Genomic DNA, 60,948 nt, shown 5'->3' with positions numbered 1-60,948 from the left:
CAGGAACATCTTGCCATTGTCATGAAACTGGTGTTATTATCTTTGCTAATATTGTGTTGCCTGTAACACCATAGGTGTTTTCGTTAGGCTTCTTCTTGTTTTTGTTGTTGTTTTTTTACCCATTTTTCTCTCCAATTTTGTGGTATCTAATTGCTAGTTAGTATTTTCCCATCGCTGCAGCTCCCGTATGGACTCGGGAGAGGCGAAGGTCGAGAGCCGTGCGTCTTCCAAAACACTTCTTTATGGACCTTTTTCAAGGTCCTTCAATCAATTTGTGGGATCATTTGCCAGTCTAATGATTTGATAGTAACCACTGTCATGTTGACGGCTGGTGAGATTGGAAGTAAATAACACAAGGCTGTTGTGTCAGCAGCAGAGCTATATTTACCTGCTCACGTTTGTGGATTAATACCGTGGAGTGGAATGATCTCTGTTTTATCCTTATGAGGTCAGGTGACCTCTTGCTGAGGTATCTGCTTAATTCTTCTTGTTTGGAGTGGTTACAAAAACAAGCATGATGCCATTTAATATCTCAGACTGTGTATGTTACATGTTGAAGGGTCTCTTATAAGTGGTAATACAGTAATGGTCATCATGCAGTACGTACAATGCAACATTTGGGAGTACGTATTCTACAACAAGGGAAAATTAAAACCCCAAGCCATAAAAGTACGTACAAACTAAATAAATTTTTCCAATCTCTTTATTTGATCAGGTGGGGAGAGCAAAGAACATACATCATTTTTGCTTTAGAGAGAAGAAGCAGGTTGTAAGATGACATGTCAAAGGAAAGTCGATTCTGTAACAAACCGTCCTACCAGTAACCACCATCATCACCAAGCTCTGACTCAACACAGACGTTTACTAAGGTGACACCTAGCTGCTTTAAAAAATGTAAAGTAAAGTTGGAGCTGTGTTTTGAACACAGGCAGACTAGTAACACACCTCTTTCTGACTGTTGCTCCTTTAATGGGACCAACGGGATGCTAAAGGTGTAGGGGAAGAGGTGATTCATTGCATGCTTTCTTTCATCACATAGCAATGCATTGTGACTGGAGAGGATTGACAGAGAGGTACAAAACTGATGCCTCTCTCCATTGCTCTTTCGATTGAGTAGCCATGGCACACACATCTTCACGACAAGACATTTATGTTCTCTGACATTTGGTCAAATATTTATGGGTTCAAGCGATTCATTTGAAATATATTGCTTATCCAAAGCTCCTTGTTTCAGTCAAAACAAGATTTAGGTCACTTTAGGAATGTGAAAGATTACCAAAAACATCCTACCATTTAAAGTGCATCATTTTAAAGTTCTGCCTCTTCTTTAAAAGCCATTATAATTTACTCAATGGACACAAATCTGTACAGCCCTATTTGCTCAGACAAAAAATGACAATAAAAAAAACAACTGTTTGTTGAGGCACGGAACACTTTCCAACAGTTTTACATTGACCATTGGCCTACTTTAAGCCTTAAGAAAACGTCCAACTGTACAAAACAAGAAACCCACAATAAACCAAGATGTTGGACTGTAGATTCAGCTCCACCAAGATGTTATTGGTTGAGGTTTCATTCCCAGAAATTGAATTCTCCTGCCTCAAGAAGGAGGAGGGAGGCTTCCTGGGACTCCTCTAACATTAGAGGGATCTGCAGGACAGATGGGGGATTGAAGATGTGATAAATTCCAGATGCTTTTCACATGGCAATGCACAGTCTCTGAACACTGGAGAGACAATGGCGCCAGCTGCATCAATTCCAGATGACTGAGATGGAGCTGCTGCTGTTGTCTGTAACATATCCATTTTGGGGTTTAGGTTATATGCCTGTCAAACTAGACTGGAAAAATACCCAAAGCACAGGAGTTAACATGTTAGCAAGGAGCTTCAATCAGCAGTGGTATATTCAGAGGTGGAAAACTATTCAATTATCATACTTGAGTAAAAGTAAAGATACCTTCATTGAAATTGACTCAAGTAAAAGTGATTTTCTCAAGAAAATACTTCTTGAGAGTAAAAGTCTAATAGTATCTGGGTTTAAATGTACTTAAGTACATTGATGCAAAAAGTATACTTGTCATACTTGAATAAAAGTAAAAATACATCAAATTCCTTACATTAAGCAAACCAGATGACACGATTTCCTTATTATTAGTATTATTTTTTGACAGCCAGAGGCACACTCCGCCACTCAGACATAATTGACAAATTAAGCATTTGTGTTTAGTGAGTCTGCCAGATCAGAGGCAGTAGGGATGACCAGGTAGGTTCTCTTGATAAGTCTGTGAATTGAACCATTTTCTTGTACCGCTAAGCATTGAAATTGTAATGAGAAATTTTGGGTGTCAAGGAAAATGTATGGAGCAAAAAGTATATTATTTTCTTTAGGAATGTAGTGAATGAAGTAAAAGTAAATGTTGTCAAAAATATAAATAGTAAAGTAAAGTACAGATACCCCAAAATTTACTTACTGTAAATACTTTACACCACTGGTTAAATTAGCCCTCATGAAAAAGTACTACTGAATTATTACACAAAACCTATTCGTGCAGTAGTGACTATGTAGAGACTTGTAAGGATTGTGTAGATTATGCACGACTCAAGATACACAAGTAGAGTTTTGTAGTGTTCAGCATGAAAACAGTAGTTATTACAGTAATAATCAGGTAGAGCTTTTTACTACATGATAAAGGTTGTAAATATGTAGTCAAAATTCTACAGCTTTTCCACACAGGGTTTTCAATAGTAATCAGGTATAGTTTTTACTATTTGATGTTGGTAGGAAATAAGTAATTTCAAAACTATTGCCAGATTACACAGGCTTTTCGCAACCGCAGATGAAGGCAAAACAGGAAGTAGTTGGATGTTGTTGGCTAGCTACTGTTTTTGACAATTCCGAATGTAATCATTTTCCATCCTTCTCCATCCTGTCTTTCATAGCCTTTATGCTGGCACCATCTGTAAGTTTAACTCTTGTTTATGTTTTCTGAATAGTTTCATGTTGTTGTTTAGCAGTTTAAATAACTTTTTACCACATCAAAAAGAATGCTAGCCAAAACAGTGTTGTGTTTAGCCTAGTTGTTTGCTAGCCCCATTGGAATGTAGCTATGTAGCCTCTGTTTTCGTCATGCTAGCTAATAAGTATGTGTGTTTGTATGCAAATGTTTTTCTGTGTTGTCTTATGATCTCTGACAGCAAATTATTGATAATGGCTTATATTTTGTTGTCTCTGTTGCTTGTCTTTATTTTCTAAAAGATTACGTGGTGGAGAAACGTGGCTGCCACAAAAAAAGAGGATCTGAAAAATGTTCACCTTAAATGACATACCCAAATCTAACTGCCTGTAGTTCAGGCCCTGAAGCAAGGATATGCATATTCTTGAAAGGAAACACTTTGAAGTTTGTGGAAATGTGAAAGGAATATAGGAGAATGTAACACATTAGATCTGGTACCATCATCTTTGCAAGAGAAAGACAATAATGTATTATTCCATCCCAGGTGCAATTTCGATATTGGCCACTAGATGGAAGCAGTGCACGCGCAAAGTTTTAGACGAATCCATTGAACCATTGTATTTATGTAAAGTTTTTGGATCAAGACTGCCCAAATGTACCTAAATTGTTTATTAATAAATAATAAAACTGTGCACTCTCCTTAAACAATAGTGTGGCACTATTTCACTGTAATAGCTACTGTAAATTGGACAGTGCAGTTCGATTAACAAGAATTTAAGATTTCTGACAATATCAGATATGTCTATGTCCTGGGAAATGTTCTTGTTACTTACAACCTCATGCTAATTGCATTAGCCTATGTTAGCTCAACTGTCCTGTGGACACCGATCCCGAAGAAGTTTAAGTAGCAGATACCCAAAAGCTCAGTAGTCATCAAGGAAGAATTATATATTGACTTGAATAGGAAATATGTAGTGTTCACCAGTAGTGAAATGTCTCAATGGATCACTCATTACTACTTAAATTACTACATAAATCACTGCTGGTTTACTACACATCTCAATAGCAATCAAGTAGTAAAACCAGTAGGTTTTGTGTAGATCTCAGGTAGTAGTAATGAGTAGTAATTCAGTAGTACTTTTCCATTTCTGGTGTTTAAGTTTGAGACATAGAATGCAGCCATTGAGAGAACTCACCAGATGTGTAGCCATCAAGGTGAAGACCTGTCTTCAGTTCGTGTCTGGAAGAAAAGAGAGAAAAGAGGGCGCATAAAAGCTTACATGCGGGGAGACATTAATCATTTAGGGAGATATCATGCTATGAATAAATGAATAAACTCACGTCTCTTCATTTGAAAAGACCCGCCTCAGATCTGAGAGCTTCTACGCACAGGTAGGGTGAAAGTTCACACTAAAACAATAAAGCCTATTTCATTCATCCTGAGTCTTTTGTGTGTGTCCCTTTATTGACCCATATTTATAAGGCCCTGCACGACTCCATTGAACTGGTAGGCTTGGGGAGGTAATGCATTTATAATAACCTTCCACAGAGCTGATGGATTGTTGTTCTGCCACTAAATCATTTAGTGGGAGCAGCATAGTGGTGAGTACTTGAAAGCTAAATGTGGAACGGGCATACATCTTCTCACTTCATGCATCTCTACTTCTGCCACATGTTCCATTTTCCCACCCTCTCTCTTCCCTTCCTCTTGCATTCCTTTCCACATCTTGAAATATCAGACAGCATTCACTTCTGTAGGCTACTTGTTATTTTACTTTTATGTACCATGTAGACTGTAGACTAGAGCTACATCTGCTGTGAGCGTTGTTATTTCTTAGGGTCGACTCCATTGCTCTTCATGTAGGGCACCTCATTGGCATCATCAACATTGTACCTGAAATGGGAGATGATGTTAGCACATTGAAGCTTCATTATAATTCTTGACTTGCCAGTAAGACTGATAAAATGTGTTAATATATAGTCACTCTGTCTGAGACATTCAAATTAGTATAATACTGTATGTTATGTTTGGTATGGTTACATAATACAGCAGGTTACTGAAGGCAAAAAAATGAAAGGAGGGCTTTATAATGCGAACGTCTAGCAACTCAAAGGTTGCGTGTTTGAATCTCATCATGGACAATTTTAGCATTTTAGCTAACTACTTACTACTTTTGAGCTACTTTGCAACTACTTAGCATATTAGCTAACCTCAACCATAATCCTTTAACCCAACTCCTAACCCTAAAATGAACCCTAACCTTAAACCTAACAGTAACCATAACCTTAACCCCTAGCCTAGCTAACATTAGGTTAGCCACAACAAATTGGAATTCGTAACAAATCCAGTGTTGTTGAAGTTAGCATATATTGCAGCTTCATTACAATCCTTGACTTGTCAGTAAGACTGATAAAACTATGAATCCTAATTTGATATAATCAGATAATGAATATGTGTCCATGCTTTTGAGCTTGATATGTTGCTGCAGCCACATGACATTATTTGCCGTTGCCGTGTGAGTGGTCATGCAGAGCCAAGGGGGCTGAGAGTCAACTAGCAGCCCTCTGCTCAAGATGCATTTTTCTTTATTCATCCAGCCGCAGCGCTAACCTGGAAACTATCCACTTGATGTTAGATCAAGATTGTGTATTATTTGAGGAAGACAAGCTATGAATTTCAGGATAGTTTCAGTGATATAGCAGAATTTATATAGCATTTAGATGATTGCCCCTTAGAGTAATCACATTTTGATCAATGTTTGATTTCATGTTTGATTGGTAATTAGATATCTGTTCAAATAATTAACATTCAGTGCTATTGAGGCATTTGCTGTAATGTTCTATGAAGGGCATGAGAACACTTACAAACAGTACACAAATCCCATGAGAGAATTCCATGGCAGTATCAAAACACACTACCGTTAACAGTTCTGATGCACTCTGTGACATAACACCGTGACATAAGAGGTAAGTACAAAGCAACCAAAAACTATAAAAAAAAAAAAAAATGTCGAACCAACCAAGATACATTTCACAAAATCTGTCAACCTTACCTGTACATGTGACCAGATACATGTGGCTCTGTGTATTATTAACTAGGTTTTCCCTCAAGAAGTGAACGTGACCAGAGCAAGAGGCAGAGGATGAGAAAGAGTAAAAACAAGAGTACTTACGGTTCGACTCGGTTTGAGAACTTTCTGTATAGGATGACAGCAATAGTGGTGAGGACCATCGTAGTGGTGCACATGGTCCTATCACATGTATCCCGTCTTGGGACTGCAGCTGGGTTAGAACACTGGGACTATTCCTCCCATTGAGGGAGAGTAGAATGATTCCTGTGGCTCTCAAGCTAGTGGCAAGATTAGCCTGTTGGATTAGCTCAGATCAGGAGAAGGCCCTATTGCAGGGGCAGGAGGTGAACAGAAAGTAGTGTTTGTGGTCTGAGCTCAACCTTTTAATCCTCCATCGCCACTAGTGTAGCTTTACAGTGGCACTATGTGCTGTGGCCATTCATGTGGTGTGGGTTGAACTAGCGCTGCAAACGCTGTCATGGACCCTGATTTTGCTGTAGTAGCATACTCTCATGCTTAAAGTCATAATGAGTGTTTTGTCTTTATTATGTAATGTCTCAGGGATTTGACAGAGTAGAGTGTGTAGCTTATATTAAACAATGAATGCATACACTTGTAGGCTACTAGAATTATTGAGTTTACTTGAACTTGATCTTGTGTAAAATAATTTATGTAATGAAAACCTAGATTAAGCTTCCATTTTGGGGACAAAGCATAGCTGTCTTAATGTTTGTGTGTGTTCATGTTCATGTCATTGCTTTCAGTATCAGATTCGGCATTTATGTAAATAACATATCACTAGTAGTTCTATTGCACCTTCATAGAAGTCATGGAGTAATCCAGACTCATTATACTAATGTATTGGTACTGCACCTTCTATTGTGTAATGATATCTATATACAGTAGGTTGGTATGGGGGAGCACATACGGTACACAAGTCTTTATTGATGCTGGCGTGAAAGGCCACATGTGCACTTGTGTTCCCACAACAATCAATGATGTGCAGGGAGAGGTGGTTGGATTCAGAACCGAGCAACACTCTCTGAGTGTCTCGTGACATGGGAGGTATAAATACCTTTAGGCCTCCTGCTAATCCACCTATCGCTAGGACTGCTGACTCACAGGGAGTAGGCCACAGCAGGAGGAAAGGGAGTGCTAATACCTCACAGTGAAAAACAAGGGATTGAGAATAATATGCTTGTCATGATTTCCATTATAGATATCATTGTTTTGGTTTATTATGTTATTATGCAGATACAGGGATTGATGAAAAAAAACATTTACATTGCTTAAATGTGGACACCACACCTCACAAGTTATTTCTCATTTTGTGAGACAGTGAAGTGGATCTGATTCTGAAGGGTGACGGATTCTGAAATACAATATACTGCGCAGGAAACACCAACAAAGCCTCACATGAAATGAACAAAGATCTTGATATCAGTGTCAGAAATAAAGAAAGGCACAAAGCAGGTTAACAATTGAGTGATTAGCAGAAGACATTCTCTCCCCTGTATATCTGTTTTTGGTGTAAAGATAAAAATGTGTATGAGAGTGTACGTTTAGACTGTCTCTATGGCATAATATAGTTCTTATGTCTGCCAATCCTCAATCTTCAACATAATCTCATGGCAATGTAGCTGAAGAGACATCCAAGATTCTATCAGTCTGTGTTGGGCTTATTCTCTACCTCAAACATAAATGCATACACACATATGTCCATTCACACACATTCCAACCAAAGTCAAGCCAAACCACCACCCCATCGTTCATAAGAGAGTCCATCAGAAGAACACACCCCACAGTGGGGGCATGGGACAGATAAAGGGAGGGAGCCATGATGATACATAGGAAGATTCTATGAGCTCTGGAAAGATACATTTCTTCCCTTGAATGGTCAGAAGTAGATCGTCCTCCTCCTAAGCCAAGGCCCAGTAGTAGTCAGTCTCCGGGAGTCCACAGTAGTCACTGAATGCAACTTTGACCCAGACAGACAGATGGTTCACACAGCAGAGCTGGAGGCCCAGCCCACCTCCTCATACACGCCTTTCACGTGCCAGTAGATGGCATCCAGCAGTTTGGTCCACGCCACTGCCACCTCTGGAGTGATGTAATCAGGAAAGTCTTCAACCAGCACCTCCAGAATCACCCCACACAGGATCTGAGAAAGAGAGAGAGGGAATACATTTGCTTTGGTGTGCCTGTGGGTAATTGTTATGTGTAAACATGTTGCCTGGTTCTTCCTCACCTGGAAGTAGACAGGCTCCACCTTGTGTCTGAGTGCATGGGCTTTGCCCACCAGCTTCAGAACAGATACCATCTTGTCCCCGTCATGGAGGTTCTCCACCAGGGTGTTGATGGCGTTCATCACCCTGCGGGAGTGCTTCCTGAGCTGGGCACTCCTCTCCAGTTCCTCAGGGTCCTCCACCTGTTGGAACTGTTGAAAGTACTGCTTGGAGGAGGGGGAGTTCACAAAGAACCTGTAGAAGAAAGGAGGTGCATTACTTGGCCCAGTGAGATATTATAAGTAAACATAGTTGGAGCGTGTTGACACAGCTGCAGGGCATGTTTTCCCTTTTAATGTTTAACCACTGTCCAGGTTCTGTACAGGTTATGCTTCATTTACTCAACCATGGCCTGAGCATAAGCATGTGCTATACAAATACATGATAACAGTGTTTGTAAAAGCACACATTTCTTCTAGCTGATAAGGCAGAAGAAATGTTTGTCAGTTAACAAAAAACCTGAGTGAGAGGGCCTTCCTCTGACTCCGCCTGGTGTAGAGGTCATGGATTGCAGGCAGCTTAGTCCCAGTGATGTAGTGGACCGTACGCACTACCCTATATAGTGCCTCGTGGTCAGAGGCCGAACAATTGCCGTACCAGGCAATTGATGTTGCAGCTGTAGAACCTTTTGAGGATTTCAGGACCCATGCCAAATCTTTTTAGTTTCCTGAGGGCGAATAGGCTTTGCCGTGCCCTCCTCACGACTGTCTTGGTGTGTTTGGATCATTCTAGTTTGTTGTTGATGTGGACACCAAGGAACTTGAAGCTCTCAACCTGCTCCACTACTACAGCCCCGTCGATGAGAATGGGGGCGTGCTCGGTCCTCCTTTTCCTGTAGTCCACAATCATCTCCTTAGTCTTGGTTACGTTGAGGGATAGGTTGTTATTCTGGCACCACCCGACCAGGTCTCTGACCTCCTCCCTATAGGCTGTCTCGTCATTGTCGGTGATCAAGCCTACCACTGTCATCTGCAAACTTAATGATGGTGTTGGAGTCGTGCCTGGCCATGCAGTTGTGGGTGAACAGGGAGTAGAGGAGGGGACTGAGCACGCACCCCTGTGGAGCTCCAGTGTTGCGGATCACCGTGGCCGATGTGTTGCTACCTACCCTCACCACCTGGGGGCGGCCCTTCAGGAAGTCCAGGATCCAGTTGCAGAGGGAGATGTTTAGTCCCAGGATCCTTAGCTTAGTGATGAGCTTTGAGGGTACTATGGTGTTGAACGCTGAGCTGTAGTCAATGAATAGCATTCTCACATAAGTGTTCTTTTGTCCAGGTGGGAAAGGGCAGTGTGGAGTGCAATAGAGATTGCATCATCTGTGGATCTGTTTAGGCGGTATGCAAATTGGAGTGGGTCTAGGTTTCTGGGATAATGGTGTTGATGTGAGCCATTACCAACCTTTCAAAGTACTCCATGGCTACGGACGTGAGTGCTATGGGTCTGTAGTCATTTAGGCAGGTTGCCTTTGTGTTCTTGGGCACAGGGTCTGTGGTGGTCTGCTTGAAACATGTTGTTATTACAGACTCAATCAGGGACATGTTTAAAATGTCAGTGAAGACACCTGCCAGTTGGTCAGCACATGCCCGGAGCACACATCCTGGTAATCCGTCTGGCCCCGCAGTCTTGTGTATGTTGACCTGTTTAAAGGTCTTACTCACATCGGCTACGGAGAGCGTGATCACACAATCGTCCGGTACAGCTGCATGCCTCAGTGTAGCTTGCCTCGAAGCGAGCATATAAGTAATTTAGCTCATCTTGTAGGCTCGTGTCACTGTGCAGCTCACGGCTGTGCTTCCCTTTGTAGTCTGTAATAGTTTGCAAGCCCTGCCACATAAGACGAGCGTCGGAGCCGGTGTAGAATGATTCAATCTTAGCCCTGTTGTCACGACTACTACGGAAGGTGGCCCCCCTTTCTGTTCGGGTGGCGCTCGGCGGTCGTTGTCACCGGCCTACTAGCTGCCACTGATCCCCTTTCCCCCTTTCTGTTTATTGGTTTCACCTGTGTTCATTTTAGGCTGATTGGTCAGGCTTTATTTACCAGCAGGCGGGATTGATGTGCGGGATTGTTTGGTGTACGGGTGTACACGTCTGTGTGTCTCGGTTTGCCCATGTTCTTGGTTTTTGCTGGACTGTTTAAGTCCCCCGTGTTTGGGGCATTTGTTTTTCGTGTCCGCCCTGTGTTCCGTGGGGTTGGTGTATGTTCACCGGTTTTTGTGCATTAAACGATATAGCACTACCCTGTAGTCTCTGCTTCCTGTGCCTGACTTCTCACCCACTACACCCCGGGCATTACACCTGTGTTGACGCTTTGCCTGTTTGATGGCTCGTCGCAGGGCATTGCAGGATTTCTTGTAAGCTTCCGGGTTAGAGTCCCGCACCTTGAAAGCGGCAGCTCTACCCTTTAGCTCAGTGCGAATGTTACCTGTTATCCATGGCTTCTGGTTGGGGTAGGTACGTACAGTCACTGTGGGGATAACATCCGAGATGCACTTATTGATAAAGCCAGTGACTGATGTGGTGTACTCCTCAATGCCATCGGAAGAATCCCGGAACATGTTCCAGTCTGTGATAGCAAAACAGTCCTGTAATTTAGCATCTGCTTCACCTAACCACTTTTTTATAGACCTAGTCACTGGTGCTTCCTGCTTTAATTTTTGCTTGTAAGCAGGAATCAGGAGGATATAATTGTGGTCTATTTACATCCTGGCATTTTGGTGGCTACTGCTATGTTCCCCTGAGTCTAGGAGACATGTTGGTCCAGGTGATTTATTTATTTGGAAAAAGATGCACTGGGTACAACCCAGGCGATAACACGGTATAACGATTCCACTTGTTTCCAATGTGGTCCCTGATGTCTGGTCTCAGTGGCTGACAGTGACTGTATACAAACTGCACAGCTCTCCCCTAAAACTCACAAAGCTAGTGTTTCATCATCTCCATGTCTGACCATAGGATTAGCAGACCAACAGTGAAGTGCGCTAATGAAATTGAGATGGTTAGTTGGTTGCTTGTGTAATTACACACTGAAATAAACGGTCAGAATGGCTGTGTGTACTCAGGCAGCAGTGACTTCATCTGCTGCTTCCCTCTCACTGTGTTACTGTCGGGGTTGGAGACAATTAGCTCTACATCATAGGGATATACCATATGGTTGGTTTGGCCGGATGCACCTACACCCACACTCATGTTCAACATTGTTGTGCTACAGTATTTGTGTATTCATGTCAGCTCTTGTAAACACCCAAACAATGTATTAGGATAAGACATATATATATATATACCTTACGTACCACGCATCTAATTCTCTACCATATAAAAACAGAATTACTCCAATAATGAAATAGGTTATCTTTGTGGAATACACTGGTTTAAACACTGGAGAACACATTGTGAAAGAGAATAGTATTGAGCAATAAACTACAGCCTACAGTGACCAGGACAGATACAATACAGCTGTCTGTGTGTATCTTTTCCAGATGTCCCATACCTCTATCCTTTTGAAACCCATAACAGAAAATGGAAGCTTTATGGGGAAGCCATTGTGTTTCGATGAAAGCACATGGCTTTCACTACCTTCACCTGTGAAATCAAGTGTTGGGAGAAAGCAGACAAGGAAGACAAAGGAGGGGGTGTCTCATTTTCTTCTGCTTAAAATGGAGGGTATATGCAATGACTTTCAATTGTAAAGCCAGATCCTCTGTTTCACTCATAAGTAGTGAAGACAGTGGTGTTTAATCTCTCCCTTGATCTATGATGGCTGCATATAAATAGCCTCATTAGTGTTTTATAATCATCAGCCTGTTAATCCTACTCTGGGATAGGGCTCATTTCCGAGATAGTTGTACGGCTGTTCTAAATGTGACATACTTGCCCTGAGTGGAAATTGTATAGGTATTTGATAAATGCAAATGCAACTACATATGTATACCCTGGAATGTGTTACAATGAGATGCATCCCTGATGCAACACTTTCAAAGAGCTATGGGTATTTCACATGGGATATTTTAGTTATTTAGATAGATAAATTAACCACGCATAGCTTTTAGTATTAAACTGACAGAGAGAGAGAGAGCAGTTGAGGTTTGAGGTTTAACATTATACTTGAACATGCCTTCAAATCTCCAAAGATGCCAAAGATTCAAAGACCCCTTGACAGCTAAAGTTTGCTCCTTGTAAGTGTTCCATGTCACCATGTAATACTACAGGCATTTGGAATGCCTCAGAGCAATTTGAGGCTTAAGATATTTAAGTACCGGTATTAAAATATCGCATCAAATGAAAGCATTGCAATTTATGACCAAGATGATGTCCTTTTAACTATTTAACTAACTATTTAGGAGATTTATGGCTTGGGGTGGAAGCTGTTCAGCGTCCTGCTGATTCCAGAATATGTGCATTGGTACCGCTTGTCGTGCGGTAGCAGAGAGAACAGTCTATGACTTCGGTGGCTGGAGTCTTAGACAATTTTTATGGACTTCCTTTGACACAGCCTAGTATAGAGGTACTTGATGGCTGGGAGCTCGGCACCAGTGATGTACTTGGCTGTCCGCACTACCCTCTGTAGTGCCTTATGGTCGGATGCCAAGTAGTTGCCATACCAAGTGGTGTGCAGCCAGTCAAGATGCTCTTAATGGTGTGACGTCGGCAAACTTAATGATGGTGTTGGAGTCGTGCACGGCCACACAGTCATGGGTGAACAAGGAGAACAGGAGGGGACTAAGCACGCAACCCTGAGGGTCCCTGTGTTGAGAGTCAGTGTGGCGGATGTGTTGTTGCCTGCCCTCACTACCTGGGGATGTCCCGGCAGGAAGTCAAGGATCCAGTTGCAAAGGTAGGTGTTCAGTCCCAGGGTCCTTAGCTTAGTAATGAGCTTGGAGGGCATTATGGTATTGAATGCTGAGCTATAGTAAATGAACAGCATTCTAACATAAGTGTTCCTTTTGTCCAAGTGGGAAAGGGCAATAGAGGTTGCGTCATCTGTGGATCTGTTGGGGAGGTATGTGAATTTGAGTGGGTCCAGGGTGTCTGGGATGATGGTGTGGATGTGAGCCATGACCAGCCTTTCAATGCATTTCAGGGCTACAGATGTGAGTGCTAGTCATTTACACAGGTTACCTTGGCATTCTTGTGCACAGGGACTATGGTGGTCTGCTTGAAACATGTAGGTATTACAGACTGTTTCAGGGAGAGGTTCAAAATGTCAGTGAAGACACTTGCCAGCTGGTCAGCGCTTGCGCTGGGGGGCTTGCGTCACTGGGTTGCTCGTGGCTGGGTTTCCCTTTGTAATCCGTGATAGTTTGCAAACCCTGCCACCTCCGACGAGCAACAGAGCTGGTGTAGTAGGATTCTTAGTCCTGTAAGCGGCAGCTGTAGCCTTTAGCTCAGTGCGGATATTGCCTGTAATCCAGAGACTGATGTGATAAACTCCTCCCCAGTCTGTGCCAGTGAAACAATTCTGTAGCTTTGAATTTTTTAAAACTTCTAATAAAGATCTGCTGGTAGAAATGAGGTGAGAGAGATTTCAGTTTTCCTGCATCAAAATAACCAGCCACTAGGAGCCTCTGGATGTGCATTTTCTAGTTTTCTTATGGCCCTATACAGCTCATTGAGTGCGGTCTTAGTCCCAGCATCAGTTTGTGGTGGTAAATAGAAGTCTATGAAAAATATAGATGAAAACTCTCTTGGTATGTAGTTATTGACTCGTGAGGGGCAATGCTGTATCATGGTGCAAACATAACCACTACAAAGACCGTGCTCATCACAAATGGTCACAGAGGTTAGCTACTGCTTGTCTGCTGTAATATATATATACAGTAAGTCATGGATGGTAGTATACCCAAAGCTATCTGACTTTTAATGGTTTGATACAGTATAATGACCTCCTGTCCACTATGTAATGATGAATGGAGGGAGTGTCCCTGATCACTGATCTTCACGGGGCTCAATGAGGGATTAGACAGAGACGTCCCTGTGAGGGTTCAGTGAGTCAGGTCAGAAATCCCTGTTCTGCAGATATGTGAAACATGATCTGCCCTCAGAGGGAGCACCTGCAGAGCAAAATATGTCAGATTGGAATAAGCAGCAAGATGGATTGAGCTGCACGCTTTCCCCTCTGATTCTGCCAACTGATAGGAAGGGAGCCAATTTGAGATGCAATAGCTCAGATATGAGTGATGGCGCTCTCTCTAACAGACTGAGAGCATGAAAGTCAAGTCAATCATCATGTTACAATCTTCACACGTTGTTAAAATTAATTTCAGTTCCCTTCATTTATAGTGGGGATCATGCAAGGGTCACGGAGAGATTGTAATCTAGGTTGCAAGAACATTGTTATTTATTACACTCAACTATTGCAACACAATTTGGTAAAACAACCAGTGAGCAAGATAAGGAGCCATGTGCAATTTCCATGTTGGCAATGTAATAATTAAGGAGAAGCAAACTTTAGCCTGGTTCTAAAATCAGCCTTCTTTGAGGCCCTGAACATCCCTATGATAACAAGATGCTGCTGAGAGTTTTGCTCCCTGTGGTGGCAGAAGCTGTTGCCACTGGTCAGGGGACTGCAATCACCAGCTCTGTGTGTGTGTGTGTGTGTGTTTGCTATATTGTTCAGCAATGTGTGCTGTGTGTGCAGTGTTGAAACAGTCAGCATTCAGTAAGTTACAGCTCTTCTGTCATCAGCCCTCCATAACTCCCCAAATGGAAATGGGTGCACCTAGGCAAGTTTTTCAGTGTATCTAGACTGACAATTTCAAGATGTTATAGGCAAGAAACGAGGGAAAGAGAGTATAGGTAAAGTTTACCTGATGAGAATGGCCACCCCGACATCATCACAGTTCTGGTAGACTTTGGCCCAGGTGTCCTTGATCATCTCTCTCTCTGAGTCACATAGGGGATCTAGGCGCTCCAGGCGATCTGCCATTACCTCTCCCTGCTGCCTCTCCATCCAGGAGTCCTATAATGCTGCAGGAGTGGTGTGTTGTAGACAGGTGATAAGAGTCCCCAAGAACACAACCCAGTTCCCTTTGTTTACACAGTCTCTCTGTTCAAACAATCCCCTTTTTATTACCCTTCTCTTGCTGAGAGACCCTCTCTCAACCTTTTCTGAGTGAGTGAATGAGGAACACACTAAAAAGCGAGCGGAAGAGAGCGCACACAGAGTGAGGAGGAGCCACACACCTCTCCCCCTCTCTCTCTTTCTCTCCCCTCTCCCTCTCCACCCAAATTGGTACTTGCCTATTTTCTATTTTTGTGTGTTCATCAAATCAAATTGTATTGGTCACATACACATGTTCAGCAGATGTTATTGTGGGTGTAGTGAAATGCTTCATGTTTGTGTGTGTGTGTATGGGAGGGGATATTGAGAGGAAAAGCATTCAGATTTTTAGGGCATTGTGAAAATAATCAAAAAAGCTCATTAGCACCAAAGTAGACATCATACAAGACTACAAATCCCTGCAAGCTCCTGATCGTTTCAACTCATTCAGTCAAAATAACACATCTTTTGACTAATTTCATTCATTTGAGTAAGTAATGCCCAGAGCAGGCAGGACCAGCAAATGATGAATTCAATTCTCCAAAGAGTCATGCTTCTTACAAGCCTCTCATTCACGTCTAATAAATTCAGCCCAGTGGCGCAGTGGTCTAAGTGCAAGAGGTGTCACTACATTCCCTGGTTCAAATCCAGGCTGTATCACAGGCACTCACATCTGGCTGTGATTGGGAGTCCCATAGGGTGGTGGTACACAATTGGCCCAGTGTTGTCCGGGTTTGGCTGGGGTGGGCCATTATTCTAGATAAGAATTTGTTCTTAACTGACTTGCCTGGTTAAATAAAATATAACATTAGAATAAGATGGACGGTGAAATGAAACGACTTAATATCGCTGTCTGCCAGCCTTTGGGCTATTGACTCCCAGTGCAGGAATCTATATAATTTATTGATTAAAAAACACTCCGGTTTCCAATAACAGGCGGCAGGTCTGTCAAATAAATAAACAATACCACCCGATTGGTATTATGATTCGGTTCAGGATTGTTTTTTTTGTGTTGTTCATGTCTTGCACAGCCAGCCAACCAACCACACACAGTCAGACAGACAGCAAAGCTAAAGAGGAGCTAGCCGCAAGCAATTTATTTCATTCAACGAGCATAACTATCTTGGGAGATTATATTTATACTGGATTTAATAAGGTGTAATAATAACAAAGTGCATTTTAACATCAACGTTGCACGTTTTTGGATCTTTCTTCGCATGACTACGTAACACTTAGCTTAGCTTGCTAGCAAGCTGCAAGTGTGGTAACGTTAGTTTGAGAAGAAGCTAGTTAGCGGGTTACACAGGTGCTAGCTAGCTAACCAGCTGCCAGAATGAATGTCGCAAAAAGTGGTTATCGGGTCTTTTCTGCCAATTCTACTGCAGCATGTACAGAACTAGCCAAGAAGATAACTGAGTATGTATATTTTATTGTTCCGGCTAACTATACGTGTTATGATAGATACCTAACCAGATAATGTTGCTAGCTAGCTCGCTAAAATGTGTATGCTGGTGTTTGCAGGTGCATGGCCACAGATGAAGTCATTTGATTTTAGCCAAGGGTCTTGCTTACTGTCATTAATCGATTGAGTTTATGAGTTGGTCATTTGCTAGATGTTGACAATGACATTGAGGCTTAAGGGAATTGATTTAATGTGAGACAATGTTGGGTGTCTCCGCTGTGTGAAACTGGGAACTGTCTGTTATTAACGTTAGTGACATTGAAACAGGGAGCGAGTGCCTGTGATCTAGCTGAACTCTTCCCATGTCTACTAGATATGCAAGGTAGTGGGCCCACTGTCTCTGAATTACAATGTGACACATTACAACATGTTGCTTGTTTGCTTGGGTTTCAAATGGTAGCGGCACAGCAGGCTTAGTCAGAGTGGGATCAGTTTCCATGCAGGGCCTCTGTCCTGTCTGAATAAGACACATCACAGTGTCATACCTCTTGTACTGATTTGTCTGGTGTTTTTTCACAGACGACTAGGAGTTGAATTGGGCAAGTCGGTGGTCTATCAAGAGTCCAATAGAGGTGAGTTGAAACCAATTATGTATATAACAGGGGAGGACAGCTCATAATAATTGGAATAATAACATGGAAACCATGTGTTTGATACCTTTTCATTGACTCAATTCCAGACATTATTAAGAGCTGTCCTCCTCTCAGCAGCCTCCACTGGTATACAGTGCATTCGGAAAGTATTCATACCCCTTCACTTTGTTACATTACAGCCAATATTCTAAAATTATTATTTTTTAATTAAAAAACTCCTCAATCTACACACAATATCCCATAATGACAAAGTGAAAACAGGTTTTTAGAAATGTTTGTAACTGTACTACAATTTTTAAACTGAAATCACTTATTTACAAAAGTATTCAGACCCTTTGCTATGAGACTTAAATGTATCTATAACTTGATTGGAGTCCACCTGTGGTAAGTTCGGTTGATTAGACATGCAATGGCACACACCTGTCTATATAAGGTCCCACAGTTGACAGTGCATGTCAGAGCAAAAACCAAGCCATGTGGTCAAAGGAATTGTCCGTATAGCTCCGAGACAGGATTGTGTCGAGGTACAGATCTGGGGAAGGGTACCAAAACATTTCTGCAGCATTGAAGGTCCCCAAGAACACAGTGGCCTCTATCATTCTTAATTGGAAGAAGTTTGGAACCACCAAGACTTTACATAGAGCTGGCCACCCAGCCAAACTGAGGTTGAAGGGCCTTGGTCAAGGAGGTGACCAAGAACCCGATGGTCACTCTGACAGAGCACCAGAGTTCCTCTGTGAAGATGGAAGAACCTTCCAGAAGGACAGCCATCTCTGCAGCACTCCACCAATCAGGCCTTTATGGTAGAGTGGCCAGACGGAAGCCACTCCTCAGTGGAAGCCACTCCTCAGTAAAAGGCACATGACAGCCCGCTTGGAGTTTGCCGAAAGGCACCTAAAGACTCTCAGACCATGAGAAACAAGATTCTCTAGTCTGATGAAACCAAGATTGAACTCTTTGGCCTGAATGCCAAACGTCACGTCTGGAGGAAACCTGGAACCACAAGGGTGATGGTTCACCTTCCAACAGGACAACAACCCATAGCATAAAGCCAATACAATGCAGGAGTGGCTTCGGGACAAGTGTCCTTGAGTGGCCCAGCCAGAGCCTGGACTTGAACCTGATCGAACATCTCTGGAGACACCTGAAAGTAGCTGTGCAGCGACGTTCCACATCCAACCTGACAGAGCTTGAGAGGATCTGCAGAGAAGAGTTGGAGAAACTGCCCAAATACAGGTGTGCCAAGCTTATAGCATCATACCCAAGAAGACTCAGGGCTGTAATTGCTGCCAAAGATGCTTCAATAAATTACTGAGTAAAGGGTCTGAATACTTATGTAAATGTGATATTTCTGTTTTTTATTTGTAATATATTTGCACTAATTTGTTAACTTGTTTCCTTTGTCATTATGGGGTATTGTGTGTAGATTGGGGGAAAAACATGTAATCAATTTTAGATGAAGGTTGTATAACAAATGTGGAAAAAGTGAAGGGGTCTGAATACTTTCCGAATGCTCTGTATAAATAATTGGTTGGAACAAATTATTTTCCAATCATTTCATTCTGAACAGAACCATCAATTTTATTTTTTGTTCTTTTGTGAACCGTTTCTAAACAAAAAAACAGTTTATCATTCATTTCTGTTCCTTTTTAAACCTCCTGAAATTGAAGATCTTTTAATTAGTTCGACATTAAATCACCACCAATTAGTGTGGATAGAATAGCTTGCTATGGAGCAGGCAAGCTATTTACATGGATTGGACAGACAAGTGTAGCGTGCGAGATGGGACTGAAATTGAAATTGAGAGCGAGAGAGGGAGGGCTTTGCATAGGCACTTCGTTGCATTTTTTGTGGGGCTGGAAAAGAAAGAACATAAAATAATGTTATTAACCGGTTCCCATACTTTTAAAATAACTGTTCTGTTCTGGAACAGTATAGATCACGTTTGTTCCTGATTCTGTTCCTCAAAAAAAAAACATTGGTTCCCTGAACCAGTTCCAACTCCTAGTTGAAACACAGTCACTCTGCCTACTCTGCTAATACAAAGGACAGCCTATTTGTTTGGCCTGATACAAAGCATTTTTCTCTTTAGGAAAACATGACATGTTACAGATCAGTATTTACAATGGCTTGATAATTATGCCTGAACTGAGTGTTATGCCCTAGGCACATTTGGGGAGCTGTAAGTGTCAAAGTTAGCATTTTACCCACACTTGCTGTTGATTCAACTTTATGTGACCCTTGATAGAGACCAGAGTAGACGTGAAGGAATCTGTTCGCGGCCAAACTATCTTCATCATCCAGACCATACCCAGGTGAGTAGACTGAACACTTCTGTTCTAGGACACACACACACAAACCTATACTGTGTGTGTAATGTGGTGCAGCCTTTAGGACTATGCATATCAATCTACATTGTAGGAGGGGTATTCACACAGTCATATCACGTGTTAGGTTGCATTACCCATATTCAAACCTGTTTGATTGACACACTATAAATCAGGCACAAGCTCATCTACCATAATATGAATAGCTACCAGTGTTATTAATAGCCATCCTCTTATCTGTCATCTGACTTGGCGTGCACAAGCTGTACTGAGCATATGCTGTTGCCCTCTGCTGGAGAGTTGCTCAGCATGAGTTTGCACTGACCGCACCATAAATGTGACCATTATTTGTTATTGACACTTTTCCCTTGTTTTAACCAGAGATGTCAACACGGCCATCATGGAGCTGCTGGTCATGGCCTACGCCCTTAAGACCTCCTGTGCAAAGAACATAATTGGGGTCATTCCCTATTTCCCCTACAGCAAGCAGTGCAAGATGAGAAAAAGGGGTTCCATAGTGTGCAAGCTGCTGGCTTCCATGCTAGCCAAAGCAGGTAATTACAGCCTGTTTGCAAGTGTTAACAGTTTACTGTTTACTTTGCCCTTGACCATCTGTGTTAAAGGAAAATGTCTGCATATTTCAACTTCATATTTGTAAGCAGCCCCACCCCAACATCAATATATGTGAAAATGGCGCACTTACAGTGCCTTGCGAAAGTGTTCGGCCCCCTTGAACTTTGCGACCTTTTGCCACATTTCAGGCTACAAACATAAAGATATAAAACTGTATTTTTTTGTATTTGTATTTGTATTTGATTGTGTCCCACTTGTTGTTGATTCTTCACAAAAAATACAGTTTTATATCTTTATGTTTGAAGCCTGAAATGTGGCAAAAGGTCGCAAAGTTCAAGGGGGCCGAATACTTTCGCAAGGCACTGTATTTCGTTTGGTGGAAAAAATTATAGAGGAAGACAAGTGTTTCCAAAGTCGTCAGCAGTGTGCATCATGTGATTCTAACCAATAATGAGTAGGCATTGGCTTCTAATTGTCTACTAATTGGTTGATGATGTCATTGGAAGCACGTATCCACCTATTTATTTTACTACAAAACAGAAACGTGCCATTTTCACGTGTTGATGTTGGGGTTGTGCTGGAGAGGAATTCAAAGTGGAAAATGTTTTACATTTCCCTTTAAACTTGCCTCTGTGGCTGATTTCTCATTCTGCACCCTCTGTTAAAAGCAGTCTGCTGTTTCTTCAGTCTCTTTTCTCATCCTCTCTCTTTCTCCTTCCAGGTTTAACTCACATCATCACCATGGACTTACATCAGAAGGAGATTCAGGGCTTCTTCAGTTTTCCAGTGGACAACCTGCGTGCCTCCCCCTTCCTGCTTCAGTACATCCAGGAGGAGGTAACCATCTTACTCTAGCTCATGTGCCATGCCTGGTAGTAAAGTTGTAAGATAGTAAACTACACTCAGCAGCCTATTCAATGTCAAATGTGGGCTCCTCTCACTTCCCTTCAGGTCCCAGATTACAGAAACGCCATTATTGTTGCAAAGTCACCGTCTGCTGCTAAGAGGTAACATACTATTTAGTTACGGAGGCCTGGAGTGTGATCATCTAATGTACATAATGTAAAAGGGTTTCTGCATTTCTCCGGTGTTATCTTGCTTTTGTCTTTCAGAGCTCAGTCCTATGCAGAGCGACTGCGTTTGGGCCTGGCAGTGATGCATGGCGAGGCTCAGTGTTCAGAGTCTGACATGGCGGACGGACGACACTCTCCCCCCTGTGTCCGTAACACCTCAGGACACCCTGGGCTGGAGTTGCCTTGTAAGACCTCTCTAGAAGCCCTATATAGCTTATAGCTTGGTAACTAGCCAGGTGTAGTTGTCGTTAGTCTGCCATCAGATCAAATTGAAACTGTATCTTTGTCTGTAGCTTCCCCAATTCTTTAGTGTTGGTCAGGCTGTGTCTGTAAGATATAGATGGATGCATAGATGCCTGTACTAGTCAATGGTTGCATCCAAAAATATGTTGTGTAGTGTGAAATGTTCAAGTCTCTGAATTATTTGAATAATTATTTCAAACTCCCAAAATATCCGTGGCAAAATCCTCATCATATGGATTTAATGTCAGCACTAACGGCTTCATAAGTGATGATTCTGCTATAACCATTTCAACACCTGACATTATTTTGAAAGGATCTTGAATTGTGTAGCCTATTTACTGCACGTTCTAATTCCACACATACACTGCCTCTACTAATGTTGCGACCTTAGCCTCCCTAAAATGTAAAGGCATTCATACCAAATCGTTTTAGAATGATTTGCATGTTTAAAAATGACATTTTGAATAAGAGAACATACATTTTGTTTTTCATTTTAAGAGAATGACAGTAACTTGATATTGGAGATGTCTCATTTTCTCAGTACATTTGCGGTAAGGCTGTTAAAACAGTCGGGTCTGACAACATGGTCAGACTTTCTGTCTGGGCTTTGTGTCATTGGCAAATGACTCCAGAGTATTTATTATGCCAACTGGCTGTGTCCCCCTTCAGCTTTAGTGTTTGTAATAATATTTGTATTATTTACTTAATTAATTATCCTTGACTTAAAAAATCCTCTTATTGTAAGCTTGGGTCAGTTGCAAACTGTCCTACACATTTCTTGAATGAATACGCTTAGAGGAATGGTTTTGGATTCTTCACGGGTTAGCTTTGAAGATTTTGCTTCATGTAAGAGGATTTTCCCAGTCCTGGCTTTATGTCTTCGTACTCTGTTATGTCCAGTCTCTGTGGATGTGTGTTAACGTGGTGTTTATTTGTTGATAATAGCTGGCAGCAAACAACAAGCTCCGTTCCCAGGCATAGAGCTCCCAAGTACGACCGTAAACTTAATTCCCTTTTGACCACCAAATGGTTCCTCTCCAAATGGTTCCTAAATGCGTGCATGTAGTGATCAAGGGTTTTCGAATCATCTTGCCAACAAACAGTCTTAAGTGCAAGGTCCTCAGTTGTGATTGAGGAAAGCATAACAAAGACAATCAATGGACCAATTACAAATGATCTGGATCAGTTAGTTGATGTGGTCCAGCGCTACAGATCCATAGTGGGTGTACTGACGCCTATGTACCCTCACTGCATACTGTAGATGAGATCCTCATCAGGAATGGATCAATGTCTTCCTTGATCCACAGTCAGGTCTCCAGCAGTGTGTCGGTGTCAGAGGCAGAGACTTCAGACTGTTCTGCAAGATGACCTGAAAGCCCTCCGTTAGTTGCTTTGCGAGACTCTCTTCAATCATCTGACAAATGGAACCATTTCTCCCAGATTCATGTTTTTATTTTCATCTGGACTCATCTTGCCAATCAACACATCATGCTTCCCTATTGAAGCCTCGCCCGAAGGAGTCTGATTAACACCTGGCCTTCAGAAATGCATGTTTTGAATACTAATTAAGCATGCCTTTGATATGTGGGCCTAATACATCATGATAGGAAGAGGAAACAGGATGATCCTTTTTTTTCAGAATCTAAAGCAAAGATCCAGATTTTTGGGTGGGTGGCAACATGTTGTTATTGTGTGTGCTGCTGAACACACAGTACAGTACACCACAGTAGGTCAGGTCAGGGTTATGTTGTGTTCACCCTCTTCCCTGCTGCCCATACAAACCAGTGGGCTGCCATGTCACACACCTTGGGCCTTTCCACATTTAAATAACTATAAATCCTAAACGTGGACCCTACATGTCAATAACAACACATCTACTGGTTTGGGTGTGAATATGCAAATCTGATTTTATATACCTCAAACCATGACTCACATATTAGTTGTATTATAGCATATGTTTTCCTTAGCTCAGCAATGCTGGCTTCTAGCATCATTGAGAGGATTGCTGAGATCTTCAGGCTTTTCAACTCTTGCCTCATATATCCAAGACAAGTTTATCTCTAACATATGTGTAGGGCTAACTATAGTTTTTACCAGATCGTTTTGATTCATTTCTATATTCTACCTGAATATATTCTAGGTAGTACCTCTTCAAGACTACAGAAGGTTTTAAGACCTAGTGGTGATGTTGATGCATTTTGAAAAGCTGAAATGTTCCAGTGCTTATTATTGCTTGTGTGTGGTCCCCTGTAAGGAAGGCATGTGTTCCAGGAAGGAATGTGTTCCTGGCATGAACCTGTGTTCCCTGCTCATCTCTAGCTTCCACTCCCACAATCAGCTTCCCCACTCTGGCTGGCTGATTGTCCATCCGCTGATTGTGCGCTTCCCCATTGACTGACAACAGTGGTGTTCAATAAGACAAACCTGGAACATTAGTAAGCGTGTGATTACCTCATCAGTGCTTGTCCGCCTCTATCGTTTTTGATGGATTAACGACAAGATAAGGTTGTGCATATTGTTATATGCAAACTGTTGCCAAATGTCTGCACTGAGCTCTGAGCAGACAGTGTGTAGTGGAGGCAATTTAATATCAGCGTCTGATTGGGTATGCTGGGCAAAAAGCCTGTCATGTTGATTATCCTTGTGCTGGAATGAGTTTGGCATTCCATTTAAATCTATAAGATTATAATTTGGACAATTGACAGAATTTATCTAATTTCCCAATTTACATCTCATTTTGAAAAGAGAATTTTAGTCAGTTACCCAGAAGGGGGGGAATTGCATGGAACATTAACTATTAATTGAAGAATACATAATCATAACAGTGATTGAAATTGGACTTTGTAATTGTGGAAATCTCATAATTTTGTACCCATTTTACCCAATCTACTCTGAGATGTATCCTCATTAGTTTGACTGTTTATGCCTATGTATACTGTATGTGATGACTAGCAGTGACCAGTTCGTTCTTCCTTTTCAGTAATGATGGCCAAGGAGAAGCCCCCGATCACTGTTGTAGGAGATGTGGGAGGAAGAATCGCCATCATTGTTGTAAGAAATGTGCCCATTTGTTTGGGCCATTTGTGGTTTTGTCCTGCAAGGTCTGTGCTAAAATGAGCCAATTGAAATGAATTTGCAACATTTTGCCACATTGTATTTAATAACAGAATATGACAGCCTTAGATTATGGATGAAGGAACTACAGGCGTACATAATTTCCAATCCCGTGGTTGCCGTTCTTTCCCAGGATGACATCATCGACGACGTGGAGGACTTTGTGGCAGCAGCTGAGATTCTGAAGGAGAGAGGAGCTTATAAGATCTACATCATGGCTACACATGGGCTGCTGTCTGCCGATGCCCCCCGTCTTATTGAGGAGTCCGCCATCGACGAGGTGAGATACAGATTGTAGGATCTTCATTTCAGGCAGTCTGCTACAGCAGGAAAATAATCCTGCAGCAACAGGAAATGTGGATTATAATTAATAGATGTTTTTGAGGGGTTGATACATTTTTCATGAGGGGAAAATCAAGTGGAAATGACAAACTTCAGAAGCCTTTTTAAACTTCAATTACACTACAAGTTTTAGATTTCTTGCATTACATTTCCTGCAACAGGGTGATCAAATTAAGATCCTCCATCTGTAACAGCAGCCCTGTGTTCTGAATTTATCACTACATCTTGAATGGGGAAGTGCTCAGTTCCTCATCGTAAAAGCTTTTCAGTCACTTTACAAAAGAAAGGCACTGGCAACACTTTCTTATGTACCACCTGTGTGCAAGATATTGCAACTTGATTCGTATGATGTTTCATTGCCTGTATAAAGGCTGTTACAAGATATGGTAGTCAGGCACAGTTCAGTCTGGGTATGAGACTAAATAGACCACGCCGACGAACGGTTGAAAGCAGCGGGTGGCCCGGCCGTCCTATCGCCTTTGACCACAGTACATCGTCCATCATTTTATATTTATTTTCAAGCGATTCTACATGTAACATTAACACTGTTCGTGGACACCCAGCAGGTGATCTACTGCACACGGCCAACCTTCATTATAGTGTTTCCTCCTCTGTTCCCTGTCTGTCTGCCCCCCAGGTGGTGGTGACTAACACCGTCCCTCACGAGGTACAGAAGCTCCAGTGTCCCAAGATCAAGACCGTGGACGTCAGTATGATCCTGGCCGAGGCCATCCGCCGCATCCACAACGGGGAGTCCATGGCCTACCTGTTCCGCAACATAACGGTGGACGACTAAGGCCAGAGACGGTTGAGTTTGTGCTAGGTGAGGTGTTAGGAGAAAACTGGTGGTGTATACGCTATGCTCCCCTCATCTCCTCAGTGCTAGAAATGCATACTCTCCCTGTTGTCTGCACCTTCACACACAGCCTAGTTCCGATGACTAGGACGAGGGGGAGTACCGTCATCATATCCCCTCTTACAAACCAATAAAATGCATTTTCATCAGCTTTTAGTGCCCGAAACATAACATGGAGTTGCTCAATAAAAGCGATAAAAGAAACAAAAAGTTGAGCAATACTAAAAGGTTGATTTCACGTGCATATTTGTTGTCAGGTCATTTTTTTTTTTTGCCTTACTATGCTAAGGTCTGGCAAACCAGCAATGCATGAATTACTGTACCTCACCTCCATGGTAGTTTTGATGTATTTTTTAATTCCTCCATGCTTCAAGATATGAAGGGATTTGTTATTTTGTTGGTTCACTGTTCACTGTTTTTCCCACCTGAGTAAAAGGTGTAGGGTGAGTGTTATGATGAAAACTAGCTTTCCTTGTCTAGCCCAGGGGTGGGAAAAATATATATTATTTTGGGTCAAAAACTCCAGGCCACTCTTAAACGTCTGAAGCTAGATAAAAAGTATGTAGATATTATAATAGACTGATATTATTGTTTTCAAACTGACCTTTTTCTGGCCCACAAAAAATCTGTGCGGCCTTCTGATAAATCTTGAAATCCCGATGTGGCCCTCGAGCCAAACTGATTGCTCACCCCTGGTCTAGCCACTGTCAACATATCTAATGATGGCTTTTTCTTCAGTTCTCCGTTATGAAGGAAGTTGACCCTATTTCACTCTTTTTCAGTATCTTCCCAATAACATCACTTATTGGTTGAATCATTTCCCCCCACACCCCTGGCCCTCCAGGCCTACCGAGCACTGTGACTGCTTTGCATTTAGATGCAGGTGTGTTAATGCAAAACCTACTGAGAACAAAGCTAAAGGAACCCTAGTACAGCAGCTCCCAACCAGTTCTGTGTGACACCTAAGCCTCGTGAATTCAGGCTGACTCACCAAATACATCTAATAAGACCACATGTATTGTCTACCACCATACATTAGGCCACAGATTAGGACATTTTGACCCACCATGTTTGAATCCCAAACACTGTCCGAGTCATTGTTACTGTATTGGTCCAGTCAGTCAACTATTCTCTGTGTAACTAACAAATGTCATGATGATCTGAATGGATTTAACCTTTTATATTAAAGGGGGATATGACATCCTGACTCTGAAGTAGACTTTCCTATATAGTCTTGTTGCTTCTCATTGGCATTCAGAAAGACTGACAATATATGCATTATGTGTCCATGCTGAGGTCATGGTTTTGAATATAGAAATTGTAATCGTGACCCTTTACCATTTAGTGTCCCCTATGAAAAGATGTCTGAACCCTCTGTTGGAGCTTTAAGCTCAGGGAGATATGTTTCTGAGGCAAATTCATAATGTATGTGAAGAAAACCCGCTCTTAATGCTTGTGCCTATGTCTCTGGTACAGCAAAGTCTGCAAATGTAAATGTGTTGCATTCCGTTCGGCAGAACTTTCTCTTTACCATTCTTTGTTACTTTTGTTGTTGACATTCGTTCCTTTGTTATACTGTAGGATGTGCTAATTGTAAACCGCTAACTATACCTGTGTGTGGTACAGACATGAGGAAAGGTCCTTCTTGGAGAGAAATAGCTGTTGCTATGCCAACTCATATCCATGTCTTCCGATAGCACATTGATTTGTTACTTCACTCTCATTGTCTGATCTTGATGTAGCCTATTTTATGAGTTTTTGATTTAATCGAATAATTGGTGTCTGCATCCAATTTTTTGTAAGTTAAAATAAACATTTGGCTTCATTTGTTTTTGCCAGACTTTTTATTGGTGAACAAAATTGTTATGTGTTCAATAATGTAACCAGTTACATTTTATTCTGGAGAATTGTAGTATCTCTAGTCTTAACAATCAATTTACTCTTCTGTTAAAATAAACCCTTCACATTATTCAGGTCAAACTTCATCAGATCCCAGAACTATTGATTTGTAGTTAAACAATTATTTGACTATCGTACAATCCCAATATTGTCAGTTGTTATACTTGATCAGGGGAAAATACCATTGAGTTTTATCTACGCTTTGATCAGAGAACATTAACTTCTGGTTTGTGTTGTTGTAGTATAGCTACAGTGAGTGGACCATACAGTGAGACAACTTCTTCAGATGAAGTCAGGGACCCTTTACTTGTTCCAAACTTCTCAGGTTTCTACTCATCACTGAGGAGCTTTGACCAAGTTGAGGGGCAGAGACGGACTAGAAAACTCTTATCCCTTGCAGTGGAGGCATTGGTAAGGATGCGCATGCTAAAATTCTTCACCACCACTCCTAAGAACTGTAAAAAGGTATGATAAATACATTATAGACTAGTAATAGAATCTCTTAACTAGAAGTGCTGACTTCTGATGTTGGCCCTTTGAAGTCTTGGATCACAGAAAATAATTTGCATGCATAATATTTAGAAGCTGTAAGTTGGCCCATCACCTATAAAATAAATTGTACATTTAAGTTTTGATAGATGGTAAACAGAAGCCCTTCCAACCCCGGAGAGAGTGGTACGCACCTGAGTGTGGGTCTCTGTCGGTGAGTGTTGGTGGTGTGAACTAGCTGGTGCATCGACAGCTGTGTGTTTAAACAGGACCCAAAGAGGAACTAGAGTGTCACAGATCATAGGTCACTTCCTCGTCTGGGCAGAGGGAAACAATGCACCATGTCTCTGTGTGTGGTTGGAAAGGGGAAACATATTTATGTGTGTGCACAGTACTATATATTAGAATGATCACTAGAGCACAGTTGTTACAGTCTTAACTTTCATTAAGTACACTTATACTGGATTCTGATTGTTACTATGGAAACATTATCTGCTGGTAATTGTTGATATAGATAGTTACAGGAAGTTCACATAGATAGCTAATGTCCATGCAACCATATTATATAACTGACATTATTCGTGGCAGTGTCAGGTTAATGATGCATTGATAAGGAAAGTAGATCCTAATGTGAGAATTTCACACTCTTTTCATATGGAACCTAGACATGATTCCCTGCAGAATGGTTTCTGTTACTAGCCATGTCAATGATCTGGGCATTGGAGGAACAAGTTGACATCCTGCCGAGCAGCACAAACAATGGTCTTTTGTCTGGCACAGTGAGAGGTTCCCTAGTATTTTATTTCTGCTCTGGCCAGGTTTTGTATTAACTAACAGGTTTCCCCATAGATTTCAAGGTGCGTTGTGTGACAGACGAGCAATGTCAAAAACACATAGGCCTACCACTAGAGGGTAATGTGAGACAACTTACTGTAACTGGTGACATTTTAACATTTTAAGTTAATATTTTATTTAGCTAGGCAAGTCAGTTAAAGGACACATTCTTATTTACAATGATGGCCTACCAAAAGGCCTCCTGCGGGGACGGGGGCTGGGATAAAAAATATAATATAGGACCAAACACACATCACGACAAGAGACACCACAACACTACATAAAGAGAGACCTAAGACAACATAGCAAGGCAGCGACACATGACAACACAGCATGGTAGCAACACAACATGACAACAACAACATGGTAGCAACACAACATGGCAGCAACACAAAACATGGTACAAACTTTATTGGGCACAGACAACAGTACAAAGGGCAACAAGGTAGAGACAACAATACATCACGCAAAGCAGCCACAACTCTCAGTAAGAGTGTCCATGATTGAGTCTTTGAATGAAGAGATGGAGATAAAACTGTCCAGTTTGAGTGTTTTTTTGCAGCTTGTTCCAGTCACTAGCTGCAGCGAACTGAAAAGAGGAGCGACCCAGGGATGAGTGTGCTTTGGGGACATTTAACAGAATGTGACTGGCAGAACGGGTGTTGAATGTGGAGGATGAGGGCTGCAGTAGATATCCCAGATAGGGGGGAGTGAGGTCTAAGAGGGTTTTATAAATAAGCCTCAACCAGTGGGTCTTGCGACATGTATACAGAGATGACCAGTTTACAGAGGAGCATAGAGTGCAGTGATGTGTCCTTTAAGGAGCATTGGTGGCAAATCTGATCGCCGAATGGTAAAGAACATCTAGCCGCTCGAGAACACCTTTACCTGCCGATCTACAAATTGTGTCTCCGTAATCTAGCATGGGTAGGATGGTGAAGATGCTTGAAGAGGTAGGATACCTGTTGACGGTTTTGGGAGGAAGTGAATTTTGAGGAAGTGGATTTGTGATACTGGTATGTTTTGGGATGATTCTACACCCCTGGTACTGAAGCTGATTTTATTGTCAGCTTAACCACATTTGTGTCTTGTTGATTGTATGCTTTGTGTTCTTTTTATTTATTCCAGAGCTTGGCCAGGTCTCTGCTGCAATCATACTGGAAATGAACAGATTTTTGGGGGGTATTACTTTGTAAGTTGTTCTAAATATCATCTCTGGGCTAGTCTGTTATACAGTCTCTGGCTTGTTGAGTTTTGACTTGAGTAAAGAGATTTGATGTTTGCATGATAAATAAGTCCTTGTCACACCTCATACCAGATGTGTTATTACTTGGCCATTAGTTTATTGCACTTTCGTTTCCAATAAGCACCTGCCAAAATGAGTCCACCACCATGACTAATACTTTGATATATAATAATATTTTATTTATCATGAATAGACAATATATATATATATATATACAACAAGTAATAAAGCCATAACGTATTTGTTATACTGTTTTGGTGAATAAACATGATTTAATCATCAACATGTACTTCAAATATTCATAGAAAAACAATACACTCTATATAATTTATATTTTAACACATTTTGTACGTTTTTTAATAAATAATGATATCCGCAAAATAACTCCAAGTGCATATGAATATTGCCAAACAACAAATTGGTATTATAGAATGAGGAACGCAACCAGAGTTGACTCAGAACATACTATGCTTTGTTGCAATGACAAGCAAAATAATGATTTGTCACAAAGAAACTTCACTTGATGAATAAAAAAGCCAAATGCCAAATGTCCAAATGCAGCTTTTGTCCAATTAGTCACAACTGTCTATCTTCACTGTCATCTACAAGACCCTGCTAGGTAAAGTCCCCCCTTATCTCAGCTCACTGGTCACCATAGCATCTCCCACCTGTAGCACACGCTCCAGCAGGTATATCTCTCTAGTCACCCCCAAAACCAATTCTTTCTTTGGCCGCCTCTCCTTCCAGTTCTCTGCTGCCAATGACTGGAACGAACTACAAAAATCTCTGAAACTGGAAACACTTATCTCCCTCACTAGCTTTAAGCACCAACTGTCAGAGCATCTTACAGATTACTGCACCTGTACATAGCCCACCTATAATTTAGCTCAAACAACTACCTCTTTGCCAACTGTATTTAATTTATTTATTTATTTTGCTCCTTTGCACCCCATTATTTTTATTTCTACTTTGCACATTCTTCCATTGCAAAACTACCATTCCAGTGTTTTACTTGCTATATTGTATTTACTTTGCCACCATGGCCTTTTTTGCCTTTACCTCCCTTCTCACCTAATTTGCTCACATTGTATATAGACTTGTTTATACTGTATTATTGACTGTATGTTTGTTTTACTCCATGTGTAACTCTGTGTCGTTGTATCTGTCGAACTGCTTTGCTTTATCTTGGCCAGGTCACAATTGTAAATGAGAACTTGTTCTCAACTTGCCTACCTGGTTAAATAAAGGTGAAATAAAAATTAAAAGTGAACACCGTCGACACTTACAAAAGGCAAACACAACAGTAACATAGTAGGACATAGATTGAAAACTTGACAAAGTAAGCTCATTGCCACTTTTGCACTGTCACAGTATATTTTTAACATATATTTTTAACAATGACCACATTCAGCTGCACTTTTTTCATTTAGTTTCAGCTTTATCAATGTCCCGCACCTGTGTGACGTCATTAGTTCCGCTTCCCCTTTAACAGTCAGTGTTCCTTTCCTCTACTTCAGTGGAAATGCTGTGGTGGAGATACTTAGGATGGTTAGATGAGGAGTCTTACAGGGAATTGAAGCCGTCAGACTCCAACTCAGCAGCACGGTCTATAGCAGCAGCAGTAGTAGCACATTCAACACCACTGTGTTTGTAACACTGACCCGGCTTCGGGTCCCCATCCTCAGCCTCTCTGGCCCCTGTCTGTCTTTGTCTGTCTGTCAGATCCCTCCAGCCCCTCTGCCTTAGGAAATGAGACAGCTGTTGGTCTTGTTCATGGGGGGCCGTTTGTTGCCGTCTTTGGGGAAGGTCTCCCTGCGTCGTCTCAGTGCGGGGCTCAGCCGGCTGGGCAGGTTGGCTTGTTGCAGCAGCTCCCTGAACACCTCCAGTACATTGTTGTTCTCCTTGGCAGACGTCTCCAAGAAGCTGTTGTTCCAGTCCAGCTCCACAGTGGACAGCACGTCTTCGCTGGACACCGTCCGCTCGCCATGCCGGTCCGTCTTGTTGCCGACCACCACGATGGGTGTGAACTTGTCTTCTTTGACCGCCAGGATTTCATCTCGCAGGCTCTTGACAGCCTCCAGGGAGTCCGGGTCATTGATGGCGTACACAAGGGCAAACGCGTCGCTGTTCTGAATGCAGAGCTTCCTCATGGCTGGGAAGGAGTAGCTGCCGCTGGTGTCCATGATGTGGATGGTGACCTTGGCCCCTCCGATGTCAAACTCCTTGCTGTGCAGTTCCTCCACGGTGCGCCGGTGCTTGGGTTCGAATGTGTCCAGGAGGAAGCGGCTGATCAGGGCCGTCTTTCCCACGCCAGCCGCACCCAGGAACACCAGACGCACCTCAGTCTTCTCCTTCACTTCTAGAGACATGATGACTTCCTCTGACACACTTCCTCTAACACTGGCTTTCTCTCTTCCTCTGTCTTCTTTTTGAAGACTTAAAATTCTGATTTTGTTTCAAAATAACTCTCCTTGATCCTTTTGAGAAGATGGACTCTGCTGCAGAAGCTGTGTCAGTGAACAGGGAACAGGGACAGTGTGGTAGGTTGTAGTAGTAAATCACTGAGAGTAGCTGGCAGTTGCATCTGTGTATGTCTGGTTGCCTGTGCATGCTATTTATGGTGTTTCTCAATCAGAGATTCCAAGCCCCCTCCTGCTCTCGTCCAATCAGGAGAGTGGAGTGTCTCTTTGAGTGAATTCAAAGCAGCCAATCAGAAAGACTCATTCAAATGACAGAATCCCATTGCGAAGGAGGGAGGTGATGGATAGGAGTGAGCCCAAACCAGCAGGTGTATGTAGGATGCATTGTTTGCAGTGAGATTATTTTTGTGTATCCATGATATACTTCCATAAGACCTTTTGCACACAAAAAAGCAATTGTCTGCTCTGTGTATGGGATTGTTAAATCAGCCTATGTGTTTGTGTACTATAGAATCTATGTTAACTGTTCTTTTATGCAATATGTATGTACAGATCTTAATTTGACCTGTTTCTCACAGTAGGACAATTAATCCTGCACCAACAGGAAATGTGAATGATTATAATTAATGGGCATTTTTGTAGGGGTTGATACATTTTTTTTGTTAGGGCAAATCAAGTTTGAAATTGTTAAGTGGAAATTACAAACTTTTGTAAGTCTTTTTAAACCTCAAACAGTACAAGTTTGCATTCCACATTCTCTGCAACAAGAGGTCAAATGAGGATAACACATAAGATGCATGTTAATTTCTTATATGACATCATTGGTATGCCATGCTGATCATAAAGGACCAGCAACTAACCACTCATCTTTTACAACACTTAGGACCTTGAGTGAGCACGGCAGAATACATTTATTGAAAGCTCACTTGCTTTTATGCCTACGAAAGGTGTTGACAAGGGAGCTTGCATGCTTGATGCATTGTGGGATACATTCCAATAACTTTGTATGGCTTCTGCCTTAGTACATACTGTACTTTGAGCTATTGATAGACATAGATACTGTACGAAAGAGTACATATGTGTATCTATGGATACAGCTACTTCTTTATCACAGCCTGGTTATCAAGTGGTTATCAGGCTTCTGTGTCCTTCTGCTCTCCATTCCTCAGCTCAGTGTGAGAGAGCGCCTTCAAGAGCTCAGTTTTTTTTAGAAAGCAGCTCTACTCATTCTCCAGTAAGATCCTAGCTTTTCCTGTAAACCTCTCCAGCAGTCTGTGTGGTCAGTCGAGCTCAGCCCTCCAGGTTTGAACAGGTAAAGATTGAACAGGTAAAGTGGAGGTTGTTATAACAGCGCTGCAAAAGGGATTCTGTCCTGTAAATGTCTGTGTTAATCACTATCACTGTTTATAGGAATTTGTTGAAGGATCCAGACTTTGACTTAGTCAAATCCCAATGCATTTGTATGCAATTCGTCTTGCATGCAATTTATCTCTATGTCTCTGTCATCCTGCTGTGTCCCAGTTATGCCAGAGTCACAGTGGGAGTTCCCCTTACATTGAGAGGGTATTGCATCACTCAGTGGGATTGCTCATCATAGGGGTCATTCCATAGATTGGTGTATCCCAGTGCCCAGCTCACATGTCTGGCACTGAGGACCAAGTCGAGTGGCTATTTCATCTCTCCCTTTGGTCCTGTGTGAGGCGGCCTGGACCTGGGAGTCCCACTACGTACGCCCTCAACTGGCCGTGGCGAAGGAGGCTTTCTCTCAAATCACCCTCATGGCCACTTAGGCTCTCGTTAAGCCACATAGACATTGAGTGAGAATTTGCATGGAATGACAATGAGTGTGTTGTGCAGAGAGGGCTTTATTTTCCCATTGCCCTCCCTCCTTCACCGGCTGGCATTGTAGTCTCTTTCCTCTCCACTAAAGTTCTCTTCTGGAGGACTTCTGTCTTCAAAGCTCAGCTAAGGAGTCTGTCTGTGTGTCTTCATGGGTGGACCCTCCTGCTATATTACATGCAATGGCACACTAGTCACTTTAATAATGTTTACATATTTTGCATTAATCATCTCATTACTCATGTACATATGGTATTCTATCCTATTCTACTGTCTCTTAGTCTATGCCGCTCTGACATTATCCGTCGAAATATTTATATATTCTTAATTCCATTCCTTTACTTTAGATTTGTGTGTATTGTGTGCATTGTTGTGAAATTGTTAGATATTACTTGTTAGATATTACTGCACTGTTGGCGCTAGAGAAACAAGCATTTTGCTACACCTGCAATAACATCTTCTAAACACGCGTATGTGATATAACATTTGATTTGATTTGCACTCAGCTGTCATACTCAATTATTCACTTGAAAGAGCCTCATTACAATGTTTTATTTATTTATTTTTAACGTTGCAGTCACTGGTTTTGGTTTTGCATACATTTGAAAGTGAAAAGTCTTTGTTACCGTGGAATTGCCCATCTACTTGCTTGCTCACTCACTCACTGTGCTGTGATTATAAAATGTTGCTATGATACAACAGATACAATTATTTAATGAGCAGCGATTTGTGCCTTATTAACCTCATCATTATTCACAGCGTTGATTACTGATGTGCTGTTCTCTGAATTATTGTAATTTTCAGTAGCATTATGGCAGCATTGTGATAAGAGGGGGTTATAGAGTGATTGCCATCTCATTTGAGTACTATTGTGCTAAATGGGATTGAGACTGTCTGTAGTAGTCTTATCACAGTTTCTCACGTTTCATGACTAGGGTGAAAACCTTCCCTTTTTGAAGATCTTATGAAGAAGTTGAGGAACTGGTATCTAGACAAAACATCCAGGCTGCTTCTCAAGGCAGATGTGATGCCTATTACTAATGGTGAGTGGAGTTGGCTAGAAAGTGTATGCCTTTAGCTTAATCTAGCAGCCTTGCTTCGCACTGTTGTCTCAAGTCATCATCTCTGTCATTCAAAGGCATGTTTTATATATTTTCTGGTGCAGAGTTGTCACATACAGGAAGTTGTCAAATAAAATAAGTCCTCCCTGGGCTCCAGACATTCAACCTGAAGGTCAAATCTAGTTGAATTAATCTCCTGTTTAGTTGAATGTTCTACCTTTCCTCGCTTAGTCTGGCCTCATTTCTGTTACTTTTTGGCCCTTTCAAAAGTCCTGTCCTTTCCAGACCGAAACTTGTGTTTACTGATGGCTCGGTGTCCCCCAGCAATTCAGCTCCCTCTCAACTCTGTCAGTTATTAAAGAGTCCAGAAAGTAAAGTCCTGTCACTGTATGTGTTTACTTAGACATACAGGGGAATTTAGGGGGAAATTCTAACACTACTAGGAGAACGACAGCGAAAGGGAATATATAGTCCCCCGGCGGCTGTGATACTGAGCTGGTGTGTTGCTCTCACAGCCCCAGAGGTGTAAGTGATGATGCATGGGTGTGAATGGGTGATGTTAGGAACAGCCTGTTCTAAGAACACACTGTTGAAGGGGGATGGGCTCTCAAAGCATTCAGCAAGCAATCCTTTTTATTTGTTTATTTAACTAGGCAAGTCAGTTAAGAACAAATTCTTATTTTCAATGACGGCCTAGAACAGTGGGTTAACTGCCTTGTTCAGGGGCAGAACAACAGATTTTCATCTTGTCAGCTTGGGGATTCGATCTTGCAGCCTTTCAGTTACTAGTCCGACGCTCTAACCACTATGCTACCTGCCGCCCCACATGTGCCGAATACAACAGCCTTACAGTGAAATGCTTACTTACAAGTCCCTAACCAACAATTCAGTTTAAAAATATGAATAAGAATAAGAAATAAAAGGAACAAGTAATTGAAGGGCAGCAGTAAAATAACAATAGCGAGACTATATACAGGGGGTAACGGTAGAGAGTCAATGTGCGGGGGCACCGGTTAGTCTGTAGTTGCACCGGTTAGTCTGTAGTGCCTTGCGGTCGGAGGCCGAGCAGTTGCCATACCAGGCAGTGATGCAACCAGTCATGCTCTCGATGGTGCAGCTGTAAAACCTTTCGAGGATCTGAGGACCCATGACCAATCTTTTCAGTCTCCTGAGGGGGAAAAGGTTTTGTCGTGCCCTCTTCACGACTGTCTTGGTGTGCTTGGACATGTTAGTTTGTTGGTGATGTGGAAACCAAGGAACTTGAAGCTCTCAACCTGCTCCACTACAGCCCCAGTCCTCCTTTTCCTGTAGTCCACAATCAGCCCCTTTGTCTTGATCACATTGATAATATAATAATAATAATAATATAATAACATTGAGGGAGAGGTTGTTGTCCTGGCACCACATGGCCAGGTCTCTGACCTCCTCCCTATAGGCTGTATCGTCGTTGTTGGTGATCAGGCCTACCACTGTTGTGTCAAGGGCAATCTTAATGATGGTGTTGGATTTGTGCCTGGCCCTGCAGTCATGAGTGAACAGGGAGTACAGGATGGGACTGAGCACACACCCATGAGGTGCCCCTGTGTTGAGGATCAGTATAGCGGATGTGTTGTTACCTACCCTTGCACCTGGGGCCGGCCTGTCAGGATGTCCAGGATCCAGTTAAGGCAGGTTTCCTTAGTGTTTTTGGGCACAGGGACTATGGTGGTCTGCTTGTAACATGTTAGTATTAGAGACTCGAACAGGGAGAGGTTGAAAATGTCAGTGAAGACATTTGCCAGTTGGTCAGCGCATGCTCGTTATACACGTCTTCGTATTCTGTCTGGCCTTGTGAATGTTGACCTGCTTAAAGGTCTTGCTCACATCGGCTGCGGAGAGCGGGATCACAGTCGTCTGGAGCAGCTGGTGCTCTCATGCATGTTTCAGCATTATTTGCCTCGAAGCGTGCATCGCTCTGGATAAGAGCGTCTGCTAAATGACTTAAATGTAAATAGAAGTAGTTTAGCTCATCTGGGAGGCTCGTGTCACTGGGAAACTCTCGGCTGTGCTTCCCTTTGTAGTCTGTTTTGTTTCGCAAGCCCTGCGACATCCGAGGAGCGCCGGAGCCGGTGTAGTATGATTCGATCTTAGTCCTGTATTGATGCTTTGCCTGTTTGATGGTTCGTCGGTGGGCATAGCAGGATTTCTTATAAGCTTCCGGGTTAGAGTCCCGCTCCTTGAAAGCGGCAGCTCTAGCCTTTTCCTCAGTGCGGATGTTACCTGTAATCCATGGCTTCTGGTTGGGGTATGTACGTACAGTCACTGTGGGAACGACATCATCAATGCACTTATTGATGAAGCCAGTGACAGATGTGGCATACTTCTCAATGCCATCAGAAGAATCCCGGAACATATTCCAGTCTGTGCTAGCAAAAGATTCCTGTAGCTTAGCATATGCTTCATCTGACCACTTTTTTTTATAGATCGAGTCACTGGTGCTTCCTGCTTTAATTTTTTTTGTAAGCAGGAATCAGGAGGATAGAATTATGTTCAGATTTGCTCAAATGGAGGGTGAGTGAGAGCTTTGTACGTATCTCTGTGTGTGGAGTAAAGGTGGTCTATAGTTTTTTCCATCTGTTTGCACATTTAACATGCTGATAGAAATTTGGTTCAACAGATTTAAGTTTCCCTGCATTAAAGTTCCCGGCCACTAGGACCCCCGCCTCTGGATGAGCATTTTCCTGTTTGCTTATGGCTGAACACAGCTCACTGAGTGCGGTCTTAGTGCCAGCATCGGTCTGTGGTGGTATGTAGACAGCTACGAAAAATACAGATTAAAACTCTCTCGGTAGATACTGTGGTTTGCGGCTTATCATGAGATACTCTACCTCAGGCAATCATAACCTAGAGACTTCCTTAGATATCGTGCACTCAGAACTCATCTGAGTAGCAATGCAGGTTGCTACTCAGACACCTCCACCCCTCCTTTCCAGGGGGAACACTCAGAAAAGAGTGGAATGAGACATGCCGTTTTGGGACAAACTAACAATGTTCTCAGATTTTTAGTGTTTATTGGAATTGACTATTTTTTCAAATTGGGACGATCACTTACATATGTCGGATCTTAACTTGGTGCATCGGGAATTTCAAATGAGCCCCGTGAGTGCCTGAAAAAGAGAATTCTCTTGCTACCCAAATAATTTTCTCTCTCGCTCGCTCAAACGCTAGGCCTAGGTCCTATTACCGCAACATTGAAATGTACAAACATGAAATGCAGCCATACACATCAACAACCGTTGTTTTATAATAATTTAATAGCATTTTGGTTTGCCACGGTAAACAATTAAATACGTTTGCTCTGTTGTACAAAATGCTGTCAAATAGATAAATCACCCTTAGATTGTTCAAAAAGGAGTAAGTTCCGATTACAATACCAACCAGAGGGCAAACATATCTTAAGAATTTGGTTGCAAGCAGGACTAAGGGTTACACCGACATCATCTTTTAACGAGCGGTAATGAGGTGACCCATAATGCTATTGATGGTATAACGAGACACCAGCTGATGATAATTTAGTGCCGTAGATGATTACAATAGGCCCCTTGTTATTTGATTATATGCCAACAGGCTACATTCTGTAGGCTACCCGTTAGTTAGCCTATCCATTGTCACATAATGAAAGGTGTGAAAACCCATAATAGAATTGAGCTGTCTGTGTAAACACAGCCTATATCGCCCAGCACTGGCTGCAAACTCATGAGGCTCGGAGCTGGAGCGCACTGCTTAGACCACTGTGCTACAATGCTCCTGCAAGCACTAAGAATACCTAACTCAGCATAAAAAGAAACGTCCCTTTTCAGGACCCTGTCTTTCAAAGATAATTTGTAAAAATTCAAATAACTTCACAGATCTTCATTGTAAAGGGTTTAAACACTGTTTCCCATGTTCATTAAACAATTAATGAACATGCACCTGTGGAACGGTGGTTAAGACACTAACAGCTTACAGACGGTAGGCAATTAAGGTCACAGTTATGAAAACTTAGGACACTAAAGAGGCCTTTCTGCTGACTCTGAAAAACACCAAAAGAAAGATGCGCAGGGTCCCTGCTCATCTGCATGAACGTTTCTTAGGCATACTGCAAGGAGGTATGAGGACTGTAGATGTGGCCAAGGCAATAAATTGCAATGTCTGTACTGTGAGACGCCTAAGACAGCAGTACAGGTTGACATTACGGACAGCTGATCATCCTCACAGTGGCAGACCACGTGTAACAACACCTGCACAGAATCGGTACATCCGAACATCACACCTGCGGGACAGGTACAGGATGGCAACAACAACAAGTTACACCAAGAACGCACAATCCCTCCATCAGTCCTCTGTCTGTCCTGTTGTAAGGCAGGTCCTCACCAGACATCACCGGCAACAATGTTGCATATTATTGCCTATGGGCACAAACCCACCGTCGCTGGACCAGACAAGACTGGCAAAAAGTGCTCTTCACTGACGAGTCGCAGTTTTGTCTCACCAGGAGTGATGGTCGGATTTGCGTTTATCGTCGAAGGAATGAGCGTTACACCGAGGTCTGTACTCTGGAGCAGGATCGATTTGGAGGTGGAGGGTCCGTCATGGTCTGGGGCGGTGTGTCACAGCATCATCGGACTGAGCTTGTTGTTATTGCAGGCAATCTCAATGCTGTGCGTTACAGGGAAGACATCCTCCTCCCTCATGTGGTATCCTTCCTGCAGGCTCGTCCTTACATGACCCTCCAGCATGACAATGCCACCAGGCATACTGCACATCCTGTGCGTGATTTCCTACAAGACAGGTATGTCAGTGTTCTGTCATGGCCAGCGAAGAACCCGGATCTCAATCCTATTGAGCACGTCTGGGACCTGTTGGATCGGAGGGTGAAGGCTAGGGCCATTCCCCCCCAGAAATGTCAGGGAACTTGTAGGTGCCTTGGTGGAAGAGTAGGGTAACATCTCACAGCAAGAACTGGCAAATCCGGTACAGTCCATGAGGAGGAGATGCACTGCAGTAATTAATGCAGCTAGTGGCCACACCAAATACTGACTGTTACTTTTGATTTTGACCCCCACTTTGTTTAGGGACACATTATTCCATTTCTGTTAGTCACATGTCTGTGGAACTTGTTCAGTGTATGTCTCAGTTGTTGAATCTTGTTATGTTCATACAAATATTTACACATGTCAAGTTTGCTGAAAATAAATGCAGTTGACAGTGAGAGGACGTTTCTTTTTTTGCTGAGTTAATGAATACTGAAGAAACATAGGCATGTGTTTTTCATTATTTTGTTTTAAGCCTTCCCCAAACCATAGCCCTAACCTTAACCACTCAGAATGAATGCCTAAACTGTTAACCTTTTGAGTTGTTTCTGTTTTAACCCTGTGTCAGAAATATAAGTTCATCCATAAGTCGAAGGGAAGTGAGCCTGATTCAGGCCCATGCCGACTTGGGCCTATGTGTGCCGGGGTCAGTTGCTGTAACCACTGGACCCACAGGCACTGAGGAAACCAATAATTTATTATGCTTATTGCTTGCCTTCAACATATAATGAAACAATTTATCTAAAAAAGCTATTTTCCTTAACAAAATATACATTTACCTCCAACAAATATGTTAATTTATTATAATCCACATAAGAATTCACAAGCGACGTGCTGTAGCCTGCACCTAGCCTGCAGAAGGTACAATGGAGGTATGGTACTGCATTGTATACAAACACTACTTCCAGCTGCCCCCTGGTGACAATTCAAAATATTTATCCCGATATTCAAATCTTCCTCCTGCGGGATTATTCTCCTCCTGCGATTGAAGGGGTCAAATTAACATCTGACATCTGTAGGTCACACACAGGAATCCAAGATGAGGAGAGCAGGAGAGTCTGCTATAGAATATGTACAATAATGAGGTCATTCATCATTAGTCACAGACTTGAGAAGCTCCATGATTCTGAGTAGTTATCTCCTTTTTGGTGAATCGGATGATATAAAGCACACTCTGGAATCTTCTCTATTCCGCTGGCAGAGAATTAACCCCGTATGAATCATCCAGAATGTAACGGCAGAACCATCACATGAAGCCGCGCCTCTCTTTAGGACTGACCCACTTTGAGATCGTTTGAAGACTTCTAGCTTTAATTGGATTTGTATGATATAAGTGTTGCAGTCTGGAGTCCCGATAGCACGGCAGCGTTATTAGATTAGTTTAGATTAGGGCCTAATTTATTTAAATTGATTGATTTCCTTATATGAACTGTAAATCAGTAAAATTGTTGCATGTTGCATTTATATTTTTGTTCAGTGTTGAATACAGAGTACAAGGGCTATTCAACATTCATCTGCAAAATCTGTAAAGTCTAGTGGGACTCCTTGAACTATATCAATATTCACAGAATGTCATATCGGGTGGAACTTGGGTTAAAATATTGATGTTGAAAAAGTATTTTCTAACAGCCCAAAGTTTACACTGAAATGTCTGTGGTTTGACCAGCAGCAGTTTCATACTGTGTTGTTTTGCTACTCTATTTCAATAAAGAAATTATTCAGAAAAGTCTGAAAACATGAAGTCAGAGCTGTTGTTTTTCCATTGTATTTTATTAAACAAATTGTGACCAAGTTTTTCTGTGGAAAATGTTGAGAGAGGTTACTACAACACAAGACAAATTTTTAGTTTCCCCCTCAAACATTTGAATGAATATCTATCAAACCTTTGGGATCGTTACATAAAAATAAAGCTGCAGATGACTTCTGATTAAATGGAAGATGGACAATTTCACAGTCACCTCATTACCACTTAATCAAAAGTTTTCATTCAGCCTAGTTCTCTTTAAGACCCTGTGGCCACTGAGCCACTATAATTAGGTCATTATAATGTTTAGAATAGTATTATTCTTCTGAATGTGAGAGAATCTAGTGCTCTGTCTATTATGACTGATCTCAGCCTGTGTCGTTAAATTAGCCTTTTCTGACTAGGAGCCATTAAATTATCTGACATCGTAAGATAAAGCTCCCCGTGACCTCTGCTTCTCCCACTTTCATTTAGATAATGATCTGAACTGATGTGGTGTCCATGGCGCCCAGCAGTTTGTCATAGCATCACCATTTTCATTTGAATGACTTTGTATTGTTCATTTTAAAACATGTATTCAATCCACAGAAATACATACAGTGGTAAAACTGTGTGTGCGGACTTCCACACCCATTTGCCTCTGCCCTCCTAGTCCTCATACAAACCTTCCCCAATCACCATAGTAGTAATACAGTACAGTAGCTCAGAGACAGTTCTCACAGACAACATACACGTCTTTACAGTGCCAATCAGCAGTTGAAACAATAACAAACCATTCTCCTGCCACTGTTTCGGTAAAAAGCTGAGGGATGGGGCTGGAGAAATGTAAACATTCAAATTCATAGATATTAGCTATGGATGCAAGGACTGACCTTCTATGATATCAAAATTATACTTTAACATTTTTTTTTTTACTTAAAAGATGTGGGAAAAAAACGCAAATCATCTACAAGTGATTTTCATTTTGGAAATCTGTTCCAAAGTATTCCCACGCATATTAAAAAAAACATTTATTTAACTAGGCAAGTCAGTTAAGAACAAATTCTTATTTTCAATGATGGCCTAGGAACAGTGGGTTAACTGCCTTGTTCAGGGGTAGAACGACAGATTTGTATCTTGTCAGCTCGGGGGTTTGAACTTGCAACCTTTCAGTTACTGGCCCAACACTCTAACCACTAGGCTACCTGCCGCCCCAATAATATAATAGAGATATATTCAGACTGTATGTGATCGTATACAAATGTACATTTTTAGTCATTTAGCAGACACTATTATTCAGAGTGCCTTGCAGTTAGTACATTCATTTTAAGATAGCTAGGTGGGACCACCACATATCACAGTCATATTAAGTACATTTTTCCTCAATAAAGTAGCTATCAGTAAAGTCATGTCCGAGCCCTCTGACATTCCTCTCAAGAAGAATTCATCCCGTGGCTGAAACTAGTCAATGTTCCCTGCTAATAGTGTTTGTTTACATTTACTTTGTTTACAAACATTGAAGTAAAACAAACTTTTATTTTTTGTTCTGATGGGGTACGACAGTTGAATTAAGTTATATTCTTCAATAATCAATGGGTACATATTATTAATTTATTAGTCCAAAAATGGAGGCAGTAACTGCAGATTGCCCCTTTAACACTCCAGTGAGGGTTAAATACATCACACCAGCTCAGTAGGAAATGTAATGGGCCCCAGGTTACTATGTCAGTTTGGGTTGATGGTGTACTGTACTGAATATAACCCCTTTTGATTAGAGATTAGCTGACAGTGACTCCTCTTTGATTTGACTCCTCGTGAGGGTCAGTTCCGTTCTTAACATAACATTTGGCATGAGCAATAATGTTTCCAAACTGCCTACGAGGGAATAGAGACCTCATAAATGTCAATGGTATGTTGTTGTCTGTTTGTGTCTGTGTCTGATAGGGCACTACCGGAGCTCTGAGACATGAATGACCTTCCTTTGTCCCTCTCACCCTGTGGAACCTCAGGCCCTCACCACACTGGCTCACATGTGGGTGCTACTTAGGGGCTGTGTGTGTATATATATATATATATATATATATATATATATATATATATATATATATATATATATATATATATATATATATATATATATATATAATGTGCTGAGATGTGTTAATCGGTAATGAGTGCCTGCTGGGTGATTTCGTTGTCAAGCCCAGACCCTGATGACTGTGTTGCTATGGTACCTGAACAACAGCAGCAGCATCTGAACATCTGTTTATCTGTTTGCCACAGGGATCAACATTTCATCTTTATTTTCTTTGACAATTTCTTGCTATAGATGTGAATATTCTTTAAATATTTTTTACCCCGTTTTCTCCCCAATTTCATGGTATCCAATTGTTTAGTAGCTACTATCTTGTCTCATCGCTACAACTCCCGTACGAGCTTGGGAGAGACGAAGGTTGAAAGGTTGAAAGCCTCCGATACACAAGCCGCACTGCTTCTTAACACAGCGCGCATCCAACCCGGAAGCCAGCCACATCAATGTGTCGGAGAAAACACCGTGCACCTGGCAACTTTGGTTAGCGAGCACTGTGCCCGGCCCGCCACATGAGTCGAAATAACAGCACCACTTGTCTGATTCCCTATAGGCTCTAAGTTTCAACAGCTGCTCTGCTTAGAAAAAACGGGGAGAGGAAATGTATCAAGAGCAGGCTAGGCAGTTGAACAGAATGGACACACCGTAACCGTAGTCCTTGGGTCTTGAACGAACAACAGACAGGTAAGATCAACCATACTCTTCAATGGGAAAATGAGAAAGCCATATGGATCATCCTTGTATACACTCTTAGAAAAAAAGTTGCTATCTAGAACCAAAAAGGGTTATTTGGCTGTCTCCATATGAGAACCTTTGAAGAACACCTTTTGGTTCCAGGTAGAACCCTTTCCACAGAAGGTAATACATGGAACTCCTAATAGTTGCCAGATTTCAGATGCGTCACCTCTACAGTTATACTCCAGAACAGATGACAAAGGAAAGTTTGACCAAACGGTTTCCCTTTTCCACCTTACTCCCTGTAGTTCAGAAGTACTTCCACATTCTTTTTAAAGACCGGAGGGATTTTCATCAATGTTTTATATCTCCTCACGTTTAAACCTGCCTGCATACAGTGGGTCAAAAAAGTATTTAGTCAGCCACCAATTGTGCAAGTTATCCCACTTAAAAAGATGAGAGGCCTGTAATTTTCATCATAGGTACACTTCAACTATGACAGACAAAATAAAAAAATCGAGAAAATCACATTGTAGGATTTTTAATGAATTTATTTGCAAATTACGGTGGAAAATAAGTATTTAGTCAATAACAAAAGTTTATCTCAATACTTTGTTATATACCCTTTGTTGGCAATGACAGAGGTCAAATGTTTTCTGTAAGTCTTCACAAGGTTTTCACACACTGTTGCTGGTATTTTGGCCCATTCCTCCATGCAGATCTCCTCTAGAGCAGTGATGTTTTGGGTATGTCTACATGTCAAAGGTAAACAGACTAAAGCTCACACAGGAGATACATTTTCCTGCAGGCCCAGTGCAATTTATTGCATTTGGTGTTGGGACTACATTTTGCCCTGCTTCAGCATGCCCTTATTCTATTAGAGTCTTAAGACATGGACTGACCATCAGCACTAGGGATATAGTGGATCAGAATGTGTTTTAGGTAGATGTGTGGACGGGACCTGACTTTGATCAGTTATTTTTTAGGGAAATGAAAATCAGCCAAAGGAATTACTCCCTAAGCAAATAAAAGGTGTTGGCTCTGCATGGATGGGAAACAGGCACTGCTATAATTACTAACTAAAAGACTGTGGTTAGGTTCACCTTTAAAGGTCAGAGTGTTGACACTTCAGCAGAATGTCACTGTCTGCATGGTGGCATTTCGATCAATCTGTCACACTTTCTTTTTTCTTCTGTTTGTACTTTAAAACATGGTCCATGTTTTCTCTGTCTGTTAAAAGGTTAGCCTGTAAGGTACACAAACATGACCTTGCATTCTTGCTTTATTGTTAGCATAGGCACTATAGCATGGCAGGGGCGTTTTATCTGCTGATCTAGGTTTACCACTTTATTAAGCAGACAGACGTGCTGCTGCAGCTCATCTCAGAGTGCCGTTCTCTCTGAAGTATGACGTTCCGTCAGTGACTACAAGGGTACGAGGAGGCTGTTCTCATATGAGGAGCATCATCACAACACTAGAGCCAACCAAGGCACATATTATCTATTATATTTACCAGATACTCAAGTGGCCGCTCTAACAATGAAAATAAATGACTTCAAAAATGGAAGGCATTCGGGAGCAGGCAAAGATCAGGTGGGACTATTCTGGCCAATGAGAGGGCAGATATGCACATAAACAACAGGTACAACTTCGATATAACGTTTTTTTTCTAAAAGTTGCCGGGATGTCACGTGTCCTACTTATATCAGTACACTCGTAACAACCTAGGCATTACGAAATGTCTATTCGATCAAATAGGCCACACGTAGGAAATAAGCCATTACATTTTTTGTTAACCAAATTCAATACTTTCAAAATGCAACCTACTCGAGAAGACAGGTTTTGGGCCCAGTTATCCCTCTCGCTTTACCTCTTCCTCTCTGACCAAGGTAAGGAGGATACTTCACCACCAGACTGTCTGTGTCCCATCAGATTACTTCCTCATATCATACATAGTTCATTGAGTATGCTGTTTTAATTAAATTAAAGACATGCACTGGTACTTTGGCGACTAAGTAAGTATTTTTTAAACCTCCTGTTTTGGGATATTATCAATTAGCCACGAAATCCCTAGTTTGAAGGTGACTGTTTTCTGGAAGCTGTGCCCGCCGTTTAGAGTACTGCAAGCTTGGACCATGTGTGCCAGCCCTTTAGCAATTTGAGTTCCAGTCAATGAGGTTCAGCCCCTTGCCATTTGTGTGACAGCTAGCAAGAGGCCTGCCCAGCATTATCCAATAAAGTTGCAGGGTGGCCCAATGGCTCAGTGGATACAGCAGAGAAAGCAAGAGAGAGCGATGACGTGGTGCACCTATCTGCACATATGTGAGGTAGTATGCAATTTTCAGGGACCATTTTTGGCTTGTGAGTGCTACTTTCAGAGCTACTAGCTAAAAAGTATACAAAAGTTCATTTTGTATTGTAAATAGCTTCTATTATAAGATTATAGACAGTCCTTTTATCGCTCATCAAGTTTTCAATGACCTAGGTTTCAAAGCCGCTAATGCTCACGTTGATCTAGAACAAAAATGTATTCCATTTGACAAGCATCGAGTGGAGCAAGACCTTATAGGATGATGTAATGTATGTGGAATTGAATTTTGAGGCTCAGAGACTGAACAAGATTTGATTGGGTGAAGCCTGATTCTGAATGAGGCTCAACAGTAGGCCGCGGGTCTTTCATAAAATCATGGTTACCTCACAACTGCTGTTGGTCACCATGGAGACCCGAGACAGCACATTTATGATCAAATTTATTTACAAAGAAAACATGGCCCTCTAACTAGCCCTAGATGGATGCTTCCCTATAGGCCTACATATTTATTTATTGGAAAAATAAATAAACATGGAGATGACCCTAGGATACAGTAAACAACACCTACCTACGTCTGGCTTTCAGTTTGAAGTGGGGCTAATGATCCACCCCAGAGCCCTGAAGAGGCTCAGTCTACAACAAGTTTTGTATCCACATTGGATAATGTTGATTGCAGGGACTCCCAAGAATCACAGCAGGGCAGGCAAAGCTGGGCATTAGAGAGTGTTTTTCTCCTCCAGGCCTCATGACCTGTTTCTACATAACATCCATTCACTATAATCCCTTGATGCTCTGTTATGAAATACCTGGTTCTACCAGGTCACGGTGGACTTACTCCATGTTCCTTCCCTGCTAGATATAACCTCAGGGAAAGAGCTTGGCAGGATATATGAAGGCATATGCCAAACTGCTATGGCACATTTAATGTGGAGAGCTATTGGAGATCAGATCATTAGCAGCATGCTAGTTTGACCCAAACAACTCTAGGGAGTAAGGACCAAACAGTACCATCCGAGAATCAAAATAATACATATCTCTATATACACTGAGTTTACAAAACATTAAGAACATCTGCTCTTTCCATGACAAAAACTAACCAGGGGAATCCAGGGAAAGCTATGATCCCTTATTAAGGTCCCTGATTAAATTCACTTCAATCAGTGTAGATGAAGGGGAGGAGATGGGTTGAAGAAGGATTTTTAAGCTTTGAGATAGTTGAGACATGGATTGTGTATGTGTGCCATTCAGAGGGTGAATGGGAAGTGCCTTTGAACGAGGGTATGGTAGTAGGTTCCAGGCACGGTTTGTGTCAAGAACTGCAATGCGTCTGGGTTTTTCACAGTTTCTTAATATTTTGTACACTCAGTGTAAAGTGCTGCTTTAGAGGCTACCAAGATTGATGGACTAGGCTTGAGTACACAAACATGGTTATCATATTTTATATTCCACATAAGCACTCATGGCTATGTATCTGTTAGTAATAGTTATGGATTTATTCATAGCTTTATAATGCCTTGTATAAAATGTAATAAGTGGCAGGGATATAGTTTCACTGTAAAACACATTCTAATCAAAGCTCTATCTGGTCAAGGAGAAGAGGATGGATGAGATTCCCCTGCAAATGGCTGCTTCCTCTCAAGGTTTTTTCCTACATAAAGAGGTTTTCTTTGCCACCTTCCTTGCCTTTGCTTGCTCTTGGAAAATATCAATTGGAAACATGGGACAACCGTGTTTTGTAATCAAGGGTTAGTTCTGTCCTACTACTTTCTACTCTTGTCACTTTCTCTCCCTCTGGTGTTGCACCATTGGGTTTGAGGACAATGTTACCAGGATATTGTATTCAAACTTTAAATACTTTGATCTAGGTATATATTAATGATAAGCTTAATAAATAATCACTTGAGGGTTTAGTTGTGTAACAATGCAATGCACAGGCTAAAGTAAAAATGACTCCAGCATCTGTCATTTAGCTGTAGGGTACTGATTTTGCCAGCACTCTACAATCTCCACTGGGTCACAGCATGGCCTAAGAGTGACCCACTTAGTGTTTGTTGACCCTGGTCATGTGATAGGGAATCTGATGATTCATGTCTGACTCTGCTCAGCAGTCAATGAGTTCAGCCTTACTTAATAAGCTTTCACCTGCAGCCCCTTGTGTGACTGACTGCCTTCTGCCTACTGTGCACACACACACACACACACGGTCCGCATGACCTGGTTGAAGCCTAGACTGGAAGCACTGAACTAAATTGCTAATACACTGAAGTGCATTAAGGTTCCAGTGCATTGTCCACACATAATGAACTGATCTTTGTTTGGGTTCCGAGGCACATCTCCTGATACTGTTTGACTGTCTAATGTGGCAAAATAATGAACCATGTTGTAGTGATGTCTGTAACGATTGTCCTCTTCTGACGAAGACGAGTAGTAGGAAGGATCGGAGGATCAATGCGCAGCGTGGTAAGTGTCCATTTTAAAATAGAAAACTGAACACTACAAAAATACAAAATAACAAGGTGAATGAACAAACGAAAATCAAAACAGTCCCGTGTGGTAAAGACACAGGAAACAATCACCCACTACTCAAAAGTGAAACCAGGCTACCTAAGTATGGTTCTCAATCAAGGACAACGAATGACAGCTGCCTCTGATTGAGAACCATACCAGGCCAAACACAGAACTACCAAATCATAGAAAAAGGAACATAGACAACCCACCCAACTCACGCTCTGACCATACTAAAACAAAGACATAACAAAATAACTAAGGTCAGTGACAATGTCAGCCACTTGCATGTGTCAATGGGTTGCTGTTGCCACACAGTGTGTTATCAGCAGTAGCCCGTTGGCTTGGTTGGGCCATTATGACCACAAAGATTGTAGATGTATTGTTGTACACTCATGTAGCCTTTCCCTGAATGGATCTAGAGTAAGGACAGAACTGAAAAAAGACTTTCCTCCGTGTGAATAAGGCACTGTAGTTACTTGAACTTATCCTCTGAATGCGGTTTACTGATTTAGATTGAATAAGAGGAAATGTGATTTATTTCTTTGCCATACTGCAGGAATGTCATCCTTTTGTGAATAACCTTGGTAGACTCAATCAAGAGTTTTAGGGATGATCCCCTCTGGTGTCATACGTTTCTAAAGTCATTTCCGTTTCATGAAGTCAGTTGGTAGAGTATGGCGCTGGCAACGCCAAGTCGTGGGTTCAATTCCGGGCCACCCATGCTGTATGTAAAATCTATACACACATGTCTGTAAGTGGCTTTGGGATAAAAGCGTCTGCTAAATGGCATAATATTAGTTGTAGTTTTCTGTCTATCGTGTCTCTTGACCCCACTTATACAGCTCAAGTATATAAATCATTTTACTGCATCCGTTTGATAGCTGCCCAGCTGCGCTCTTCACAACCACTCAGCCAGATGTCTCATCTAGGCGCCTTCAGCAAAAAAAAAACAATTAGGACAGAAGAGCTGGATTTGGCCATGAGAGCATCACGTGTGTCACTTAACCATCATAACAAAAGGGGAATTAGATGTTGTGTCATTTCAACGTGGTCACTAATACTGTAACATGCTTATAAAAGCTTCCCACCACAAGCACATTGGCCAGACATATTGTGTTGTGTGTGATTGAGAGGGTAGAGGATGTCCATGAATCTGAAGTGGTTTAACCTATAGATGTAGAAGCTCATGTAATACCGACATGTTTAAGATTTTCAACACAGAGGAACAAAGCACGTGGTTTGATCCTTAGCTCTCTGCAATATAGACTTAGCTGTATGACCTGTGTGGGTTATGAGGCTTTGTGATGATCAGTATGTTGACAGAGGTCAGGGCCTCTGACCTACATATTCAGCTCTGTTATGGAAAAGAGGGGTGCACGTTTGTTGCTTAATCAGGGCCTTTAACAGGTATATGTCGCTTATCCGTCACCTTATGTTCCTGTCTTCGACATCCAGTATCCTCAAGGATCAGTATCCACTGTGTGGTGTATGTATTTATGACCTGCTTTTAGGCAATGCAACTCATCTCAACCAAGAGCTTAATTCAGGGGAGATGGATGCTGTTCATCCATGATGCATAATGTAGCCAGGGCACAGCTAAGGGAGATTGATGATTATCACAAACAACAATGATGATAGATTTAGTGATATTGTTGTGAGCAATACAGTCTATTATGCATTGTGAGGGCCGTTTTTGCAGCTAGAGGATGTCGCCCTCCGATGTGAGATGACGTTAAGCTGCAGCTAAGTGTTCTCGGCAAGATTTTCTCTTTATTAACCTCTGCCCTTAGATTTTAAGCTTACATTGTGCACATGGGGCGGCAGGGTAACCCAGTGGTTAGAGTGTTGGACTAGTAACCGGAAGGTTGTGAGTTCAAACCCCCGAGCTGACAAGGTACAAATCTGTCGTTCTGCCCCTGAACAGGCAGTTAACCCACTGTTCCTAGGCCGTCATTGAAAATAAGAATTTGTTCTTAACTGACTTGCCTAGTTAAATAAAGGTTAAATAAAAAAATAAAAAACATAACCATGCAGGACTCTTATCCTTCAAAACCCTCATACCTGGAAAGCCTAGTGTTGTGTACATCAACATGCTGCTATTTGTAACTTAATTATGTTTCTCTGCCCATTTAAATAAGGTCTTCGTTGCCATTTATTGTTGGGCACCTAGCCAGGTTCCTGAGGAGCCATTCACAATGCCCTCCATCCCACAATGAAAGACACGGCTGGCTCTGAGTGATAAGAATGTGCTAAAGACATTGGAGACATAGAGAGGGGAGAAGGCTTATATACCGGGGTGGAGGGGATACATTTGTTAGCTTCTTCAGACAGATTAGTCTTCTCTTTTCAGCAGAAGGCTTTCCAAATGGTATGTTTTTCTCCTGATTGTATTTAGAAATTTGCGAAAGGGCAAATGACAGCTACAGCCAACAAAAGAAACATAATCCATAGATTGTAGATCCCATTCAAGTCAGGACTGGCAGCCATTGCTAGTGAACCCATGAGTTTAACAGTCAAATTGCCAGGGTTAGAGGTTCCAAAACCCTTCTATGGATTATATGTCTATGGCCACAACAAGGGGCATCATGCACCCATTATTTTAGAGGGGACACAAAGTCTGTGTGGATGGATGGGGGTGGTCCGTAGGTGTGCCGATCCACCCCCTTCAGAAGATAGATCATTTAGAATTTTTCAAACAACTGTAACAGCTTTTTCCTGTAATCTAGAACCATAATCATTTTGCCCAATTCTATGTAAAAAATATGTATATTTTTCTGCGTAGGTTAACGAAGCATACCTTTTAACCAGTTCAATTGTAATTTTAATTGATGAACATTGATTATTTGAGAACTTATTTTCCTTAGTTGTTTAGTACAACTGCAACACTGTTGTAGAGTATCATAACCCTAAATATGCTTCTATGCATTTTTGCTCAAATCTGGGTAAAATATTGAAAGGAGTCTTATTAATGAATTGCTTGCTTTTCTATAGTCTAGCAACATTGCCAGAAGGAATGCCAGCTAAGATAGGCAAGCTACTCTTAACTTGATTGATAGCCTGAAATGATTTGGTAGCTAGTTATGAGGCTGGGAGATCGGGAACAGATCTAGCTGGCTAGCTAAAGCCATCTTCATAAAATTGCTAGGAGGCTATTATTACAGAGAAACAACAAAACCTTTTTGTTTTATCTTTCATCAAGAAGGAATCAATAGGCTACATAGCTTGATCAAATTCAGGTTGGAGTGAAAAGCTACAGGACAGAAGCTCTCCAGGAACAGGATTGGAGAGCCCTGCTCTACAGTCTCTCCTCCTCCACTGATGATACAGCTGCATAAACTATGCAGTTGACAGCACAGGAGGTTGGTGGCACCTTAATTGGGGAAGAAAGGCTCTTAGTAATGGCTGGAATTGTATCAAACTTATGAACTCATGGAAACCATTTGTTTAATTCCATTCCATTCACTCCCTTCCAGTCATTATTATGAGCTGTCCTCTGCTCAGCAGCCTCCTGTGGCTTTTTATAAATAATTACAATAAAATATGGGCTTAAAAATGAAGTTTAGTTAAGAATTAATAAAACAGTAATAATGGGCATGATGCCTCTGGCCACAACACAACAAGCTGTTCTATATTTGGTGCGTGTGCAGCTCATATGACGGCCTTCCCAACTGTAAGTGCTTGTGATAAATCTTTAATCCACAGCAATTTGTTGTTTTCGAAGCTAATGATCCTCTGTGGCTAAATGATGCTTTCTGGTGTAGTATTTTGAATGCTTTTATTTGTCTGTTCAGGGGAAAATATATTTATCAGGGGTGCTGCAGCACTTCCAGCACCCCTACTACCCCATAATGTCATAGAATTATGTTTTTTGATTAAAAAAAATGAAACGCTGAAATGTCTTGAGTCAATAAGTATTCAACCCCTTTGTTATGGCAAGCCTAAATAAGTTCAGGAGTCTAAGCCCTGTCTAAGGGGGGTTCTACTAAGCTATATGGGATTGTTTAAGCTATTTTACCTATTTGATTTTGAATTTTAAGACCCCTTGAAGTATAAAAAAAGTATATCTTATTATTGATGAAAAATTATTTTTGGCCTTACTACTATTAGCCCATTCAAATGCATTGAATAACAGATTCACTACATGGAACAACAGAGTCCCCCCAAAAAACAAGTCACATAATAAGTTGCATTGACTCACTCTGTGTGCAGTAGTGTTTAACAGGGTTTTTGAAAGACTACCTCATCTCTGAAATGGAATAGAGCTAAGCACAGGCAAAATCGTAGAAGAAAACCTGGTTGTCTACTTTCCACCAGACACTGGGAGATTAATGCACCTTTCAGCAGGACAATAACCTAAACACAAGGCTAAATCTACACTGGAGTTGCTTACTATGAAGACAGTGAATGTTCCTGAGTGGCTGAGTTACAGTTTTGACTTAAATCTGCTTGAAAATCTATGGCAAGACCTGGAAATGGTTGTCTAGCGATGATCAACAGCCAATTTGACAGAGCTTGAAGAATTTGTTAGAAGAATAATGGGCAAATGTTGCACAATCCAGGTGTGAAAAGCTCTTAGAGACCCAGAGACATTCACAGCTGTAATCACTGCTAAAGGTGATTCTAACATGTATTGACTCAGGGGGTTGAGTACTTATCGAATCAAGATTTAACTGTACATGTATTGACTCAGGGGGTTGAGTACTTATCGAATCAAGATTTAACTGTACATGTATTGACTCAGGGGGTTGAGTACTTATCGAATCAAGATTTAACTGTACATGTATTGACTCAGGGGGTTGAGTACTTATCGAATCAAGATTTAACTGTACATGTATTGACTCAGGGGGTTGAGTACTTATCGAATCAAGATTTAACTGTACATGTATTGACTCAGGGGGTTGAGTACTTATCGAATCAAGATTTAACTGTACATGTATTCCCACTTCAGAAGCCTTTGTCAAATTATTGACGGTGTGATGAAGTGAGTGAGGATTTATTGAGCTCTCAGCAGGATTTAGCGTTGAATGCCTGGAAGACTGATACGAGGCACTTAGCAGGATCCATGGGGAGCTCAGCTTAGTGCCGACACTGACGCCTTTTCAGCACCAGCTAGCCTCCATGGAAGAGAGAACTAAGAGCTACAGGTAGTAACGAGTCAACACACACCATCTCAAAAAGGAAGGATTAGGAGTCCCATGTAGATGATTCAGCGATAAAATCAAGCCAGTATAAAATATAAGGTCCAGAGCAGGTGAACGGCAGAAATACACAGGAGAACAAGAGGGAACAGATTGTAGACTTAATTACCACAATCACTTCGACTCCCACTAAGCGTTGTTGAACTCTATTTAAATCAACAAGCAAAACCATGGCAGCTACAGTAAGTGATTGAAAATGAGTTTTCCTCCCTTTTCTAGCAAACATAATTGGACACTGGCATTTTAAGATCTGCCCAATGTATCTCAGGTGCCAAGACAACAAGCTATTGTCTGCTTTTCAATCTCATACAGCATGGCTAACTGAGTCTGTTAATGGTTAGCCATAGGTTGGGGTTGTGCACTCATAGATTGGAGTGATGTCTTTTTGTACAGGAGTGTATGGCTCCCGGGAGAAATATAATTGTGATGGGTGTATGGCTCCCGGGGGAAATATAATTGTGATGGGTGTATGGCTCCCGGGAGAAATATAATTGTGATGGGTGTATGGCTCCCGGGAGAAATATAATTGTGATGGGTGTATGGCTCCCGGGAGAAATATAATTGTGATGGGTGTATGGCTCCCGGGAGAAATATAATTGTGATGGGTGTATGGCTCCCGGGAGAAATATAATTGTGATGGGTGTATGGCTCCCGGGAGAAATATAATTGTGATGGGTGTATGGCTCCCGGGAGAAATATAATTGTGATGGGTGTATGGCTCCCGGGAGAAATATAATTGTGATGGGTGTATGGCTCCCGGGAGAAATATAATTGTGATGGGTGTATGGCTCTCGGGAGAAATATAATTGTGATGGGTGTATGGTGGTGATGCGCTTTTCCAATAGTACGACAGGCGTGTTTCACAGAAATGGAATTTAAAGCCAATTTGAAGATGTGGGCTGAAGCTCTCAAGACAAATAACTGTAGAAACTCTTTGTAAGGGGTTTTACAGTGCAGGGTCCTAAATTGTGTAGTTGATTGTTTTTCAAAAATAATACAATGGTTTGGTTTGCTTTTGTGCGTGACTTGTAATATCTAAGTGGTGCTCTCTACTTGAATCTGCGTGCCTCCACCCACTCCCTCAATCCCCATAGTTAACTTTACTGGCATCGTGGACAGAGCGGCAGCCTTGGCCAGTCTACTGAACCTTATAGTGTCAGCTTATTAGATGGTGATTAATGACTCACACAGCAGCCAAAGGACACACTGTGCGAGTCCAAGCTATTGATAGGACATTTGCTCCAGCATTACAATACAGCCTGAGACCACTATAGATGGTTTGCTCCAGCAGTCCAATACAGCCTGAGACCACTATCGATGGTTTTGTCTTGGAATAACTTTCATTCACATGTTGGTGTGTGTGCAGTGCATGCGTCAGTATGCCACTCCGTTTTCATACAGTATCACATGGCTGAGCTGCCTGGCATGCAGAGACTACTGTGTGGGCGCACCCACTTCGCCTGCTATTTCCAGCTCCCTAACCTGGCGTGTCGTGTCTGTGTGCGACTGACAACAGAGTAGACAGCACAGTAATTTTTTTGTAAAGGGTTATACAAATAGGCAGTTCTTTTCTTTGTATGTCAGACATGGTGCCAGGATAAAGTGACGAAGGCGGCAGTTGAAATCGGTGAGGTGCCACAATTTCTGGGGGTTCTTGCTTTGGAATTATGTTGAATTGTTCTTATATCACGACATACTACAATAAACATAAAGTTCAAATGCAGAGACTCCAAGACCATTGATTGAGTGCTTTTGAAGTGACAGGTTGGTACCTCCGCTGCGCTGTATCAGCACAATGGACAGCGCCCTACCCACTAAAGCAAGTAATGAATATCGGCTACAAGATACAGTAGATAGGGTCATTCACCTATTACAAACAGCCTACTGTATGTGACTGCAGCCATACACACAGCTGTCTGGCCAAACTAATGCAAACTAAATGCTGAAAGTAGTAGCCTAGTTATTTATGCATACCAACAAAAAAACTGAAGAGCAGTTTGGCTTAGAATACCGACACAACTGCGAACGAACGAATGAATGAATTAACAAATGGGAACAGAACAAAGTAGGCTTAGTAAACTAAATATCAGATAGATAAAGACATGACACAATCTATAATTAGACTAGTTACATTAACAGTAAACTAAATATCAGATAGATAAAGACATGACACAATCTATAATTAGACTAGTTACATTAACAGTAAACTAAATATCAGATAGATAAAGACATGACACAATCTATAATTAGACTAGTTACATTAACAGTAAACTAAATATCAGATGGATAAAGACATGACACAATCTATAATTAGACTAGTCACATTTACATTTAAGTCATTTAGCAGACGCTCTTATCCAGAGCGACTTACAAATTGACACAATCTATAATTAGACTAGTTACATTAACAGTAAACTAAATATCAGATGGATAAAGACATGACACAATCTATAATTAGACTAGTCACATTTACATTTACATTTAAGTCATTTAGCAGACGCTCTTATCCAGAGCGACTTACAAATTGACACAATCTATAATTAGACTAGCTACTTTAACATAATATCAGATGGATGAAGACATGACACAATCTATAATTAGACTAGTTACATTAACAGTAAACTAAATATCAGATGGATAAAGACATGACACAATCTATAATTAGACTAGTTACATTAACAGTAAACTAAATATCAGATGGATAAAGACATGACACAATCTATAATTAGACTAGTTACATTAACAGTAAACTAAATATCAGATGGATAAAGACATGACACAATCTATAATTAGACTAGTTACATTAACAGTAAACTAAATATCAGATGGATAAAGACATGACACAATCTATAATTAGACTAGTTACATTAACAGTAAACTAAATATCAGATGGATAAAGACATGACACAATCTATAATTAGACTAGTTACATTAACATAATATCAGATGGATGAAGACATGACACAATCTATAATTAGACTAGTTACATTAACATAATATCAGATGGATGAAGACATGACACAATCTATAATTAGACTAGTTACATTAACATAATATCAGATGGATGAAGACATGACACAATCTATAATTAGGTTAGTTACATTAACAGTAAACAAACACAGTAAAGAAAAGGTGAATGGAGATCCAGATAACCAAAACAGCCCACAGCCTCTATAATTGTGAGATGCAGACATGCACAGCGGTCTTGCCAAATAAATATGCCTATAGGCCCGCTTCAGACATGGCGAGTACAGTTGTGGCCAAAAGTTTAGAATGACACAAATATTCATTATCATAAAGTCTGCTGCCTCAGTTTGTAGGATGGCAATTTGCATATACTCCAGAATGTTATGAAGAGTGATCAGATGAATTGCAATTAATTGCAAAGTCCCTCTGTGCCATGCAAATGAACTGAATCCCCTCCCCAAAAAACAATTCCACTGCATTTCAGCCCTGCCACAAAAGGACCAGCTGACATCATGTCAGTCATTCTCTCATTAACACAGGTGTGAGTGTTGACGAAGACAAGGCTGGAGATCACTCTGTCATGCTGATTGAGTTCAAATAACAGACTGGAAGCTTCAAAAGGAGGGTGGTGCTTGGAATCAGTGTTCTTCCTCTGTCAAGCATGGTTACCTGCAAGGAAACCCGTGCCGTCATCATTGCTGTGCACAAAAAGGGCTTCACAGGCAAGGATACTACCGCCAGTAAGATTGCACCCAAATCAACCATTTATTGGATCATCAAGAACATCAAGGAGAGTGGTTCAATTGTTGTGAAGAAGGCTTCAGGGCGCCTAAGAAAGTCCAGCAAGCGCCAGAACCGTCTCCTAAAGTTGATTCAGCTGCGGGATCGGGGCAGGAATGGCAGCAGGCAGGCGTGAGTGCATCTGCACGCACAGTGAGGCGAAGACTTTTGGAAGATGGGCTGGTGTCAACAAGGGCAGCAAAGAAGCCACTTCTCTCCAGGAAAAACATCAGGGACAGACTGATATTCTGCCAAAGGTACAGGGATTGGACTGCTGAGGACGGGGGTAAAGTCATTTTCTCTGATGAATCCCCTTTCCGATTGTTTGGGGCATCCGGAAAAAAGCTTGTCCAGAAAAGACAAGGTGAGCGCTACCATCAGTCCTGTGTTATGCCAACAGTAAAGCATCCTGAGACCATTCATGTGTGGGGTTGCTTCTCAGCCAAGGGAGTGGGCTCACTCACAATTTTGCCTTAGAACACAGCCATGAATAAAGAATGGTACCAAAACATCCTCAGAGAGCAACTTCTCCCTGTCAGGTGTCAATGTGCAGCGGTTAGGACGGAATCAGGCGCAGGACACAGAACTGAGTAAAATACGTACTTTACTCGAAAAGAAACAAATATTTCCAAGCTGGGAAAACACACCAGCTCACATAATTCTTAAACACTAAACAAAGAACAAACACGCACAAAACAATGTGGGAACTAGAGGGTTAAATAGTGAATAAATTATAATGTAATGGGAACCAGGTGTGTACAATTAAGACAAAACAAATGGAAAAAGAAACGTAGATCGGTGGCAGCTAGAAAGCCGGTGAACAAGGAGCCCGAACAAGGAGAGGCACCAACTTCTGCGGAAGTCGTGACACTCCCAACCATCCAGGAACAGTTTGGTAACGAACAATGCCTGTTTCCAGCATGATGGAGCACCTTGCCATAAGGCAAAAGTGATAACTAAGTGGCTCGGGCAACAAAACATTGATATTTTGGGTCCATGGCCAGGAAACTTCCCAGACCTTAATCCCATTGAGAACTTGTGGTAAATCCACAAGAGGCGGGTGGACAAACAAAAAAAACAGAAATTCTGACAAACTCCAAGCATTGATTATGCAAGAATAGGCTGCCATCAGTCAGGATGTGGCCCAGAAGTTCATTGACAGCATGCCAGGGCGGATTGCAGAGGTCTTAAAAAAGAAGGGTCAACACTGCTAATATTGACTCTTTGCCTCAACTTCATGTAATTGTCAATAAAAGCCTTTGACACTTATGAAATGCTTGTAATTATACTTCAGTATTCCATAGTAACATCTGACAAAAAATATCTAAAGACACTGAAGCAGCAAACTTTGAGGAAATTAATATTTGTGTCATTCTCAAAACTTTTGGCCACGACTGTACAGCAACATGTTGTGATATGGCACAATACACCTTTGTGGATCAAATTCGACCCAGGTAATCAATTAAGCAATCCCAGCCTACATTACCATAAACACTTTTCCAATACGTACAGTTTAATTTACAACCATGAAAACCATTATAGAATGTAGTTCTATGATGAAACACACCGACATGTAGCTATAACCATGGGCGTCATTTGGGTTCTTGCGTTGGGATTATATTCAATTCTGCAGTAATTGAGTATTACAAACACTCTTTCTATGAACCAGTTGCTATTAAATTAAAGTTTTTTAGACATAAATCTTATGGCTATAGGGTAGGATTCTAGGCTAGTCTGGGCTGTCTCCTCTGTTCCAAGATCATCAGGAACAGTTGGAGGTGGAGGGGTTGTGGAGGCACTATCCTGGAGGCGCTTGTGGAAGGGTGGGTAAGACTCTGCATGCGGAGCTATTTGAAGATCGGAAGCATCATCTCTGCTGGGCTTGGTGGCAGCCTCTGTGGTTTGATGCTGCTGCTCATCGCTCTCCTTCTCCTTTTGGCTTTGTTTGGAAACTTTGGCGAAACCCATTTCTGATATCCATCGTGGCAGTGGCAGATTACATGGTTTGAGCTAGCTAAATAAACTAAGCCTAATGACACTAACGCTTTTTACAGCTAGCTAAGTAGCTAAACTCTGTAGTGGTGGGGCATGAGGCAGAATTGAGTGAAGCTGCTTCAACGGTAAATTTGGCCGCACCCTTATAAATCAC

General features: G+C 41.6%; 3 protein-coding genes and 2 long non-coding RNA genes across 6 annotated transcripts; 1 reads left to right on the top strand and 4 right to left on the bottom strand.

Annotated features, from left to right (window-relative positions):
- Positions 1-685: 685 nt before the first annotated feature.
- LOC124000393 lies at positions 686-6,498 on the bottom strand. The gene is made up of 4 exons (XR_006832596.1): positions 6,127-6,498; positions 4,739-4,847; positions 4,150-4,193; positions 686-1,790 (listed from the first exon to the last, which is right to left on the bottom strand). It is a non-coding gene; the product is annotated as an uncharacterized LOC124000393 (long non-coding RNA).
- Positions 6,499-7,219: 721 nt separating this feature from the next.
- Positions 7,220-15,424, bottom strand: LOC124000886 (cytoglobin-2-like). Its single transcript, XM_046307568.1, has 3 exons — positions 15,113-15,424; positions 8,273-8,504; positions 7,220-8,185 (listed from the first exon to the last, which is right to left on the bottom strand). The coding sequence occupies exons 1-3, from the start codon at positions 15,253-15,255 to the stop codon at positions 8,027-8,029; spliced, it is 534 nt and encodes a 177-aa protein (XP_046163524.1). The 5' UTR covers positions 15,256-15,424; the 3' UTR covers positions 7,220-8,026.
- Positions 15,425-16,367: 943 nt separating this feature from the next.
- LOC123999651 (phosphoribosyl pyrophosphate synthase-associated protein 1) lies at positions 16,368-27,753 on the top strand. Of its 2 annotated transcripts, XM_046305615.1 has the most exons (11): positions 16,368-16,761; positions 17,327-17,379; positions 19,649-19,715; positions 20,109-20,281; positions 21,022-21,137; positions 21,252-21,307; positions 21,413-21,558; positions 22,562-22,606; positions 24,597-24,667; positions 24,864-25,010; positions 25,710-27,753. In XM_046305615.1, exons 1-11 carry the CDS (start codon positions 16,679-16,681, stop codon positions 25,866-25,868), a joined length of 1,116 nt encoding a protein of 371 aa, XP_046161571.1. In that variant the 5' UTR covers positions 16,368-16,678; the 3' UTR covers positions 25,869-27,753. The 2 variants fall into 2 exon arrangements, with proteins under 2 accessions (XP_046161571.1, XP_046161572.1); XM_046305616.1 differs by lacking the exon at positions 22,562-22,606.
- On the bottom strand, positions 24,749-28,587 carry LOC123999652. Its single transcript, XR_006832487.1, has 2 exons — positions 28,511-28,587; positions 24,749-25,069 (listed from the first exon to the last, which is right to left on the bottom strand). It is a non-coding gene; the product is annotated as an uncharacterized LOC123999652 (long non-coding RNA).
- A 2,952-nt stretch (positions 28,588-31,539) lies between these two features.
- LOC124000841 (ras-related protein Rap-2a-like) lies at positions 31,540-32,968 on the bottom strand. Its single transcript, XM_046307497.1, has one exon. The coding sequence runs from the start codon at positions 32,763-32,765 to the stop codon at positions 32,139-32,141; it is 627 nt and encodes a 208-aa protein (XP_046163453.1). The 5' UTR covers positions 32,766-32,968; the 3' UTR covers positions 31,540-32,138.
- Between the last annotated feature and the right edge of the window lie 27,980 nt (positions 32,969-60,948).

Source organism: Oncorhynchus gorbuscha, linkage group LG16, assembly GCF_021184085.1.
Source record: "Oncorhynchus gorbuscha isolate QuinsamMale2020 ecotype Even-year linkage group LG16, OgorEven_v1.0, whole genome shotgun sequence".
In the NCBI taxonomy this organism is placed as follows: Eukaryota; Metazoa; Chordata; class Actinopteri; order Salmoniformes; family Salmonidae; genus Oncorhynchus; species Oncorhynchus gorbuscha.
This window is presented reverse-complemented; position numbering and strand designations above follow the sequence as displayed.

Bases quoted from the DNA above. Each gene is read 5' to 3' on its own strand.
- LOC123999651 (XM_046305615.1), top strand. From the start codon at position 16,679: ATGAATGTCGCAAAAAGTGGTTATCGGGTCTTTTCTGCCAATTCTACT. The intron at 20,282-21,021 runs GTAATTACAGCC...TTCTCCTTCCAG, and splicing joins TTCCATGCTAGCCAAAGCAG to GTTTAACTCACATCATCACC. The intron at 21,308-21,412 runs GTAACATACTAT...TTTGTCTTTCAG, and splicing joins TCACCGTCTGCTGCTAAGAG to AGCTCAGTCCTATGCAGAGC.
- LOC124000841 (XM_046307497.1), bottom strand. From the start codon at position 32,765: ATGTCTCTAGAAGTGAAGGAGAAGACTGAGGTGCGTCTGGTGTTCCTG.
- LOC124000886 (XM_046307568.1), bottom strand. From the start codon at position 15,255: ATGGAGAGGCAGCAGGGAGAGGTAATGGCAGATCGCCTGGAGCGCCTA. The intron at 8,505-15,112 runs GTAAACTTTACC...TTTCTTCTACAG, and splicing joins GGGGTGGCCATTCTCATCAG to GTTCTTTGTGAACTCCCCCT. The intron at 8,186-8,272 runs GTGAGGAAGAAC...TCTCTTTCTCAG, and splicing joins TGGAGCCTGTCTACTTCCAG to ATCCTGTGTGGGGTGATTCT.